The sequence below is a fragment of the Bombina bombina genome, chromosome 5 (assembly GCF_027579735.1).
Source record: "Bombina bombina isolate aBomBom1 chromosome 5, aBomBom1.pri, whole genome shotgun sequence".
Taxonomy (NCBI): domain Eukaryota; kingdom Metazoa; phylum Chordata; class Amphibia; order Anura; family Bombinatoridae; genus Bombina; species Bombina bombina.
The window spans coordinates 545,733,368-545,805,456 of NC_069503.1; positions in this window are offsets into that span (position 1 = coordinate 545,733,368).

Genomic DNA, 72,089 nt, shown 5'->3' on the forward strand with positions numbered 1-72,089 from the left:
AGCTAATAAACCAGGGAGACAACTAGCGAGATTACTCAAGTCTAAGCTAGCAAAATCATATATACATTCTATTAAAACCCAAACAGGAGAGAGAGTAGAAGACACAAAAAGAATAGCTGATACCTTTAAAAATTACTATCATGCTTTATATAACCTTTTCCCCAGGAGAGTTAGTGCAGAACATGAAATTAAATGTCTAGAATACCTAGAGTCAGTGCAAGTTCCAGAGGTTTCCGAAGCTGATAGGACAATGCTACAAGCTCCCATTAGTCACAATGAAATAATAGCAGCCATTAAATCTTTAAAACCTGAAAAAGCACCAGGCCCGGATGGGTTTACTGGGTCATACTACAAAACATTCTCTCATGTCTTGACCCCTCATTTACTAAATACCTTCAACCAAATTGATGAAGGAGGTACACTGCCAGACACCATGCTACAAGCTTATATCACAGTCCTCCCCAAACCGGGTAGGAAACCTGATACCCCTGCAAATTACAGACCTATATCCTTATTGAATATAGATCTGAAAATACTGGCCAAGGTGCTAGCGTTCAGAATTAATAAATTACTCCCAACTTTGATTTCCCCAGATCAAGTAGGCTTTGTACCGCGGAGAGAGGCTAAAGATAATACCGTTAAATTATTAAATATTTTAGAATATATTAATACTAACAAACTTCCATCAATATTCCTTTCCACAGATGCTGAAAAAGCGTTCGATAGATTAGATTGGACCTTTCTTCAGACAACCCTAAACAAATTCAATTTCCCTCTTCCTTTTATAAATAGAATCATGGCCCTATACTCCTTTCCCACCGCCCAAGTTAGAATAAATGGTACGCTTTCAGAACAATTCGAAATACGAAATGGCACACGTCAGGGCTGCCCGTTATCCCCACTTTTATTTATCCTTTCCCTAGAAATTTTTGCAAGTAGAATCAGATTAAACACCAACATAAAGGGCATAATAATCAAAAATAGAGAATACAAATTATCGATGTTCGCAGACGATGTTTTAATGTCTTTGTCATGTCCTATAGGGTCTCTCTCCGCGGTACAATTAGAAATGTTAGAATATGGAGAGGTTTCGAACTTCTTAGTGAACCCTAGTAAATCAGAATTATTACCTTTACACATAACTCCAGTGGATTTGACCAATATAAAAAAAAACAGTCCATTTGCAATCCAACAGAAATACCTTAAATATCTGGGTATATATCTATCATATAGCTTAGACTTAATTCGCACTTTTAATTACTCCAAACTCGTGAATAATATTACTAACCAGGCCTCCTCGTGGCTTTCTAAAAACATTTCGTGGATAGGGAGAGTAAATACAGCAAAAATGACATTATTGCCAAAAATTCTGTATATATTACAGACGCTACCTCTTCCTAATACACAGTGCTACCTCCTAAAATTACAAAGAGCGTTATTTAGCTTTATATGGAAAAAAAAACCTGCACGCGTAAATAAATCCTCCTTGTATGCTAATAAGGACATGGGGGGTCTGGGAGTACCCAACATAGCACTTTACAAACAGGCGATATCATTACAGAGAATAGTGGAATGGTGTAGATATAACCCAGATGAGCCAAAACACTGGATTCAGATAGAATGTGACATTAGTGATGTTTCACAACTAGGGGGGGTATGTTGGATACCCAAATTACTATCTCAGATACAGAGTAACACCACACATACGGTATCAAACTCCTTATCAGATTAAAAATACATACGTGATAACTATAGAGACATCTCCAGCGCATACTCCCCCCTGACTCCAATATTGATGAACCCTGAATTTCAAGAAGGCCAAGTGCATCAGCCATGTGGTAGACATGGATTGAGAGACTATATTCCTGTTACACTTATAGCCACCTCAAGGAAATTGAACCAGAGAAAGGAATTACAAGAGACAGGGGTTAGCTTCTTTGACCAATGGTTTAGATACCATCAGGTAAATCACTACATTATGACTCACAGAGATAGGAATAATTTGTTGAGACAATTAACACCTTTGGAAAAGATGTGTATATCAAATACACCACAAAAAGGGCTAATTTCATCTATATACAACATACTACTCATAGCAACTGCCCCAAAACCTCACAATTTCACAAAAGGGTGGGAAAGGGAACTTCTAGGGGCTCAGAGCCCAAAGGCTTGGGAAAAGATCTATCATAGCTTAGCCCACTCTGCACATACAACATATGCCCTGGAAACAAATTATAAAATACTTTTCCGTTGGTATTTAACACCTAATAGAATGAAATATCTATTTTCATCTGCAAATGAGAAATGCTGGAGATGTAAACAGGAAACAGGTAATATGGGCCACATCTGGTGGTCGTGTGAGAAAATAAAAACTTTCTGGGAAAATATAGTCAAGGAAATAAATATTGCAATGTCATGTAATGTCTCATGTGACCCATTGGAATGCCTTTTTAATGTGTTGGGAAGCGTTCAGTGTGCTATCAGAAGAAATGTCATACATGTTATGTTAAACACAGCAAAACAGCTCATAGCTTCAATGTGGAGATCAGATAAAGTCCCCACAGTGGAGGTGTGGAAAGAAAAGGTTGGGAGAGCCTTGATGCTAGAGAGGTACTTTTACCTCAAAACAAATAGGTTGACAGTGTTCCATGATATGATGTTCTATTGGGATTCATATATAGGTAGATAACAACAAAAACTTAGGAAAGACAGTTACTCACAAATGTCTTTTACGACAAGATAGGAAGCATAAAATGTATCGACCAAATGGGACAACACGATGATATATTCTTGCCTGTTAAACTCAAAAAAAAAAAAAAAAAAAAAAAAAAAGGATTCAAGACTGCAAGTAGTTGATCTATTTAGTGATGTTAATGTTCATTTGTTCATGTTTAGTTAATTGTTATGACTAATGTAATATCATACAACGCAGGAAATACTTTTGTAAGAAGAACAAATACAGAATACCTACCATTGGGACTGTGAATAACTGATCAATATAACTCAGATACAGTTGTGTGTAAACACAGAATAGAATGATAGAATCGACTTTTGTTTATTAGAAATACTGTAACCCACTGGTGTTTGTACATTGTATTTTCTCTTTGAAAAAATCAATAAAGAATAAAATATAAAAAAAAAATAAAAAAAAAAAAAAAAAAAAAAAAAAATTCTGGTGTAGACTGTCCCTTTAAACGGGGAGTTTGGTCTGTCACTGTGAAGCGGGCGTAACCCTTACACTACCTGATCGATACAACATCATACCTGATGTTTTAAAGCACGTTATTCCAAACAATTTAGGAATGTTAGGTGATTTATGTCCTTTATGGCTTAAAAACAGACTCTGCATCAACTATGTAATTTTCCATGGGAGTTTTGCCATGGATCCCCCTCCGGCATGCCACAGTCCAGGTGTTAGTCAGCACTAATTGCCTGAAATGCAAGTCTTTTTAAAAGATCTGAGATAAGGAGGCAGTCTGCAGAAGCTTAGATACAAGGTAATTACAGATGTAAAAAGTATATTTCTATAACAGTGTTGGTTATGCAAAACTGGGGAACGGTAAATAAACGGATTATCTACCTTTTTAAATTATAATATTTTAGGTGTTTACTATCCCTTTAATCAAACCCCAAAAATTTCTAAGAGAACATGCAAGGAATGGATAAATAAAAAGTGATTAATTAGAATTAAAACCAGTGATAATTAGTGATGTCGCGAATAGTTCGCCAGCGAATAGTTCCCGGCGAACATAGCTTGTTCGCGTTTGCCGCAGCGGGCGAACATATGCGATGTTCGATCCGCCCCTATTTGTCATCATTGAGTAATACTTTGACCCTGTACTTCACAATCAGCAGACACATTCCAGCCAATCAGCAGCAGACCCTCCCTCCCAGACCCTCCTACCTCCTGGACAGCATCCATTTTAGATTCATTTGGAAGCTGCATTCTTAGAGAGAGGAGGGACAGTGTAGCTGCTGCTGATTTAATAGGGAAATCGATAGCTAGGCTAGTGTATTCAGTGTCCACTACAGTCCTGAAGGACTCATCTGATCTCTGCTGTAAGGACAGCACCCCAAAAAGCCCTTTTTAGGGCTAGAACATCAGTCTGCTTTTTTTTTTTCTGTGTAATCTAATTGCAGTTGCCTGCCTACCAGCATGTGTGTCAGGCTCACAGCGTATACTGTGCCCACTTGCCCAGTGCCACCACTCATATCTGGTGTAACAGTAGTGTACATTTAAAAAAAACAACACTTTTTTGACTGTGAAAAAATAGCAGTCAGTTTCCTTCACACATGTGCGTTTCAGTGCCTGCCTGCCAAGGCACAGTGTCACCCCAGTGCAACTCATATCTGGTGTAACAGTAGTGTACATTTAAAAAAAACAAAACACTTTTTTGACTGTAAAATAATAGCAGTCAGTTTCCTTCACACGTGTGCGTTTCAGTGCCTGCCTGCCAGGGCACAGTGTCACCCCAGTGCAACTCATATCTGGTGTAACAGTAGTGTACATTTAAAAAAAACAACACTTTTTTGACTGTGAAATAATAGCAGTCAGTTTCCTTCACACGTGTGCGTTTCAGTGCCTGCCTGCTAGGGCACAGTGTCACCCCAGTGCAACTCATATCTGGTGTAACAGTAGTGTACATTTAAAAAAAACAACACTTTTTTGACTGTGAAATAATAGCAGTCAGTTTCCTTCACATGTGTGCGTTTCAGTGCCTGCCTGCCAGGGCACAGTGTCACCCCAGTGCAACTCATATCTGGTGTAACAGTAGTGTACATTTAAAAAAAAAAATTTTTTTTGACTGTAATAGATTGAATAGCAGTTAGTTGTCTGCAAGCGTGTGTGTCAGGCCTACAGCGTCTACTCTGCCAACTTCTGCCAGTGCATAGTGCCACTGATATATGTACCTGATAGGGGACATAACAGGGATTAAACTGATAAGAATAGTACTACTTAACACACCACTCCTATCTGGTTGCACATTAGATTGCATGTACAGTGCCCCAAATTTGAAGTAGGAGGACCGACCAAGCATCTTTTTCCATCTCCCGGTTCCTAAAATCGATGCCATATACACGTCCCCTGATAGGGGACGTAACAGGGATTAAACTGATAAGAATAGTACTACTTAACACACCACTCCTATCTGGTGGTACATTAGATTGCACGCGCAGTGCCCCAAATTTACCGACCAAGCATCTTTTTCCATCTCCCGGTTCCTAAAATCTATGCCATATACACGTCCCCTTATAGGGGACATAACAGGGATTAAACTGATAGGGATAGTACTACTTAACACACCTTATAATAATGTAGAGAGAAGCAACGCAGAGAGAGGAGTCTGAAGAAGAGGAGTCAGAGGAGGAAGGTGGCTTTGAGGAGGTGGAAGACCAAACACAGCAGGCGTCCCAGGGGGCTTGTTGTCACCTTTCGGGGACCCTTGGTGTTGTACATGGCTGGGTGGAGGAAGAGACCTTCAATGACATCAGTGAGGACAAGGAACGGGACATGGCTAGCTTGGTATCCAACCTTGTGCAAATGGACTGTTTGCGGTTGTTTGCGGTGCGTTAAAGGGACAGTCTAGGCCAAAATAAACTTTCATGTTTTTGATAGAGCATGTAATTTTAAACAATTTTCCAATTTACTTTTATCACCGATTTTGATTTGTTCTCTTGGTATTCTTAGTTGAAAGCTTAACCTAGGAGGTTCATATGCTAATTTCTTAGACCTTGAAGCCCACCTCTTTCAGATTGCATGTTAACAGTTTTTCACCACTAGAGGGTGTTAGTTCACGTATTTCATATAGATAACACTGTGCTCGTCCACGAGAAGTTATCTGGGAGCAGGCACTGATTGGCTAGACTGCAAGTCTGTCAAAAGAACTGAAAAAAGGGGCAGTTTGCAGAGGCTTAGATACAAGATAATCACAGAGGTTAAAAGTATATTATTATAAATGTGTTAGTTATGCAAAACTGGGAAATGGGTAATAAAGGGATTATCTTTTAAAACAATAAAAATTCTGGTGTAGACTGTCCCTTTAAACGGGGAGTTTGGTCTGTCACTGTGAAGCGGGCGTAACCCTTACACTACCTGATCGATACAACATCATACCTGATGTTTTAAAGCACGTTATTCCAAACAATTTAGGAATGTTAGGTGATTTATGTCCTTTATGGCTTAAAAACAGACTCTGCATCAACTATGTAATTTTCCATGGGAGTTTTGCCATGGATCCCCCTCCGGCATGCCACAGTCCAGGTGTTAGTCCCCTTGAAACAACTTTTCCATCACTATTGTGGCCAGAAAGAGTCCCTGTGGGTTTTAAAATTCGCCTGCCTATTGAAGTCTATGGCGGTTCGCCCGGTTCGCCCGTTCGCGAACAGTTGTGGAAGTTTGCGTTCGCCGTTCGCGAACCCAAATTTTTATGTTTGCGACATCACTAGTGATAATTAATTAACATCCCTCTTTAAAGTGCCATAAAACAGGTTGAGATCTGTGTATATCCTAAAAGGGCTAATTAAAGGAACACTGAACCTAATTTTTCTTTGTGTGATTTAGATAGAGCATGCAATTTTAAGCAACTTTATAATTTACTCCTATTATCAATTTTTCTGCGTTCTCTTGCTATCTTTATTTGAAAAAGAAGGCACCTAAGCATTTTTTCTTGGTTTAGTACTCTGGACAGCACTTTTTTTATTGGTGGATGAATTTATCCACCAATCAGCAAGGACAACCCAGGTTGTTCACCAAAAATGGGCCGGCATCTAAACTTACATTCTTGCATTTCAAATAAAGATACCAAGAGAACGAAGACAATTTGATAATAGGAGTAAATTAGAATGTTGCTTAAAATGTAATGCTCTATCTGAATCACGAAAGAAAAACATTGGTTCAGTGTCCCTTTAAGTAAAAATAGTTTGCATAGAAACATTGTTTGGGAAGTAATTTTAAAATAATTTTCAAAAATAAGCAAAAATACTTAAAATAGCCATGCTGTCTGAACACTGTGCTCCACCCCTCTTATCAGTGTTTAGACACAGGCATTGTATTTCACCTGAGTTCACAGATTCTAGGCATGCTCCAGCAGATAATCCCGTTTCATTTGTGCATTTTACCAAAACAACAATGGATATAGCTACAACCATAAAAGTAATTGTGTGGGGGGAGTTAGAGCTGTACAATTCAGAAACTAAAAAGAATGGGTTAATGGTGAGGCACTGCAGTATAAATTTGCAGGTAAAGTAATTAATGTACATATTATTATATTTTGTCTCTATATCAACTTGTTTTATGTCCCTTTAAAAAGCAATGAATCCCATTTTTTTCTTTCATGATTCAGGTAGGGCATGACATTTTAAACAACTTTTTAACTGATGTTTATTATCAATTATTTTTCAGTCTCTTGATATCTTTTGTTAAAGGGGCATCAATGCACTACTGGGAACTAGCTGAAGAGATAAGATGAGCCAATGACAAGAGGCAGCAGATAGCTTCCAGCAGTGCATTGCTGCTCCTGAGTCTACCTAGGTATGCTTTTTTTTAAAAAGATACCAATAATTAGATAATAGAAGTAAATTGGAAAGTTATTTAAAATGGTATGCTCTGAATCATCAAATACATTTTTGAGGGTTTATGTCTCTTTAACTCTGGTTACCTAACTAATGGTTCTTTCAAAAAGCCTATCAATTAAAAAGAAGTTACTGATGAGTTTTTCAGAGTAAAAAAAAAACTATAGTGAAAGTTAGAGGGGCTTAAAATGAGGAATTAGGGCAACCATCAAGAATGGATAAGCTTTATGATAACCCTGGAACCAGGATTAGGACAGGAGCCTGCTCTTAGCTGAGGGCCTTGGGAGACTAGTCATGGTGGGGATTCTCTAAGGCAGAGATATCCTTAATACAAGAAAAGAAAATTTTTTTTGGGGGTCCCTATGTGCTCTGGAGTTTAAGGTATACGGTAAACTGCAGGGAAAAGTATAAGTATGATGAGGCTCCCACAGATAATTATAGTTGGAGAGTTGGGAAAATTGCACAATTAGGTGTCCTGGTGGCAATAGTGGTTGGGAATCCATTCTATTACCTGTTTATGTGATTGGAAATATTGTGGCTGGGGTTAATAGTGTATGCACTCAAGGTTAATGAGATAGGGGATTCAATGCAGTAGGTAATAGCAAGGCTCAAAGGACCTGTCAACACAGTAGATTTGCATTATCAACAAATGCAAGATAACAAGACAATGCATTAGCATTTAGGGGCAGAATTATCAAGCTCCGAATAGAGCTTGATGCCTTTGTTTCCACGTGAGCCTTGAGGCTCGCCGGAAACAGCAGTTATGAAGCAGCGGTCTCCATAACTGTCCCGCCTGCTTTAAGGCTGCGGACATCAATCCGCCCTGAGATTGGCTGCGAATTTGCAGGAGGCAGCATTGCACAAGCAATGCACAAGAACTGCTTGTGCAATGATAAATGCTGACATCATATCATGCTGTCAGCATTCATCGATGTCTGAGCGGATCATGTCGGACAGACCCATGATAAATCGGCCCATGGTCTGAACTTCAAATGAATAGTAGATTTTTTTTCTGACAATTTTAAAAATTATGTCTATTTCCACTCCCCCTGTACCTTGTGACAGCCATCAGCCAATCACAAATGCATACATGTACCATGTGACAGCCATCAGCCAATCACAAATGTATACACTTTTATTCTGTGAATTCTTGCACATGCTCAGTAGGAGCTGGTGACTCAAAAAGTTTAAATATAAAATGACTGTGCACATTTTGTTAATTGAAGTAAACTGGAAAGTTGTTTAAAATTGCATGCTCTCTCTGAATAATGAAACTTTAATTTTGACTTGAGCATCCCTTTAATAGTGGAGCTGAAGAACATGGGTGTTGTTCTATAGGGTTGATCAAGGGCTATCAGAGGTACCAGAGTTATCTTAATTAGAAAGATCAATATGCATTCTGTGGTGTCATGACTTTACAACAGGTCAAGACAGAGATTATTGAAGAATTAAAGGTCAGAAGAAACTGCAGCAGAAGTGTTATAAACAAAACAAGATTCCTTTTCCATGCATGGGAAGTACCAGTTCTTTACACTTGCTATGAAGGTTTTGCTTGTTGCTATGAAGGTTTTCTTATTATTTTTCTCTTGCACCATGATACTGTGCCCTAAATACCCCCCCCCCCCCACCATTCTAATCCATTAGAGGAGTTTGCTATAAAAAAAAACAACAAACTACTTTGCATGAAACTGGTTTTGGCTTGTTTTTGGCATTCCAATCAATTTTAATCATCACTCTAAAATAGTTAAAGGGACAGTAAAGTAATAATTACATTTTCTTGATTAAGATAGAACATGACATTTTCAAAAACATTTCCAATTTACTTGTTTTATTAAATTTGCTTTGTTCTTTTTGTGTCAGTTGTTGAAAAGAATTCCAAAGCAGGCTCAGAAACAACACTGCACTGCTGCAAGCTAGTTTCTATTTGGTGGCTCCTGCATTAGCTTACCTAAGGTGACCATCAAGCTTTCAGAAGTGTATTGCCTCTCCTTTAAAATGATAACAAGAGAATGAAGTATAAAGTTGTTTAAAATTGTATTTTCTCTCTGAATCATGTAAGAAATTGTTTGGGTTTTATGTTCCTTTAAGCCTCCTGACTTGCAAATACAACATATAAAGAACATTGTATTTTCTTATACTTGGTTTGGATAAACATGCAAACAACAATAACTAACAGGCTTTTTAAGTTTTTTGTATAGTTACATGGGAGCAAAATGTAAATAGTGAAATTTAATGTAAACAAAGGAGATTAATTGATTTGAAATTCATGATGCGTTCCTTAATATATTTTAATAATGTTTTTTGGGCCAGATTTTAAGTGGGGAGCTATTTAACGCTTTTGCTCGAGCATTAACTGCGCTAGAAGTAAGCTTTTTGTGAACGTCAGGTTGCGCTCGTATTACAAGTTGAAAGTAAAAAGTTATTGCTTGCGTGCTAACCCGACGAGCAGAAAAAGACAAATTTAGAATATTTCCTCTACCAAACCGTAATGTCACCCTCAGTTGCATGCACCAAAATAACTAAACTGAGCACATATTATGGGTTCACGGAAGCGCAAATATGCGCTCAACTCTTACTCTAGCCCTAAATGAAATATCAATGTGTATTAATGTTTGTGCTATTTTGACAAGTAGCATAAATAAGCAAAGCAAGTTTGAAAAAGTACTCACTGTTATTATCATTATTGCATTATTAAGGCTGTGTAGCATATTATCTACAGAAGAGTGAACAACAATACCATCCTTCAGAAGAAAGAAAGTACATTTTGACAAAAAAAAATGTTTTTTGTTCATTTTAATGAACAAGACAATTTACAGTTGATTATGTGTTACATGGATGTTTAAGCATGGAAGAAAATGATTTTCATATTGAGTTCTATTGTCTAATTATTGTAATAAAAATATCTGGACTGTTGAATTATGTTGATAATAATATTGTATGCATTAAAACTATTTTTTCAGTGCAATAAGATTGATGATTAATAACTTTTAGTACTTTTACACTTCCTTGTATACTAGGGGCTCCATGTACTAAGCCGTCAATTAATCCGACATTTTAGATGCGGATAAACTCGCCGTTACTTGCCACGGGCGAAATGTTGTCTGCTGTCACTATGTACTAAAAATCCACCAAGAAAGACACATCTAGCCCACCGCGAACAGTGGCGGATTATTGATAAATTTGACGCCTCGCTCGCCGCAACTAAGCTAATGTACTTAAATGTCAGTTGAATTGTATGGCCAATTATTAACACGTGACATGCAAGGTGTCAAAAACGTCATAGTAGTCGCGGGAAAAGAATTTGGCTACTATAAAAGTGCAACTTTCTAAACAGTGACTACAGTGTGTTATTTTTGTAATATTTATTTACAAATTTGATATGGCTTCATCTGAATCTGATACCACTTCAAAATCCAAGAATCCTCACTTTTCGCATCAGCAAAATGTAGTTTTGATTGATATGATTATTGACTCTTATGATTATTTATTTGGATGTCGGGTCAAACAAACTAATTTTTCAAGAAGGAAGATGATCTGGCAAAGGATAAGCGATACCGTTAGTGCCCAGGGTCCTGGAATAAAGGATGTCGAACAGCTCAAGAAATCTTATAACAACATCAAACGTTTCAAAAAGCAGAATTGGGGGGGCGAAGTTAGCTGCCAAACAGAGAAGACGTACATTGAGAGAGCTCTCTGCCAGTTTACTAAAAATATTAAAGTAATTTTGATTATTTTCAACTCAGACACTGATATACCCAGGCTCTGGTCTTTGGCTACACTTGGATCTATAAAATCCCTGGGTTTGAACAACTTACAGTCCCTGCACGGAGCCGACAAGTATCACAGAACTGTAAGCCTGCGACCGCATTAGATTGGGATCCAAATCCAAACACCAAGTTTGCCTGTCTACTGTGCTCCGGAGGGTCGGGATCCGCTTCGGAGGGCTGAGGTGCAGCTGCCAAGTGACTCCTAACTTACGATCGTACCTCAAACTGGTAAAGTACAGAGTGATGCGTGACAGCCGGAGGCTAAAGATCTAAGGACTAAATTAGCTGGTTGCAGGTAGCCTGATACTCACAGCACACAGGAGACCTCTATACCGAAGCTCCGACAGAGAAGTGATGCCCGAAGAGGAGTGATAGCTGAGCTCACCTTCATCGGCACAGTTCTGGTGCGAAAATCTGCCATTTTGATCATCATATCCCTGGCACTAAATCGGACCGGACTAAAGATAGTGTATGAGGCAGGTGCAGAAGAGCGATCCCGGCATACTCACCCTCTAACTTTTCACCGGTAAGAAGCTACAGTAACACGTGCATCCCTGCTGCCTCTCCTTATATATAATCTGAACACCCGATCACAAACACAGACATTTACACATACCCCACGTGGCATCAAGGGCCTTATAATCTGTCAAACTGCCTTCCGCCCACGATCTCTAGACACTGTAAAGAAACCCACTGCTTTTCTAGGGGAAGAAGGTAAAGAAGTGAAAAGACTCCCCTGTATTTTGCCACAAAGACTCCTGAGAAAGGGACACAGGGGCAAATTACATAACACAGAGTCAGCAACACAATAAGGATCCTAGGAGATCTGGGCAATTGTATTTGGAGGCCTCAGACCTAGTAACAGGAGGGTACTCCAGGTGAAATTTTTGGTGCCCTAGTGAGTGTTCCATACATGGACTGAGAACTTGGGAGAGTGTTGTAGAAGGGCCTAGGGGAGATCAGCCAGAACAGCCGAGCTGGAAGTAGTGGCTCAGGCCTATATTGGCAGTGGGACTGGGAGACCTAGATAAGCGAGATACACCTCCACAAGTACAAAGTATTGCTGTAGGCACCACGCAGAGCCCTGTCATTTGGCCATCAACACATGAGATAGTGGGCTGGGGCGATCGCTGCTTGTCTCCCTAACTGGGACCCGGAGGCCAAGCTTGCTACATCATTAGTCTCCTGACCGTATAGAGAGGAGATAAGATAAGCCTATACTCCACTACTTAAGAACATTGGGGGACTGGTCTCTCTCCTCCCTTTCCCGCCAGCCCCAAATTCAGCACCAATTAAGTCACCCTTTTCTCCCTGGTGATATCAAACTGCCGTAACATGTAACCCACCAAGTGAAGGTCTGCACCCCCGCCAGTCCATGAGACTACAGTAGCATACTAGAAACGAGCAGGTCCCCATTGACATTAAGCAGATCCGTTACAAACAGAAATCACTGATCATACACCGCAATGTCACAAGTCCATAAACGGAAGCAAAAATCTCATACCGCACCAAAAAGGACAGTTGCAGATCACTTCCAGCATTCAGCCAGAATGGCCCGCACGGGATCTGAGGATGAAGGCTCGGATACAGGAAGTATTTCAGATAATCAACCAAGTAAAGTCATGTTGCAACGAATATCTCGCCTACCAACAGCGGAAAGTCTTTCCAACAATTCGATGGACTCTATTAAATCACTATTGACATCCCACCATGACTCTCTATCGAAAAAATTTGATAGATCCCATGCTGACTTGAAGAGAGACATTGGCATAATCGGCGAACGTACGGAAGCGCTAGAGCGCAAACAAGAAGTTCTAACAATAGACCACTCTAACCTTCTCAGCTATTCACAGAACCTGGCTGGCCAGATCTTGGATCTGGAGTTGAAGCTGGCAGATCTGGAAGATCGTTCATGCCGCAACAACATCCGTATTAAAGGGATCCCAGAGACAGTTCTGCAGAAAGACCTAGAGACATACTTACAAGACCTATTCAAGGCAATACTGAGACATACTGTGGGTGATGAAACCCTCATTGATAGAGCACTCAGAGCATTCAAACCAAGGACAGCAGACGAAGGAAAACCATGGGATGTCATAGCCAAGCTTCACTATTATACATTCAGGGAAAAGATCCTCAGAACCTTGGCTAAAGACAAGGCCCTACCAGACAAGTATGCTGAATTGCAGATCTTCCCAGACCTCTCGCCACACACGCTTCAGCTGCGCAGACATTATCAACCGTTTACTAGAATATTGAGAGAAAAGGGCCTTAAATATAGATGGGGATTCCCTGTGAGACTATTCATAACAAAAGACAGCAAACAATTTATAGCTACTACCCCGCAACAAGCACAGGAATTACTCCAGAGGTGGGAACTACTCCCGACGGACCAAGAAGATCGGCCCTCCAATCAAACCAAAGAGAGCAGTCTAAGAGTTTCAGCACCGACATGGAATCCACTCCCACAAAGATCTGCTTCAACACCAAAAAGATCTGCTTCAACACAAAAATGTTCAGTGTGGCTCACAGCCACACTGAACATTTTAACATAAGTCAAGAGACGTTTGTGGGGAAAACCCACACTTAACAACCAGAAGGGACTCGAGATGACAGAGGAAGATGGGTTGTATAGCAAGGCCTGAACACTGACTTTTACATTTATCAGACTGTTATCTTAGCTAAAGTTATTTTACTAGATGTACTCTGTCTTGTTATGCTGTTCATTAATATTGCCAGGTATGTTCATATCTATCTGAATTTACAAATGTTAGAGATTGAGTTAGTTTAGATGTAACCTATGTTGTTATATTGTTCTTTCATTTCACCAGCTATGACCATACCCATTCGAATCTGGAAATGTTTGAGATTGAGTAGGTAAGCAAAGGAACTCAGGGATATCTGAACGAAATTTTTTCTTTTTTCCTTTTTTTTTTTTTGCATAAATTAATGTTATCCCGGTTCACGAATGCTAACAGATTGGTTAGAAAATTTATACAACTCAGGTTACAGTGAATGATTCTAATAACGACATCACTGTTAGCTAACATCTGCTAATTGCGAGTGAGAAAACTACTCACTCCCAGTAAATTCCCTATCTGATGTTACTATAGGAGTACCATATAGCCTATATTCCCTTCCTGTTTAGACTGTAGAGTCTCACTTATGTTTCATAGTATTGTTTATTTTGTTATGTATGCTATGTTTATATTCATAATATTGTTAACAGCAATTAGGACTGGCGGGGAACAAGACTTCTCCCTGCTAACCTCTGCCCCACCAATTTAGTTGTGTCCCCTTGGTTATATACCAATCGGAACACTCATTGTGAAAGTGTTTATTTACCACTTTTAGAAATAGTCTCTAGGGCTCTTGAGACATTATTCATTGTAAACACATTTGGTTTGGTAGATCCCTGCTCCTGGCTACTAGGAAATTTTCACCTGATTGACAACACCCTTTCTCCCCTAATCCTTATCCCTCCCTCTACCCCATACCTACTCATATAATGGCGCCCATTAGTCTAGCCACTTTAAATGCACAGGGTTTAAATTCACCCACGAAAAGAAAGCTCTTACAAAACTATTTCCTGACACATAAGATCCATATCCTATTTCTCCAAGAGACACATTGGACTGGGAGCTCCCAGGCCATTAAGATATCCAAACACTACCCTATATGTGAGACAGCATCCAATGCTGAGGGGAAGTCGAGAGGGGTCGCTATTTTGATCAGCAAAGATCTGACTTTTCAACTAGAATATATTGAAAGAGATGATGAGGGTCGGTTCCTTATCTTAGTCTGCTCGCTAGATGAGACCCTATACACTTTAGTTTCTGTCTATGCACAAATCCCTTTTCTACGCAAGCTCCTATCTCGAGCAGATCAACTCAAAAGGGGACACTTGATAATTGGGGGGGACTTCAACATGGTGTGGGACCCACTGAGAGACAAACAATCCGCCTTGACAACACATGCAGACAGAAATGTTTCCTCAACTTCTAATGCCTTCCGCAAACTCATGTATCAATATGACCTGTATGATGCATGGCGATGTTTGGCACCCACAGACAGAGATTTTACACATTTTTCTAGGGCCCACAACTCCTATTCGAGAATCGATTACATACTATGTGACTCATGGACCCTAGATCAATTCATAAACCCCTACATCAAGCCCTGCACATGGTCAGATCATGATATGGTTTGCCTAGACATTACCAAATTACAGTCACTGACGGGTAGGCCCCCTTGGAGGCTCCCTGAACAGTGGCTATCGGATATAGAGCTCCCTGCACTCACCGCGACAATGACTGAATTCCTGACACACAACGACGTGGGTACCACAGACATAGGCATGGTATGGGCGGCCCTTAAGGCCTATCTCTGTTGATACTTTATTAAAAAATCGGCCCAATACCGCAAGTCAGACCACCACTCACTGGCTAAATTATAAGGAGACCTCTGCAGACTGGAGAACTCCAATATATCACGCCCCGAACCCCAGATGGCCCAACAGATAGGCCTTATCAGAGAGGAAATAACCAGACGAGAAACCCTAAAAGTACAGGATAACCTACATAGACTCAAACAATTGTACTATTATAAAGGAAACAGAGCAGATAGACTGCTAGCTAATAAACTTCGCAAACGTACACAGCAGAGTAGGATAGCTTTAATCAAAACCCACAATGGAACAGTCCACTCAACCAAAGAAATTGGAGTAGCGTTTGCAAACTATTATTCTTTCCTCTACAATATAGGGACTTCAGAGCCACTAGACAGGGCTAGCCCCGATGACATTGGCAAGTTTCTAAAGGGACTGGATCTACCCACCCTGTCGGAGGAAGCTAGAGGAGCACTAGAGACACAATTCACGATAGAGGGAGTTAAGGTGCTGTAGCTAGCCTTGCTCCCCACAAAGCCCCAGGTCCAGACGGGTTTACAGTCACTTTCTTCCAAACCCTCTGCCCCATACTGTCTCCGATTCTACTTTGATTATTTACGAGAGTAGCTGAGAGAGGTAATTTCATCCCAGAATTTCTAGAAACTAATATCATCACAATACACAAAGAGGGCAAATACCCTGTGTTATGCTCCAGCTATAGACCCATTTAGCTCATTAATGTTGACGCCAAAATCTATGCCAAAGTCCTAGCCAACAGGTTGAATAACCATCTCCAAACCATCATACACCTAGACCAGGTAGTATTTGTCCTAAATAGGCAAGGTTCAGATAACACCCGACGCCAATTAAACATATATACTGAGGCAGCTGACTTGGGTCTCCCTGCTCACCCTGTCACTAGATGCCGAAAAAGGCATTTAACAGGGTGAGATGGGAATATCTCTTCCAAACCCTTACAGCATTTGGTATACCAGACAACTACAGTAGAGCGGTTAAGGCACTGTATTCATCCCCTACAGCAGTGGTGAGAGGCCTGGGGTTCTGTTCTCCCAAAGTGAAGATAAACAACGGCACTAGACAGGGGTGCCCCTTATCCCCACTCCTGTTTGTCCTAGCGATAGAACCCATGGGAGCCCCCATCAGGAAATGTTCTACTATACAGCGACTTCAGCTACATGACACTGTCCAGAAGTTGGCTCTATTCGCGGACGACCTCACAGTCTTCCTCACGGAGCCCTTAGATTCCCTCCATCCACTGCTACACCTACTAAAGAGGTTTGGGGAACTCTCTTACTACAAGATTAATGTCAGTAAAACAGAAGCATGCTTCCTCAACATCCCCTTGAATGAAAGAAATAGGATTCAGTTCCTTTACTCTTTCAATTGGTCCACTAAAGGAATACGACATTTGGGAGTATTCCTCTCTCATGCAAAATCCATAACTATTAAAGAAAACTATGAGACCTTACTGAAAAAAATTACCTTAGAACTTAATTCTAAGAGATATAGTGAGATATCGTGGATGGGTAGAGTAACAGCCCTTAAGATGATGATACTTCCCAAACTTACTTATTTATTCCGCTGTTTTCCCATTTCGATCCCCATATCCCTAACCCGGAAATTCCAGACCTTATTCAATTCCTATACCTGGCACAACAAACGACCCCGAGTAGCTGCCCATATCCTCCAAGCTCCCACCGAAAAGGGAGGCTTAGGCCTCCTAAACATAAGGAAATATCATGAGGCTGCAATGATTACCCATGCCTCGGCATGAGGAAGCGACCTCCCCCAACTAGATGGAGAGATTTAGAACAGGCTTCGCTACCAGCATATGCCAACCTTGAAGACCTCCTCTGGCTTCCCCGCATTGGCAGTCAAAAATCCACATCTCCAACAATATAATCAAGGGATGTCAGGAGCATTGGATAAAATTGCGACATAATAAATATATTGCCCCACATCCCTCACCCATACATTCCATACAGGGCCTACTCCTAGGACTACCGGACATTCATCTTAGTACATGGTCTAACACAGGCATAGTCTCCTTAAAAGACTTCTATGACAACAAACTAAAAACACACGCATCCATGTTAACACTGCCCACACTGACCCCTTAAGTTTCAATTTGATCTGCTAATAGTACGGACTCTGATGAGATCCTGGGGCTTCTTAGAAGGTGAATCTCGTGATCTCACCCCTTGGGAGGTGCGATGGGAAACAAATCTCCAACTATATAAACCCTTATCAGTGCACTATACATGTTTACTTGAGGAATCCATTCCACTCAAAACAATACACATGGAGGCTTGGGAAAGAGATCTGCAACTCACATATACATCGGAAGAGTGGGTTAGGGCAATAACCCTCACCAAACAAACTACTCACTGTGTCACCCTCTACGAGCTATACCTTTTAAAATAATCACGAGATGGCACCTAGTGCCTACAAGACTACAAAAACTCTTCCCAGAACACTCCCCTATGTGTTGGAGAGAACGTGGTGAACCTGGTACTCCACTCCACATCTGGTGGACCTGCCCAAAACTAGACAGTCTATGGAGAAAAGTTGAAAAGATTTGTAGGGATCTGGAACTACTGGATGCGCTATCCCCGGCCCTTGCAATATTACACTTAGGATTAGGAAAACTCCCCAAACCCAAGCAAAACTTACTCTTGAGCATCCTCACTTCCACTAAACTACTTGTCGCAGGAAACTGGAAAAAAAGCCAACCTCCTAGATGGCAAGGTGTGATAGATTGTGTAAACTATATCAAAAACATGGAAAACTATGTTTTTAGAGAACGTAGACTGACTGACTGACTACTGCTTAATATGGGAACCGTGGGAATCTTTTTGGGCTCATAAATCTTTACTAGCCAGACCAGTCAATTAAATTGTAGCAGTAACCTTAGAAGCTGATTTCTCTGTTCCTTACCCCCCTCCATTCCCTAGTGCTCAGTACCTCCCCTATGAAATACCCTAAAAAAACCCACATACAAATAAGCCAGGTGCGGAGACTGCTAGATAATTAATGCAGCCTCCTTGAACGATACACCAAATCGAATTAGTTACTTATCTATTACTTGCCCCCACCAGGGCTTACAATGATAGACTAGTTAGATACCCTAGTAGACTACACCACCAACTCAAAGGTCGCCCCATATATGTCTTTTATGGGGAAAATAGAAGGACTAGAGTAAGTCCATATGTAATTAAAAGGTGGCCTCTGTAAAAACGAGGTTTTAGAAAGCTGCTGTACTGTTTGAACCTTTTAAAGAAGAGCCTTTGTTCTGATACTACTATGCCATGTACTCAGTTTTCGATGCATAAACTGTATATTATGTTTATTACCTCAATAAAAATGTTATTATAAAAAAAAAAGCAAAATTGGCCAGAGAAAAACATTCTGCATGTGCTACCGGGGGTCGACCAGAAGCTTGTTCAGCGTCTAGGGCCTGAGATCATTACCGGCATAACGGACGACTGTGACAGTGATTAAAGAGGTAACTGTATTACGTAATAATTGACGCAAAATGCTTGTAAAATAACGATAGTTCTGTGCCTCCAATATTATGGATGAAAAATAACCTTATCGGTCTTCTTACTAAAGAAATTATCTGCTTACGTACGTTAAGTCGCACATAGGCCCCAAATATTTTTGATTCATATAAATTATGGTGCATTAAAAAAAATATATATTTACTATGGATTTTTTTTAATTTATATATATATAATATAAAAAAAAGTATAAATGTGATTGTACAATAATAGGGTTTCTATAATTATCTGATGTATGAAGTTATAATATAACGGGAATATAAGAAAAATGTTGATATATATCTACTGTATTGTTCATGCATACTATAGTGTATTAAAAAGATAAAGACGGGGTGGCGGAGCGTAGCCGTGCAGGAACATGGCTGCACTCTAGAATTGCTCCGTGGCAGATCTCTTACCCTCATCTCCACTACGATGTATATTAAGGGCAAACACACCCTAGACACCTAAGATGACCGGCTGACCACCCGCCACTCACAGAAAAAGCTGACAGCTCACGCCACCAGACCCAGAGACGCCGCGCTCTCGGAGCGGCCCGCCACACTGTGTGAGCGCAGCAGAAAGACCCAGCTGGAACCTGCTGCACGATCGCGGCGCCACCGCTGTACCTTGCAAGACCAGAGAAACCGGAGCGATCGGACCCCAGAGGTGGGACGCAGTGGTGAGTCAGGAGGGGTTCCCGGAAACTACTGGGCTGCTGGATAGAGGCTACTTGTGCCGCCATTGTGGCCTCCCATGTGGCATACGCAGCATTAAATTAAACTGAACAGAGGCGTAGCATCCGTGTTAATGATTGACTGACCTCAGGAGAGAGCCCTGTCATATAAGGGGGGGGGGGAATAAGTCCCACTCAGAATATATAACACGCAACAGAACCTGCAAAGAATTAGTCTGGAAACCTCTAATCAACCCACGCAGGGCCTGATCTGATTACCTTGAGCTGCACATTAGCAGACCTGCTCAAAACTTAACTATATAACACAAAGGGTCATAGTCACTCAGCAAACCACGCACTCATAAACTCTAGTGCCCCTATAATCTTACAAGCTTTTAACCAGACCCACCGCTTTACAATACAAAAAGCATAAAGGCCGCACCCAGGTAACCATAAAGAGACTTTAACCTTCCTGAACGTGCGGGAACCTGCACAGTATATACCCAATGGCAACTAGACAGAAACCCAGACCGGACAAAAAGGCAGCAGTTAGCACAAATGTCACCATGAACTCTTTTTTTCAAAAGCAGGATAGCGAAATAGCTGACGTTGCAAACGAACCATTGCCAGAAGGGCAGCACATGCAGGAACACCCTGATCTCCTATATACACAGCAATTTAAGCAGATCCAGACAACTATGTCCCAATTGCCATCCAAGTCAGACCTAGCGGACTTGAAATCCTTTATCAAGACAGAAATGTCCTCTCTAAAGAAAAATATTAATGAACTGGGATCAAGGATTGAATGCCTAGAGGAAGGACAAGACACTCTGAACACCATGGTATCAGACTCTAACCATCAAATGGTACGACAAGAAACCATAATACAATCGCTCCAACTTAAAATCGAAGACCTGGATAATAGGAGCCGAAGGAGTAACTTAAGAATAAGGGGAGTCCCTGAAGAAGCAACCCAAGACTCATTGATATCTTATCTACTCCAACTATTTGAATATATCATCCCCTCTCTAAAACTCACGGAGGCCTCAATGGAGCGAGCCCATAGAGCACTGAGGCCTATCCCAACACCTCCCAAGCCACCCAGGGACATTATTATTAAATTTACAAACTATCTCGACAAGGAAGCAATATGGAAGCAGGTCAGACTACAACGAGAGATCAGTTTTCAGACCTATAGCATTCAAATCTATCCTGACCTCTCACCCACCACAATTGAAAAACGCAGAGAAATACGTTTTATCACACAGGTCTTACAAGAAAGGAAAGTGAGATACCGCTGGGGCTTCCCCTTCAGCCTCATAGTGCAACATGATGGTAAGACCCATATCTATAAGGAACCAGATGACCTAGAATTGTTCTCAAGAGGACTTAACATTTCTTTTCCACAACCAATGCCAGGACCAAAGGAGAGGAACACCTCTAGAGAAGATAACGCGCCCAAACCCCAAAGATCAGAGTGGACACTTGTCAACAAAAGGAAAAAATTGGATACTCCATTACCCTGAACTGATACTTAAGTACCTAACCACAAGATGAACTAACATAATACAACTATAGGAAGATATGAGAAAAGGGAAAAAGAACCTGTGTCCCTAAAACTTATCCGACACATTGTGCTTGGTTCGTTAGCTCATATGTTGGCGACATACCACCTATGAACAGAACTGGTGACCTGGCACCCTTGCTGACTCACATCTGTGCTGGACATGAAAAGAGAACTCTCACTCTTAGAATCTGATAAGTATAAATAAATGTTTAGATAACTGTTATATGAAACGTTAGTCAAACTATTAGCAAAATACACTAATGCTTGGCTCTTTGGGACATGGACTACCATGATACAGTTATTATTTCATTGTTTAATTTTAACCACTTCATTACTGTGTGACTGCAGCAGAACCAACGACCTGTTTCCGCCCCTCGGCACGCTCGCACATATCATAACATTGTCATATGAAAATTGAGCTACCGTTTAGGATAGCTCGGAGGCGAGCGGTGCCGAGGGGTGGAAGAAAATAGACTTGTTGTGTTGTTGTATGAGTGTTGCTAGGTTACATTTGCCTAGGTTACCTATCGCCCTCCCCCCCCCTCTACTTCTAACAAAACCCCAACCCCACATGACAGGTCATAGAAGTCATATTATCCCAACATTCCCCCCCTCCATACCATGACCTCTCCTTACGCACGATAAGACCGACAGGAGCTAAATAAACCTCTAGAAACCATCTGGCTACCTTATGCCCAGCTAACGGACCCATAATGGACTAGCTTGAAACCAGCAAACAATTAACCCCTGACATTACACTGACGGGTAGGCCCCTATCCTTACAAACCTAAATGGAATAGGTCCAGAACTCAATAACGACTTTTAGGCCCCCACACTACCAATACAGGAGTATGAGTGGTAAAAGAGATATGCTCCCCCCCCCTTGTTGTAAGCAGATATTAAATGTCTGCAACCTTTCATCCTTTGGTTATTGTTATATCTGTTATAATGTTTTATATGTTCAATATTGTTACAAACATACAATGTGATACTAAGATGGTGTTAAGTAAGATTGTTCCTGGTCCAGCCTGCGCCCCGATTCACACTCACAATGACACCCCCATTGGGGAGTCACCACACATGCGATATAGCTCACACATCCAACATAAAGATAATGGTTAATCACAAAATACACTCCCAGACCAGCAACGAAATCAATATCTACTCTGTTAACTCAAAAGGACTGAATATACCTAACAAAAGAACGATGGCCTCAAAAGACTTCCACAGACACAAAGCAGACATGGTGTTTCTACAGGAGACCCTCTTCCGCAAAGGAAGAGAACCTAATACATTCACACGCACATATGGTAGTTGCTATTGGGCCTCACACCACCAACACAAAAAAAACGGAGTGAGGATCCTATTTAGAAAGTCAATTCCCTTCACTGCCCTACAAACTATCAGAGACAGAGAAGGGAGATACCTAATTTTAATAGGACTCCTCTATGGGAAGCCAGTAACCCTGGTGTCGCTATATGCCCCGAACACAGCACAACACTCCTTTGTGAAGAAATTATCTAATTTAATCCTTGAACACCAAAAAGGTGTACTTATTATGTGTGGAGACCTCAACACAGCACTAGAACCAGAACTAGACTGCTCTTCTCAGTACTCCTCCACCCCGGTATCAGGACGTATGGAGAACCCTGCATCCCCAGACGAGAGACTATACTTTTTATTCCTACCCCCACGAGATATACACGCGCATAGATTATGTGTTTGCTGACATTGGAGGCCTTTCTTTGTTTACCTCTGCAAAGATCACCCCTATCACGTGGTCTGATCACGCCTCCATACTTTGTTCACTGACATGGCCCTCGAAACCTATAAAGGATTACATTTGGAGGCTAGACGAACAACTCTTGACAAACCCAGAAACGGCCCCTAGAATTCTGACAGTACTAACAGAATACTTTGAACACAACGTACAACCTGACACTGAAACAAACATACTATGGGAAGCCCATAAAAGCGTTGTGAGAGGAGAACTGATTGCCATTAAAGCACAACAAAACAAAGCTAAAAGAGCACTGACTACCTCACTAATCTCAAACATACAGAGACTAGAAACCCAACATAAAGTTTCACGATCAGATAAAAACTTGCTCAACGAAATTACATTGCTAAAACAAACCTTAGCTTCGCATTTGGACAAAACACATAAAAGACAGGCCTTGCACCTACAACAAAAACATTATGAGGGCAGAAACAAGTCAGGCAGACTTCTAGCTAGATACCTCAAACAGAAAGCACACCAAAAATACATCATGAGTATCAGGAACTGCAGGGGTCAAATTCAGTCCTCCACTAAAGATATAGCACACACCTTCAGATCCTTCTTTCAAAAACTATATAATATCCGTAGTTCAAACATGAATGCCCCACACCAAGCAGCAATCAGAGCACAATTAATAGGGGAATACCTAGAGAAACTTAATTTGCCACGTATATCTGAAGAGCAAAAAGAACAACTAGAAAACCCTATCTCTTTATCTGAACTAAAGCTAGCACTTAAAAATGTACCTACCGGAAAGGCACCGGGACCTGACGGCTATACCCATAAATACTACACCACATTTCAAGACATCTTAAACCCACATATGCTGCGTTATTTCCAATCCATTGATGAAAACGAATGTTTCCCTGCCAGAGCACTGGAAGCCCACATAATACTAATCCCCAAACCCAACAAACCACAAGACATACCAAACAATTATCGCCCCATATCGTTATTAAATACCGACATTAAAATTTACGCAAGAATCTTAGCCCATAGATTAAACAGGATCCTCCCGGACATAATTCATCTCGACCAAGTGGGTTTCGTACCTAGCAGGGAGGCGAAAGACAACACGGTCAGGGCCTTAAACCTAATACACTACGCCAAACTTGAAAACATACCACTAGTCCTCCTGTCCACGGACGCTGAAAAGGCCTTTGACCGTGTTGCCTGGGACTATATGCGAGCCACACTAGTTCACATGGGCCTAGGGACAAAAATCCTTACCAGGATTTTTTCATTATACTCTCAGCCCACAGCGAGAATACTGGTAAATGGCGCTCTCCCCCCCCCTTTTGCTATATCTAATGGAACCCGTCAGGGATGCCCATTGTCCCCACTCCTCTTTGCATGTGTCATCGAAACAATAGCAAGAAAAATTAGGCAGAACCCCCAAATAACCGGCCTCACAATTGGAAATCAGAGATACGTCTTATCACTATTTGCTGATGACATTCTCTTCACATTAACCAAACCTGAGATCTCAATCCCTCACTTACTAGAAGAATTCAATAATTATCAAGCTCTCTCCAATTTTGTCATCAACATGTCCAAATCCAAAATATTAAATATAAATTTGACTGGCCCATCATTACTTGCCACACGTCAGGTAACCCCATTTACTTGGTGCCCCTCTTCACTGAAATACCTAGGAGTGCACCTCACCCCTTCACTCAATGACATATACCGATTAAATTATATACCCATCAAAAACACAATTATACGTGATCTTTCATCATGGGGATCCAAAAAATTGTCATGGCTGGGACGTATAGACACCATTAAAATGAACATCTTTCCACGCATACTATATCTCCTGCAAACCTTACCAATCCCCCTCCCTAAAACATTCATTCCCTCTATGCAAAAGGCATTTAGCGACTTCATCTGGCGCAGGAGACCACCCAGAATAAATAGACACATAATGCAACTATCCAAAGCACAGGGGGGGTTGGGGGTGCTGAATCTCTTAGCCTATCGCCAGGCCATCTTTTTACAGAGGCTAATAGATTGGAACATCCACTACAACCATAAAAGATGGGTTGTATTAGAACACTCTATAATGGGAAAACCACACCTTGGGAGGGTATGCCGGGGCAACCCGTGCTTACTTAAAACCTCCAGGACTGATAACCCTATGATCCAAGAAACTTACCGGAATTGGGAATTTATTATCAATACAACACATAATATCTCCTCAATCCCCTCGCCCCTGACATTCCTAATTGAAAATGGAGACTTCACAGTGAGACCCTTCCACACACATATGACAGTGGACACACCTAATAGGGATTTTACGATAAACATGCTAACTAATGAAGAAACCCTGCTATCTCAAGCAGACCTAATCTCGCAAGGACACGAATGCTTTACTAACTGGTTCACCTATAGACAAACGACCCACTTTATCACCAAACACCCAGGGTATGGCAACATGGTTAGAAAAAACTACACCGCTTATTCCACATGCAAAGTAACAAATGTTGGCGCTGCGGCCACGTAAACAGCGACACAGCACATATGTGGTGGTGGTGCAATAGTGTCCAAAATTTTTGGAGAGAAGTGATATCAGAAGTGGAATCCATCCTGGATTTAACACTTCCACTCGACCCACTGATTTGGCTTTTACACAAACCCCCCCCATCTATAAAATACAAGCCATACCTGCACCTGCTTAACATTTTGACTAACAGTGCAAAAATCTTAATAGCTAAGAACTGGAGGGGTAAAGAAGTACCATCCATAAGTATGTGGAGACAAAAAGTAACAGACACTATCGAACTAGAAGAGTACTACTATCTCAAACAAGATAAAATAGATTACTTTGTAGAATTCTCGCAACTTTGGTCCAACTACACCCAATATAAATAAACAAATAGATTCATTCACAACACAAACATCAACCATGGCTGGTTATGGGAACTGAGCCCCCCCTTTTGTATAAACAAACGGGATGATGACGATCGGGGCGCCGGCGGACTGGGAAGTATAATCTCTTTGTTAACCTCTTAATCATTTACGCCATCTGAAGTTAACTAGTTGAAAGTTTAATGAAAACATAATGCTCGATACACTTACATTGTTATCCATAAACTTAACAGCTGTTGTTGTAATCTATACTGTGGGAGCTGCGTCTCCCAGCTAATGTAATTTATTGATTTATTTACAATAAAGCTGTTTAAAAAAAAAATAAAAAAAAAAAATAAAAAAAAAAATAAAAAGATAAAGACGTACTCGATAGTAAAACAACTTTTTATGACGCCTATAAACTTTTTTTTTTAATGATTTTTTTTTATAAATATAGGGGAGAACTATTAATGTGATCCATAAAGATAACATTGTGCTCATGCCGTGCCTTGGTAACCAAAATATTTGTATTAAATTTAGGCCCAATTTAATTGTAATATTTATGTAATTAAATGCCATGTGAACAGGTTTGCTTTATAATATGGTTCGATACAAGTAAATGATATGATATTAAAGGGACATGAAACAAAAAAAAATTCTTCCCTGATTTAGAAAGAGCATGCAATTGTAAACAACTTTCCAATTTACTTTGATTATTTGCTTTCTTCTCTTATCCTTTGCTGAAGTGTTTATCTAGGTAAGCTCAGGAGCAGAAAAGAACCTAGGTTCCAGCTGCTGATTGTTAAATACATATATCTACCGATTGTCATTGGCTCACCCATGTGTTTATTTAGAAACCAGTAGTGCATTGACACTCCTTCAAGAGATAATGACAAGAGAAATAAGCAAATTTGACACTATAAATAAATTATTCATGTTGTGTAACATGGTATGTTCGACATTAAATCATGAAAGAAAAATTTTGAGTTTCATGTCACTTTAACTTTTATCTCAGCATATTCTGACTGCCCCCTGATCACATGACTTTGTAAATTTATTATCTAATGACTTTCATGTTGCAGGATTCGAGTATAAAAAACAATTTTTAATAGAATTCCAAATTAGTTCTAATATCTAATTTTCTGCATTCTATAGATATCCTTTGTTTGAGACATAGCGATGCACATGGGTAACGCAATCACACGAGCCATCTATGTGCATCAACCAATCATCATTTACTGAGCCTATGTAGATATGCTTTTCATCAAAGTATATTAATGTAATGAAGCAAAAAAGATAATAGAATTAAATAAAAAAAATATATTTTTAAATTGCATGTTCTTTCAAAATCATGAAAGAAAAATGTTTGTTTTCATGTCCCTTTAATGATTGTGCCAGCAGCCACTGTCATGATCATAGTATTATTACCAGTATTAGCTTTAAGATTAAACTACAATTAAAAAAAAAAAAAAAAATCATTACTAAAAATATATATATTTTTTTTAAAGCTACACTGACACTACAAGCACAGCCTTGGAGCAGTAACAATGAAGCGGCCACTTCTTCAAGTTCTTCTGCAGCTGTTTCAAGACCATCTACCAGTGCAGCTCATGGTCCATTTATACGGTCCACATCTACTGTCACACACAGTTCTTCATCTGCGGATACACTCCTTGATGTAAGGACCAGCACTCCAGATACAGGTGTTGGAAGAGGAACTGGTAAGTAAATAATTTTTTCTAACAATATCACAAATTAGCACTATCATTTAATTTTTTTTTTATAATAAAAATCAAGTTTGCACAAATTTTTTTTAATGGCATGTGTTATGTCTTTCATCTATCAAATCCAAAAATGTTGATTTCAAATTTTTTTTTTTTAATAAACAATAACAAATGTATAATGTTAGTATTGACAGAATCTAGTTCAATATAGTTTAGAGATGGAATGGCAGTTGAATGACATATAACAATGATCTTAACTAGTGATGTCGCGAACCTAAAATTTTGCGTTCGTGAACGGCAGACGTGAACTTCCGCAACTGTTCGCAAACGGGCGAACCAGGCGAACCTCCATAGACTTCAATAGGCAGGCGAATTTTAAAACCCACAGGGACTCTTTCTGGCCACAATAGTGATGGAAAAGTTGTTTCAAGGGTACTAACACCTGGAATGTGGCATGCCGGAGGGGGATCCATGGCAAAACGCCCATGGAAAATTACATAGTTGATGCAGAGTCTGGTTTTAATCCATAAAGGGCATAAATCACCTAACATTCCTAAATTGTTTGGAATAACGTGCTTTAAAACATCAGGTATGTACACTACTGTTACACCAGATATGAGTTGCACTGGGTTGACACTGTGCCCTGGCAGGCAGGCAGGCACTGAAACGCACACGTGTGAAGGAAACTGACTGCTATTATTTAACACAGTCAAAAAAGTGTTGTTTTTTTAAAATCTACACTACTGTTACACCAGATATGAGTTGCATTGGGGTGACACTGTGCCCTGGCAGGCAGGCACTGAAACGCACACGTGTGAAGGAAATTGACTGCTATTATTTAACACAGTCAAAAAAGTGTTTTTTTTAAATCTACACTACTGTTACACCAGATATGAGTGGTGGCACTGGGCAAGTGGGCACAGTATACGCTGTGAGCCTGACACACATGCTGGCAGGCAGGCAACTGCAATTAGATTACACAGGAAAAAAAAAAAGCAGACTGATGTTCTAGCCCTAAAAAGGGCTTTTTGGGGTGCTGTCCTTACAGCAGAGATCAGATGAGTCCTTCAGGACTGTAGTGGACACTGAATACACTAGCCTAGCTATCGATTTCCCTATTAAATCAGCAGCAGCTACACTGTCACTCCTCTCACTAAGAATGCAGCTTCCAAATGAATCTAAAATGGATGCTGTACAGGAGGTAGGAGGGTCTGGGAGGGAGGGTCTGCTGCTGATTGGCTGGAATGTGTCTGCTGACTGTGAGGTACAGGGTCAAAGTATTACTCAATGATGGCGAATATGGGGCGGATCGAACATCGCATATGTTCGCCCGCCGCGGCGAACATGAACAAGCTATGTTCGCCGGGAACTATTCGCCGGCGAACTATTCGTGACATCACTAATCTTAATTTATCATTATTCTCAAACTTAATTTATATTAAATGTATTTTTAAAATTACATTTAAAGTGAATGTAATCGCATTCTAATATATGTCAATAATTCCAATTTACTTAAATCTTATTTTCCTTTTTTTGTGTTTATAGTTGATTTGGGACTTCTGTTCTATAGATTGACTGGACATTCATCACCATTATTTGATGGTATGTATCAATAATATATATAATATAATTAACATTTTTGGGTATGACTGTTTTATCATCTCTCTCCTTCTATTCCATCTATGAAACTGTCTGTAAAAAAATTTTTTTTGTCATTTTATAACATTTTATTTTGTTTGATCTAGAAGAAGAAAACTTGTCAAGGGAGATCACCATAAATCTCATACCAATAAGAGAGGAAAATCCAAATTCTGAAGAAAATAAAGGACATCAGGATGGAAGTGAGACTCCAGATTTTCTCAATAGAATTTGGAGATGCCCAACAATTGGAAATACATACCCCTGAAAATCAGGAGGAGCAAGTGGAAACACAGGCACCACCACCACCACAAGGAACAGGGGATGTAAGTATTGAAAATCTACCAGCTGATGGACTATTGTCAGATGTTGACTTAATGGAAATGTTGTCACTTGCTAGGCAATATAGAGAGGACCACAGGGACATGCAGAATGTTATTAACAATAATGTTGAACGTTGGGCAGCCATTTCCGAAAAAATTATTGAAATTGAAAAAGAAAAAAGAAAAATTGAAAGACAAAAATTAAATCTCCATAGAGAAATGTTTCAGTGACAGAGGCAGATGGATGATGAAAAAAACAGCAAATAAATAGAGCCATAAGCCTCACTGAAAGGACACTCCAATCACTATTATCTATTATAAGTGAAAGGGAGGGTACAAGAGACCCCAAAAGACCAAGGCTACAATGAACAATTTATTTCTGTCAGGGGGCCAGGAATCAGACTGAGATGAGAAGTGCAAAAATAATCACACCTTTATTAATAGCAAAAAAATAATAAAAGTCCACAAGTCAAATAAGCCAGGAGTCAAAACCAGAGCTGGTAGTCAGATGAGCCGAGTCAGGAGCCAAAGCGAATAGTCAGACGAGCCAGAATCAGGAATAAGGAAAACAGCCAGAGTCAGGAACAAGCCAGAGATCAGGAACCAGGAAGGATGTCAGGCAGCCAGGTAATACACAGGAACTCTCACAAACAGGTCTGAGATAACACAAAGGCAAAGCATACTGAACAGAGGCCCTTTAAATAATAAGTGATGACATCACAATTCTGAGACTGCATCCTGTCTCACATGGATGATGCACACCAGTCTGGCCATAAAAGGAAGTGTAGGAAATGAGCAGCATCCCCCACAATGCACCATAGTCAGGAAGAGAGGTGAGTAAAATGGCTGCCAGCAGCACATGGCAAACAACAGGGAAAAAAACCCTGACAATTTCTTATTTATACCCCCAAAATCAAAAAGGTTATATTTTCTGTTTATTGTTTTCCGAAATATATATATGTTCTATAATTGTTATTTTTTTTTTTTTTTAAATATTTTTGTTCCAATAAATACAAAATTCTTTAAAAAAATTTTTTTCCTTTATTCACAAAAACTCTACTTTTACTATTGATTGTTCACAAACATAAAAAGGATTTGGCTTTTTTTTGCCTTTCTTATGAAAATTTTATTCCAAATTTTTTTATAAAACAAATAACAGATTAAAATCAAATAACATATTTTCGGTACAGATAATCTACTTGCTCCAATAACATTCCCAAAGTTGCCCTAATTTTAGCGATTTTGAGTTTAACATTATCTTCAAGACAACTCTGAGTACTTTTGTCTTCAGTTTCAGTAGTTGATGTTGAAGATACATCTTTAGAATAACAAAAAAAAACAATTAGTATTTAAATTTACATATCCATATTCAATTTATCATATGGTTATCTGTTTGCAATTATTACCTCCTGCTGGTGTATTATATATTTCACTGACTATATTGGCTTCTACACTTTTGTCCACTCCTTTAAAGCTTTCATCACACCCTACCCCTAAAAATATGCAATATTTAATATTTAAAACATTTTTTTGTTTGTTGTAAGAGTAATGAGTATGAAACATACCGTATGAAGCCAAAAACTATTTTAAAAATATAAATTATATGCTAACTAATCATTACCTGTCTGTGTGCTTTTATGAAAACCTTGATATGGATTGGGAGATAATTCAATATGCAATAGTGTTAGTGGCATAGGTGGAGAAAAAGCTTCACTCCTGGGTGTTTCCACCAACATTGAAAAAAGGTAGTGTGATGGCTGTTTACCCTTTATTTTCTTACTTCGCATATCTATAAACATATAAATATAAAAAACAAACAAAATTCAAATACAAAATTAACATAGAAAAATCTTTAACAAATTTGTTAAAAATTGGAAGTTATGCATGCTACTCAAATTTTATTAATAGTATTTTTTTTTTTTAATCAAGAATTTATATTTCATTCTACTAACACAGTTCTGCATGCTTATTTTTCTTACAATTAAATTTATAATCTACTAACATTGTTCATGAAATTCATTTTTACCGACTAATTACTATTACATTTTACTCTACTAACACAGTTCTGCATGCTTACTTTTCTAACTTTGTAAAGTTTAATATACTAACTTTTTTAAAGTGCCACTCACCAAATTGTTTTCTTTCCTGATTCGGATGGAGCATATCGTTGTAATAAATTTTCTAATTTACTACAATTATCAATATTTTCTCTAGTTTAACTTGATATATTCTTTTTAAGAGCAGGAATGTAAATCTTAGCAGCCAGACCATGTTTTGCTCAGCCTCATGGATAGTGCTTGCTTATCGGAGGCTTCCATTTACCAACTAATAAGCAAGAAAGGTTCACAAACAAAAAATAGCCTGTTCCTATGCATCACATTCATTTATTTTAAATAAAGATAGCTATAGAACTAATAAAAAATGTTAGAAATAGTAAATTAAGAAGTGTCTTAAAGAACACTTAAGAAGCAAGCAAACTAAGATATAGATGGGTTGGACTTCCTGCTGGAGGCGGAGCACATAGGTAGCACAGGTGTTAGCTCCCGCTCCAAGCCGTCTCGCTTGGAGAGAATCATCTACCAGCGGTTTGCATATTTTCCTTGGCCGTGGAAAGCATACACCCGGCCCGGATTCTGGATCTTGTGATCCCGCAACGGAAGTCCCTTAAAGCAGCCTGAGGGGGTGCTTGTTGGCTGAAGCACACTGTTAAAGAGATCAGATACCGGAACAGATAACACTTGGCTACTATATACAGTTTGATAAACAACTATGGCGGTCTGTGTCACCTACAAGTTGAATCAGGTATATTGGATGTAATCCGTACAGACAAGATTGCCTTTACCACTATCTGAAAGGAGCGGAGGTCAGATATACAGGGCCTGGTCCCTGGTGAACTCTAGAAATAGACTCAGTCTGGCATTACTTACCCTTGGTGGGGGGCTCGTTTGTCCACTCTTGGTGCCTGCTTGCTGTTCCCAGTGCTTCCGGTCGATTCCAGGTGGAGGAGTACAGAGGGGTGTGCAGCGCCTCTCGACGTCGGATCCGCCTGTCAGTTACAGGGGAGAACCTGGAAGGGCAAAACATGCCAGCTCACCTACTCACACATATCGCGGCCTCTTGTGCAGTAACGCTGGAGCGTGAAGTCCGGTAGAGGCCGCGCGGACTGATATATCAACAGTGAGGTCTGAGGTTTGTTCTTTGGGGGCTGATTTGCAACACATTTCTGGAGCATAGTGAACACCGGTCCCAGAGTACCCCACACTGCTCCCTGGTGTAGCGGTGTGTCCCCCAGTGGTGGGATTGGAGTCCATCGATTGAGGGTCCGGTTGAGCACTATCTCCCCACCTCTAACACAGCCAGGTATGTGAAAATCGCTGGTGTTTGGCCTTGTACACACGCCGGCAAACATATTGGGAGACAGTCGATACAAGTGTAAAGCTGTGTTAGGAAGAGTCCATATAAAAGTGGAGTGGATAGACTTTAACATGCACTAACCTGGTGAGCTGTATAAGCATGATTATATCACCCAGAAGTATATCAGAAAAATGCACTGGGTCATAGGTCAGACTACATGTTAAGACTTTGACGGTATTCAGAACTTCTGTCATTTATCTTGCCAGGGTTACATTGTGTCTGGACTGGGTCACTGGACAATATAATATCTCTGACCTTACATAAATGTAATTGTGCTGAGAAAATACGAGATACACAATGGAGCAGTGGAAATCCACATGGACTTTTATGTTATATTAGAACAAAAGGTGCCTTAAAAGGAAACATTTATCTTTGTTAAAATTGTGACTAGTGTATTACTTGTTTTAGTAGGTTATACGCTAGCTTAGACACATTACAGAATATCCTTCTAGTTTATTCAATTAGGATATTAGTTCCACTATTTAGCTACATAATAGTATCGATAGCAAAGATAATATAAGGTAACATATTGTTAGCTGTTGCTTGTTGCTTTCTTCCCTTTTACATTAGACAGTATTGCTGTGGTCAGAAGGAGGGCTTTTGAAGGCAGATAACACTGTCTCTATACAAGATAAAACTTTCTTTATTTACATCTGGGGCTTAGACAGCAGGCTTCAGCTTTACTGAAATGTGAAAAATTGATAATAATATCTTTGCAGGTCGCCTTTAAGTTTTATACGATTCAATTTTGAACTGTGTCATATTCCAGAATACCCTATCTGTTTAGTTAAATCCCATACATCAAAATACTTGAATTATAATATAGTTACTGTTCCAAAGACTATATAAGGTAATTTAATTATAAATTATTTGTTTTTTATTAATTGAAAATAGTGCTGGTTTCAAATTGAGGCCCCTGAAAATAGATAGCACAATATCACTATAGAGAGGATCTGCATTCTCATTATTATAGACAAATTCACAACTTCCATAAATCACGATTGGATATGCGCTTTAGGATATTTGGGTTAATTGTAAAGATATATATATATTAAACACTTGCACAGAATTTAGAGGTTCCCGCTAAGACAGGGATATATACTATCACGGAGTAATAAGGTAGTATACGTGGAGTTCTAGAAACACACCTATTATTTATTCAGTTTTGGTTATAGGTTAGTGGGTATATAGATATAAGGGTTTGTTAAAGTATATAAGATAAATTCATCCTACACAGGGTGGGCAAGTAGCTGATTACTGATAGGGGGACGAGTGTCCTAAAAATTTTTTTTTTCCACGTATCATATTAATTGAAAAACTATATAAGGTCATTGGTTAAGGGCACAAATAGTCACAGGTTAGGTATAGCCTTTGGTCAGAACCTCTTTTTTTTTTTTCTTTCTCTTGATTCTTTTTCTACATTTATTTAGCAATTCCAGTTAGTAGTATATGGATAGATTTATGCACCAAAAGGGATCCCCCTCTACTATAACGCCCAAATCTAAGGACAAGAGAGGGGGCGGCAGGACACTGGACTCCTGCATTGATTCCCCCGCAGACAAAACCTCGCCATCCATAATGGGTGATAATATGGCAGAGTTTGCAATTGAGGTGGCAAAAATTTTAACTCCCCAATTTGAGTCCGTTAAATCAGAAATTAGAACCGAAATTTCAAATCTTACTGCAGAAGTCAGACAATTTTCTACAAGACTCGAAGAAGCCGAAAATAGGATTTCGGATTTAGAAGATAGATTTAACATACAGGAGCCCATTACAGATTCCCATAGAAAAATTATTGCATCTTTGCAAGCTAAGATTGAAGATCTTGAGGACCGCTCAAGACGAAATAATTTGAAAGTGATAGGCCTCCCAGAAACATCAGAGTTTCAAGACCTGATGGCCTTTGTCTCTATAACGCTACCCCAGGCTTTGCAGATTCCAGCTCCTGCCGTCCCCTTTCAGATAGAGAGGGATCACAGGATAGGGCCGCGTAGAGAATCTAAGGATGGTAATAGACCCAGACCTGTGATATTTAAATTCCTCAATTTTCAGGATAAGATGCTATACTTAAAATACTATCGAAAATGTAATCCTTTGGTATTCAGCTCTCATAGACTGCTAGTCTTTCAGGATTTCTCAGCAGAAACCCTGGCTAAGAGAAGAGACATGTCTTTTTTTTTCGGCAGACTACAAAAGGGGAATTATGATATTAAACTGATTTATCCTGCGAGGCTGGTATATTTGAGAGACGGTAAATACCTTACATTAAATAATGTTGAGGAAGCTGCGACTTTCTGCAGAGAGGAGGGGGTCCCATAAAATATTAAGTAAGAAATATTGCATTATTTTTATTGTTTTTTTTGGGATTGCTATGCAGATGAACTATTATAAGATATTTTTTTTTTCCTTTTCCTCTCTTCTTCTTCTTTCTCTCTTCTTCCTCTCTCTCCTCCGCCTCTGCCCTGTCGTTCAAGCACGCACGTCATCCATCTTTACACTTAAAATTTGATGGGAAGTAAATTAAATTTATTATCTTGGAATGTGGGAGGCATAACCTCCCCAATCAAACGTAAATCCATAATTAAACACTTGGGAAGATTTAAGCCCGATATTGTCTTGCTCCAAGAACTACATCTTAAACCTCAAGAGTTCCCTAAACTTAAATCTAAATGGGTAGGGGAGGTCATTGCAGCTCTATCCCCCTCTAGAAAAAGGGGGGTGGCCATATTATTGAACAAAAATTTAGAGTATCATTTGGACAATGTGGAAATGGATCCTGATGGGAGATTCTTAATATTGGAAATTGAGGTTAATAAGATACACTATGTAATATGTAATATCTATGGTCCGAATCAAATAGATCATAATTTTTGGTCTGGATTAACACTTAAACTACATAAATTTATAGGACGTAATCTAATTATTGCTGGGGACCTCAATTTATTCGCGGATACCACGTTAGATAATCTGAAAAAAAGGTCACTGAAGGCGAGAGGTAGGAAGGTTCGTATCTTCCATAAGTTGTGTGCACAATTAGGATTAGTCGATATTTGGCGTTCACAGAACCCAGATAGTCGCACATTTACATGTATGTCACATGCCCAGCAGATGCTATCTAGGATTGACTACTTTCTTGTTTCGGACTCTCTCCTTAGTTGGAACTGGACTTCGCGAATTGAAGATATCGCAATCTCGGACCACGCTGTCATTTCATTGTCATGCAATATGGTAGTAAGAAATATAGGCGGTAATCGTTTTCTTTTTCCCAAATTTTTAATTAATAATACGAGTTTTCAAAATTGGCTACGTTTGAGGTGGGCAGATTATTCTAGAAATAACAGAAACTACTTAGATAAGATCGAGGTATTCTGGGAAGCATCCAAGGCGGTCTTGCGTGGGGAGATAAAATCTTACATTTTCTCCCTGAAAAAGAAGTATACTCAGGTTAGTATGCAATTGACCAATCAAGTCAAGAACGCATACAGAGCATATATTAATAACCCCACCAAACACTGTTGGGAGATTTATGTAAACTCTAAAATAGTGCGTGATATTCATATAAAACAAAATAGTGTTCAGGAAGACATTAGATCGAAAGCCATATACGGAGGTCATAAAGGTAGATCGGCAAAGTTTTTAGCCAGGCTGGTTAAAGCCTCCCCAAGGCAAGCTATCCCTGCTATTAAACAGGGTCCTTCTCGCTACTCAAAACACCCCGACATTGAAAGGGGATTCGTTGAATATTTCCAAGATGTATATAAATCAGAGCCCCCTAATTTAATAAAAAAAAGAGAATTTTGGCAGAGGATAAAAGTCCCAAAATTATCGGAGGAAATGAGGAATTCCTTAAATGAGCCTATCTCGGAAGGAGAGATAACTGCAATTAAACACGCTAAACCAAATAAGGCAGCAGGGCCAGACTCGTTTCCCATTGAATTTTATAGGATATTAGAACCTCAGGTGGTACCGGTATTGGAAAAGCTATTCAATTATTATTTCTCTGAGAACTCTAGATGTTCTCAGTATTTTGCCGCCGCGAACATCTCATTAATCTTGAAAAAGGGCAAGGACCCCGAGTTACCTAATTCGTATAGACCTATATCAGTCCTCTACACGGACTATAAGATTTTGGCCGCCATTCTTGCTAACCGTTTAAAACCATGTATTGGTAGCATAATACATGGGGACCAATCTGGTTTTATGCCAGGACGGAATCCGGTGAGAAATATGCGGAAACTGTTAATACTAATTGAGTCTTATTGGAATAGGTCGGCGCTCCCCAATCATTATAAGAGCACAGATAAAACGATTTTAACAGTAGATGCAGAGAAGGCATTCGACCGGGTTAGCTGGGACCACTTGTTCTTTTCTCTTGACCAATTTGGTTTGTCAGGTCAGTTTAATGATTATATCAGGCTAATTTATAGTGCCCCGACTTCCGCATTCATTATTAACAATGTTGCATCTCAACGATTGACCATGCACAGAGGTACTAGGCAGGGATGTCCACTTTCCCCTGTTTTGTTCAATATTAGTTTAGAACCTTTGGCTATATTATTGCGTCAGGAGTTAGATGGTATTTCATTCGCAGGGGAGAAACATGTTTTGCTTCTGTATGCAGATGATTTACTTTTATTTATATCCAATCTCAAGACAGCACTACCAATCTTGCAAGGTATTATCCTTGATTTCGGGGAGATATCAGGATACAAGATAAACACTACAAAATCAGAACTCATGTGGTTGCAAAAAGAATCCATACTTACCATAGAGCATCCGTTTATGGAAGTCTCACAAATTTCATACTTAGGTTTGAGACTGTCATGTAATCCGGCGGAGTGGTATAATGCAAATTATGTGGATTGCCTGGAACAATGTTGTAAAAAGCTTGGGGAGTTGTCTGGGCTGCCTATATCTCTTTCGGCAAGAGTAATGCTGATTAAATCAATTGTTTTTCCTAAATTTCTATATATTTTACAGAATATCCCGTTATTTCTTCATAAAAAAGATATTGTCAAGTACAACAAAGCATGTGCGCGATTTCTTTGGAAAGACTCCAAACCAAGAATTGCATGCCATCGACTTATGAATAATAAGCTGGCAGCGGGTATCGCCCTCCCCAACAACCAGGCCTATAATTTAGCTTGTATTTCTAGATTTGCGATAGATTGGTTACCCGAAAAAGAGCAAGTTTCCTCTTTTACTTGGGAATCAGAGATGGTTGCTCCCTTCTATTTGAAGGCGCTACTCCATTGCCCATTGACTATGCTACCCTCTAACATCTTCTACTCATTTATGTTTAAGAATATCATAGTGGCATGGCAGAAATTGTGTAATATTCTAGAGTGTCCCGCACATGTTTCAAAATATCTATCTATCTGTGGTAATCCTAATTTTATACCTGGTTTGTCCAACCGGATCTTTAAGGAATGGGAGAGAAAGGGTCTGAAATTTTTGAGACAGATCTTAGGTAATGCAGGTCTACCAGTAACATTTGCAGAATTAGTGCAGAATTTTGATTTGGGGGCTCATGAGTTCTATGCTTACTTGCAAGTAAGGCATTATCTGCAAGAACTACTTAGTAATTTTGGAAGTATTTGGTCTTTAGGAGACATTCAAGCGAGGTTAATCTTATATGCATCTGGGGTATATCCAATTTCTCCAATATATTTACTGATAATGCAAAAGTCTTCCAATATTCAAGTCAGTGACATGACAGTAAAATGGTCCCACTATTTTTCAGATATAGACGAGCATATTATTACTAACAGTTTCAAGATAGCACAACAAAGTTGGGTCCCAACTATATGGAGAGAGTCGCAAATGAAAGTGGGTCTACAGAGGTATCTTACACCGGACCTACTATCTAAATGGTATAAGACAAGTATTCTCTGCTCTAGATGTTCTGCAATAAGGGCAGATATATTTCATTGTTTGTGGGCATGTCCCAAAATTATCCAATATTGGAAAAAGATAACATACTGGATGAACACAATCTTACAGCTGGATCATCAACTAAAACCTATAGAGATCTTTTTTTGGTAAACTATCAAGGTATAACCAAAAACTACAATCTTATCAATACAATTATACTAACAGGACGTATTCTTATCCTTAAATTATGGAAGGCACAAGATGCACCTCAGATATCAAAAAAGCTTTATTGAATCAGTTTACTACTGAACAATTTAATATTCCTTACCTGCAGGAAGATCATTTACCCATCTTTTTTAAGAAGTGGGAAATATTTGTTAAATCCCTACCTATGGCTTGCCAGAGAAAGGTGATAAAACCATTTTGGGAATCTGAATTTATGGTGACAAATATTTATGCTGGCCACTTCCCCAGAAGTTGGATAGACGACTAAGAGTGAGTGTTGGTGAGCTGGCGTGGGTTTGGGTGGCCGGGTGGTGGAGGAGGGTCGGGGTTTTTTTTTTTTTTTCTCTCTTCTTTCTTTCTTCATTCTTTTCTTTTTTCTCTTTCTTTTCTTTTCTCTATGTATATCAGGTATTGTTCGGAATGTTGAAATTTTGACCCTTTACAGAGTCAGGGTATAAATTACCCTTTATATGCTAGTATAATGTTATTACTTAAGGCATAGATATGGTTTGGTTCAGTATCTATATAAGATGTATAATATGTCATGCCTTGTAAGATTGTACACGTTCAATTTGAACGTCTTTGTTATTGAATTTTTACTGCAATAAACGAAAAATTTGTTATAAAAAAAAAAAAAAAGGAAGTGTCTTAAAATTGAATGGTGTTTCTGAATCAGGGAATAAAAAAAATGTTTGGTGTCCCTTTAAGCATGTTCCATTTTTCATAATAACTAAAATTGAAATCATCTACTAACAATGTTTAGCATGCTTACATTAGTTAATGCTTATAATCTATACATTTCGGTTTAGTGTTCTCTGACAGTCAATTTTTTTTTATTCTGTTGATTATAAACATAGATTAAAGTGACACTAAACACAATTTTATTATGTAAGGATTACGATAGAGCATCCAGCTTTAACCATCTATACAATTTGATACTATAATGATTTTAATAATCACATTCTTCAAAATTAAAAGTAAAAATAAGATTGTAGATTAATTGTCAATGATGATGCAGTTCAAATTACATTATCTGTTTCTATTACAAGAAAAAAATTTAATATACAAAATATAAATATATATATATATATATACACATATATATACATATAGATTAAACTTACATGTCCTTATCAATCTTCTAATAGATTTATAGTACTTAGGTTCCCTTCTCTTCAAGTCACTATATTTTCGAAGACATTGTCGTCTTGTTCTTTTAATTTTTTAAATACGATGCATTCTTCTCAGCATCTCGTATATAATTTTGTCACAGCATTCCTGTTTCACTGCCCTTACACCCCCAATACATTTTGGAAAATATTTATCCATCGCATAAACTAATATTACTAATTCACCGGCACCAAAAGATTTAGGACGCGACGTGCTTGATGATGACGGCATTAATCGTTAAGTCAATCATTAGCGCAATGATCGCGATATGTAGCAACAAAAAAATTAAAATGTTTAATATATAATATATATTTTGATTTCTGTAAATTTTTATTGTTTGTAAACAAAGAATATTAATAGAATCTTCAATAATAAAAAATTCTTACGTTTATGTTGAAAGGTTTAATAAAGTCCATTTTTTAAATAAACCATTCGTGAAAACATCATGACATTTTTGAAAAATGTATAATTTACTCCTATTAACAAATACTAATTATTATATTTCTAACTTCATAAAAAAAAAACAGGAATGAGAAATTAACAATAGAACTAAGAATTATTGTTAATTGGAGTAAATTATCAATTTTATATAAATTGCTTCTATGTTTATAGTTACTTGAAAATAAAATGTTGTTTCATAACTAATTCAGTTACATATGTGTATATATATTATAATTTATTTTTGTTTACAGAATTTTTAAAAAAAATTAAAAATATATATTTTTTAGTATTCTTTGTAAGTTTGTAATAAACAATTTTTATTGCATTATTTTTTGACAAATGTTTTGGCTTTCTTTATTTTCAATTTGTAGCACAACTATTGTCAATAATTGATTCCTACGAAAAGCTAATTCGATTAATGTTACATAAATATATATGTACAATGACAATGTTTAATCTATATGAGCCAACAGAACTTCAAAAACTATTGAAGGGAATGCTAAGTTAATAAAAATAATAATTAATAAGAGTAAGCCCTCAAGGATTTTTTAATTTGAATATGGCCCAAACTAGGAGCTGTTAAAACTTTAGATTACAATAAAACAAAGAAAATTAGCTTGTTAAAATCTTTAGAAAAGTTGTTTTAAATTACAAGTCCTATCTGAAAACAGAAACTTTAACTTTTGAATAGACTATCGATTTGTAAGTCTACAATTCAATGAGACAGTACAATGGATTAACACCAGCTATTGAGGGATTAAATTAAACAAATCACATTATGTAAAAGATTTATAGAAGCTATAGACAGTAGTGTGATGTCACAAAGACAACATATTGTCCACCTTTTTTTTTAATTACTTTTATCATAAACATGATTTATAATTACTATTTAAAACCATTGATATTTTAATAGCAACAAGTTGATGTAATTATATGTTTATCCACAGTGATTTTTATTACCCTTAAGTATAGATTGAAATTATATTTTTTTGTTTTTTAGTTGTAAAACCAATATTTGTTACCTTTTATTGTCTGTTAATGAGAAACATGATCATTTTTTGTCTTTAAGATGTTTTCTTACATCATATTATATTTTAAATAAAAAAAAATAGTTGATGAAACGTTAATAAATTAAATGATTTTTTTATTAATCAACTTAAGACATAACATTTATTCATCAAAATATTGTTCAGAAACCATGTCCCTTGTTGCCATACCACACCTTTTATGTTGTTCTATATATATTTCTTTGGCACAATCATCAGCATGTATGGTATTTTCTTCCTCTAATGGGCAGCCTCTTTTAATTGCTATATTGTGCAATATGCAGCAAACCAATATAATTCTTGCGACTTTCTCAGGTGCATACTGCATAGCGCCACCAGAACGATCAAAACATCCAAACCGCATTTTCAAAAGACCAAAAGTCCTCTCAATTATCCCCATGGCGTATCGATGTGCATGAAATTTACATGACATATTGGTAGAATATGATCCGGTGAAGTGCTTCCAGAAAACAACCTGACTCAAAACTGGAAAGAAAGGATGTTTCCAATGTGGCGATTGTGCAACATTCAACAGCATGCTCAAAGGAGCTTCATTTCAGCACCCTCATTCTAACAAAACGTTCAAAATCAATCATTGTTTATCATGCATGAGTGAGTATGTGATTTACATTCTCATATGTCTGTGCTCCCTATTTTATGTAGGTAAGACGATAACCTCGTTCAGAGATCGAATGGCCAATCATAGATTGGCGATAAGGAAAGCTATTGAGAAAGGCGACTCTGAACAACCGGTGGCACGCAACTTCTGTCAAAAGAAACATGTAGTATCAAGTATCAGAACCATGCTTATCGACTATATCCCACCTATGACTCAAGGTAGAGACAGAGCTAAAGCTCTACTAAGGAGAGAAACTAAGTGGATCTATAAACTTGATACAATGACCCTGAAGGGTCTGAACACACCGCTGGATTTCAGTCCTTTCTACGGCTAATCATAAATGATGTGTGATAGTGGAAGATCAATACCGCTCACTAAGAGGTGAAGATTGCATATTTCACAATTAAGGATTATCTGGAAGTTGCTGATGGTGTAAAAAAATATTTCTCCGAAAATACTTTACCTATCTCCTGTTGGGATACACAACTACATAATAAACTAGTATGTTAAAGGAATTTGCCCCATTACTGATGTATTAGTCGATCTGAAGTCTGTACATATAAATAATACACTAACGCCTAGATTTAGAGTTCTGCGTTAGCCGTCCAAACCAGCGTTAGGGGGTCCTAATGCTGGTTTTTACCGCCCGCTGGTATTTAGAGTCAGTCAGGAAAGGGTCTAACGCTCACTTTCCAGCCGTGACTTTTCCATACCGCAGATCTCCTTACGTCAATTGCGTATCCTATCTTTTCAATGGGATCTTTCTAACGCTGGTATTTAGAGTCTTGGCTGAAGTGAGCGTTAGAACTCTAACGACAAAACTCCAGCCGCAGAAAAAAGTCAGGAGTTAAGAGCTTTCTGGGCTAACGCCGGTTCATAAAGCTCTTAACTACTGTGCTCTAAAGTACACTAACACCCATAAACTACCTATGTACACCTAAACCGAGGTCCCCCCACATCGCCGCCACTATAATTAATTTTTTTAACCGCTAATCTGCCGACCGCACACTGCCGCAACCTACATTATCCCTATGTACCCCTACATTGATAGTGTAGTAGCTATTAAATAGTTATTAACTATTTAATAGCTATTTAATAGCTATTGTACCTGGTTAAAATAAATACAAAGTTGCCTGTAAAATAAATATAAATCCTAAAATAGCTACAATGTAATTATTATTTATATTGTAGCTATATTAGGGTTTATTTTACAGGTAAGTATTTAGCTTTAAATAGGAATAATTTATTTAATAAGATTTATTTTATTTCATTAGATTTAAATTATATTTAACTTATGGGGGTGTTAGGGTTAGACTTAGCTTTAGGGGTTAATACATTTATTATAGTAGCGGTGAGGTCCGGTTGGCAGATTAGGGGTTAATACTTGAAGTTAGGTGTCAGCGATGTTAGAGAGGGCAGATTAGGGGTTAATACTATTTATTATAGGGTTTTTGAGGTGGGAGTGAGGCGGTTTAGGGGTTAATACATTTATTATAGTGGCGGCGAGGTCCGGTCGGCAGATTAGGGGTTAATAAGTGTAGGTAGGTAGCGGCGACGTTGGGGGGGCAGATTAGGGGTTAATAAATATAATATAGGTGTCGGCGATGTTAGGGGCAGCAGATTAGGGGTACATAGGGATAATGTAGGTTGCGGCGGTGTCCGGAGTGGCAGATTAGGGGTTAAAAGTGTAATGCAGGGGTCAGCGATAGCGGGGGCGGTAGATTAGGGGTTAATGAGTGTAAGGTTAGGGGTGTTTAGACTCGGGGTTCATGTTAGGTTGTTAGGTGCAGACTTAGGAAGTGTTTCCCCATAGGAAACAATGGGGCTGCGTTAGGAGCTGAACGCTGCTTTTTTGTAGGTGTTAGGTTTTTTTTCAGCTCAAACTGCCCCATTGTTTCCTATGGGGATATCGTGCATGAGCACTATTTTGAAGCTGGCCGCGTCCGTAAGCAACGCTGGTATTGACAGTTGAAGTGGCGGTAAATTATGCTCTACGCTCCCTTTTTGGAGCCTAACACAGCCCTTCAGAGAACTCTCAATACCAGCGTTATTTAAAAGGTGCGGGGGAAAAATACCACGCGTAGCTAACGCACCCCTTCTAATGCAAAACTCTAAATCTAGGTGTATGTTTTCTGTCATCAGTAGTCTCTGAAGATATTGGACTGTGTATCGATTGAAAATATCATCCCCCATCGACCTCATACACCTTTTGGAAATGGTCTTGTGTATGCTTAACAAGCCAAGATAATAAATTCGGCTTAACCTATAAACCTTGAGAATATTTGAAGAGATTGATTTATTCCTCTCTCATTCCGATCCTTTATAAATGTCTCTACCATATTACATTTGGCTCCAAAGGATAAACTGTACATTATGAGAAAGTAATACTGCAAAAGATGCAGTGTGTAAATTTTATTATACAGTATTAGCATTGGTTTTAATCATGGTGCTACAATGTTTTCCCCTAGCCTTTAGATCCTACATTATGTAACCATGTAGATATTACCTGTATCTGTCAATATGACTAAATATGCACTTTTGTATAAGTTTCGTATGATATATACTAGCGATCTCTGAATCTGATACATTGTGATGACAGTCGTCATGTTTTTGTTTTGATAATCAGCTGTTGCGGCTAACTCCTCCCACATCAGTGCGGTCAGGCGATTGGGAATGTGGCGCATCCCAATGATGTCATTATGGCGCAACGGCCGCGTGGACGCGAGTGGCAACAGCTGATTCACCTAAGTATTGTGCTTGGGGTATATTTGGGACTAGTTGATGGTGTTGGGTTATACTGAGTGTTCTTTGAGTGCCATTTGACAAAGGGACTGGACCGGTACCCGAAACGTTATGGATTTTATGGGTTGAAATAAAAGCTACGTTTTATGGAATGAAGTCCAGTGAGTGCTTTCTTTTCTCTGAATATCTACAACCCCTGATAGCACCTTGGCATGCTTAGAGAAACAAGTGCAAATCCTATCACACAATTGAGATATATATATATATATATATATATATATATATATATATATATATAAACATATGTGTATATGTATGTAAATACATATAAACACATATAAATACATATGTACAGACACATATACAAACCATATACATATATTTAGACATGTATGTATCTCTTTGTTAAAGCCGGTTGCCTGCCTTTTTTTTCATTTGTATTAGATAGTGCTATTATAAGTGTAATTGTACTTTGTAATGCATTTTTGATGTGTTTTGTGACACTTTGTTTTGCAAAACAGTTAACCAGAACTCTGAGGTTGCGGTAATCATTCTAGCGTAAATTGCATCTGTGCTTGCGCATTTGCATTTACTTTCAACTTGTTATACGAGTGTTTCATCAGATGCGCAAACAGCCACGATAAACCCGATAGTGCACCACTCTTAATCTGGCCCTATGTGCAGAATTGTTATATAATTATTTAAAATACAATTAGGTGGATTTGAAAAAGACTTGTTAGTCAGACATTCCAGCTTAATTTTACACTGCTGCAACCACTGATGTCAGAGGTAGTAACACATACGTATATATATATATATATATATATATATATATATATATATATATATATATATATATATATTTAAAAGAAAAAATGCTGTGAATGGAAAATTTGCTATGTATGATGTTGTTGATAGTGCACCTAATTACGGGGCTCTAAAAGTTTCCAACTCTAATGTAATAATATGAGAAGGATAAAAGCGTATGGTGCAGACCCATATAATTATATATATTTAACGAAAGAAGAAAGACAAGAGATTTATAATAAAATCTCATGAAAGACTGGGAATTCAGCACTCTTTTATAATAAATCCGAACAACACAAGTTTGCAATTTAAAGAGGTAGTGCTTTATTCACGCATCTCGCCGGGTGCAGGTTCAGCAAGATTAACAGCTAAATAGCAACAATATAGAATATGAATAGTTACATAAAAGCAGTGCCTATATACACTGTACTAATAATGGACTGGTCCATGTGACCTAATACAGCCTCATTGTGGAGGAACCAATAAGTATATACATGCAGTAACCACCTTAAGAGACAAAGTAATGCTTGTTCATAAAAATATATCACATATATGGAAAAAAACTCGACATATCAATTTTGTACTGCACAGACCATTGGTTTTAGTAAACTGTGTTAGCCGAGTGTTCCCATGTATGCATATAGTTCATATGAGCTGTAAATATTAGAAGCACTGTAACGGTTAGCATTTGTCCCAATAATAAACTGTCATAGCTTGACCAAGTGGTATGCATATTCTTTCCAGTGTTGGATATATTCACATAGTATGTGAGGAGCTTTGATGGTAGGCAATAAAGTGTTAATGGAAGATAACATATGAGCCAGTAGATAGATAAACAAACATAGTCATACGGCACATAGAGCAAAAGATGTTATAAAGCAGCGAGGAAAAGTTAAAAAGCAAGCAAGGTGCAGGAGGATATCATATTAGTAACTGAATCCCTCTGTCGACTGCATCCAAAACTTGAACAAATAGCTGCATTCATCAATCACAAACATACGCTGTAAGAAAGGCACAATCAAAGATGCAGGAGGACGCCGGGTATGTGCATCCGGATCCCTCTGTCAACTACACCTGATACCACCCTCTTGTTCTCTATTAGTTGCGTTGTCACTTCAGCTCTCCATATCGATGCGGACCACCCCGCAGATGGACTCCAGATGACTTATGCCATTTTTAATAGAGACTCCGGTCTCCTATAATCTCCCGGCTCCAAAGTTAGTTGCTCACACAAACATTGCCGCACCGGAACGGTGGTTACTGCATGTATATACTTATTGGTTCCTCCACAATGAGGCTGTATTAGGTCACATGGACCGGTCCATTATTAGTACAGTGTATATAGGCACTGGTTTTATGTAACTATTCATATTATTCTATACTGTTGCAATTTAGCTGTTAATCTTGCTGAACCTGCACCCGGTGTTCGGATTTATTATAAAAGAGTGCTGAATTCCCAGTCTTTCATGAGATTTTATTATAAATCTCTTGTCTTTCTTCTTTCGTTGAATATATATATATACATACATACTAAAGATGACTTACAAATATATATAGCTTTGGAAGGCTATAAATCTTTCTGTGTTTTTTAAAAAAATTTTTTAATGTGTTTGTAAGCATGTAATTAATTTGTAGTTAAATGACGATGACCATGCTGTCATAATCATATTTGGGAAAACACTTTTTAGCAGAGGTTGTCAATCATCCAGATCGTATCGGGATGATTTCAGTCTGCCACCTAAAAGGTGGCGAAGAAGTTAAGGAGCAGCGGTCTTTTGACTGCTGCGTCTTACTTCCATTTCAGGCATTGATGCAGCATCCGCTGCTTAATAAATCAACAGCATCACCTTTACATATCTCATACTTATAATAGTACTGTATGCCCAAAATAGGTAATACTACATGCTTTGTGCCTAAAAAAATATTGATTGGTGCACGCAGTATGCTAGTGATCACTTTTGTAGCCCTAGTATTAAGGTATTAATTCTACCAGTCCCCAGGACACCATGCCTAGGTCTGCAGATAAAAAAAGGAGATATAATTTGTGTGAGTTGACATTTATGTGTAAATGTAATAAGGGCCAAACAATATATTGATATTTAACAAAACAAAAGGAAGCGATCCCAGATTTACTGGAAAAGGCAAAAATGCTATTGTCTCCCAGCTGACCTTGTTGTCTATATTATAGAAGGAGGTAACTGGCTGGGAGTGTGCTTAGAGCATATTACAACATTTAAATCAAAGAAAAAAACCCTATTAAGAGAATAGGGAAAAGTATGCTCTTTCTACACATAGGGCGCCATGTACTAAGCTTTGAAGTGACCGTCCATCTGTATTTCCGCGTCAAAATTCGCTCACGATCTGCTTCTCGTATGTACCAATCTGCGATCTGGTTGAAAAACCACTATTTTCATCAGCGATCGTAATTTTACACAACTGATCGTTCCGAAGCCTTTTTCCACTTACTACATGTTCGATCGCACGTAAATTCGCTGTAATCGGAAATTATGAATGTTACAACTAATCCGTCCGCTCCAACTTTCACTGTAACTTCGCGTGATTTGCTTCGCGACCATTTAGGTAGCGAATACAATAGAAAACTATACGGCGTATCAACCTGACGCCAGGTAGAAGTACTTAAGTGAAAGGACTAGACTACTATTGTAGCATTATTGGTTTTTGGATCACTGAATGAAGATGGAGACACTTTTACACATGTTTCTTTTCCGATTAATTCAATTACGAGGAAGAAGGGCTATACAGGCACCGGTTGACAACTTGCAAAGAAGGAGAGGTAGAAGAATCAGAGTCCCTAGAGTTTTCCTTCCACGTATGGGTTTGGAAAGCATTTCTGATCGAGAGATTATCCAGAGATTCCGTTTGGACAGAGAAGCTATTATGGAACTTTACTATGAAATACCTGGAACCTATGACAGCGCGTTCACAAGCCATACCCGGACTATTAAAACTGTTGGCAGCCTTACCCTTTTTTGCCACCGGTTCATTCCAAGCTGTGTCTAGCGTTATAATTGGCATTAGCCAGTCTGCTTTTTCGAGGTAAAGAACTAAACCAATCAGGTCGCACACTGCTTCTTAACTTTGCTCTTTCGCTCCGAACGAAGCTTCAAAGTTATCAATAATCCGATTGTCTTCAACACACAATAGACGCAAAATTTTACGGCTTGGTTTTTAGTACATTCATGTAACGAAGTGCCATCCGCATGGTGCGAATGCCGGCGGGTTATTTCGATACGGTCTGTGCGAAAAAATTGACGCCTTAGTACATGGCGCCCATAAAGTATATATTTTTCCACTTAAAGTTGAACTTTTACTAGTTGTATTTAAAAAAGGCAGCAGAAATAGAAGTTATATCTATCGTGCCCGAAAAAATAGTTAAAAAAACACAACTCTGTAACTGTGACTTGTATAAAGTACTTAAATGTTGATGATTTTATGTAGTTTATCACATATGAGGAGGAGGGGAAAAATCAATGATATTAGGTAAATATAAGAGCCTCTATTTAGGAACTGTGTCCTGTATTGCCCTATATTAGGGTAGATAAGCCACTTTTTTTACACTAAATATGCTATATATCCCTTCCCCATCCTTCCCACCATAAGTCCCAAATGTAACAACAAATGTTACAACAACATATAAAAATATCAATTAGTAGATAGTCTGAAATTAACAGAGTGCAGTTAAAATAAACATGAAACCCCTTAGGTATAATTTGCGTGGGTTGACATTTATGTGTAAATGTAATAAGGGCCAAACAATATATTGATATTTAACTCTGTGTGTTGTATCACCCAATGCAATATTAGTGAATTGAGAAGAAAACACATAATACATTAATAAAAATGACATATGTACCACCATTCACCCTTGAGGGAATTAAATCTCCTCAGTTCTGCAATAAAACTCATTGGAGCCGATTTATCAAATGGGGCAGACATGATTCGCTGTAGCAAATCATGTCTGCCCAACATCGCTAAATGCCGACAGCATACACTGTCCACACTTAAAGGGCCATGATACCCACATTTTTTCTTTCATGATTTAGAAAGAGAATGCAATTCTAAACATCTTTCTAATTTACTTCTATTATCTAATTTGTTTTATTCTCTTGATATTCTTTGCTGAAAAGCATATCTGGATATGCTCAGTAGCTGCTGATTGGTTGCTGCACATAGAAGTCTCATGTGATTGGCTCACCCATGTGCATTGCCTTTTCTTCAAATAAGGATATCTCAAAAATGAAGCAAAATAAATAATAGAAGTAAATTGTAATGTTGTTTAAATTTGTATGTTCTATCTGAATCATGAAAGAAAGATTTTGGGTTTAGTGGCCCTTTAACATTGCACAAGCATTTCTTGTGAAATGCTTGTGCAATTATGCCCCCCCACACATTCACGACCAATAGTCCTCTAGCAGGGGGTGTCAATCATTCCAATGGTATATGATCTGGATGATTGCAGTCTACCACCTAAAAGGTATGACCACTGCTTTATAACTTATGTTTCCGGCGAGTCGGAAACATTGTGGGTAGAAAACGGCATCTACTTCTTAATAAATTTACCCTATTATGTGCATGTAGTGAATGTAAATAATTTGCATATGGTTTGATACTTGCGCTGGGGTGCCCTTAGTGCTAAATGGGTATAGTCTATGGCTTCTGGGACCCTGGGTATAATACACCATGCAAAAAAGTATTCTCATTGAAGATTGGTTTAAATATATGTGTAAATGTAGTAAGGGCCAAACAATATATCAGGAGGTGTCAATAATACCGATCATATATGATCTGGATGATTGCAGTCCACCACCTAAAAGGTGGCGCATGAGTTAAGAAGCAGCGGTCTTATGATCTCTGCTTCTTAACTTATGTTTCTGGGGAGCCAGAAATAATGCGGGTAGAAAGCAGCACCCACTGCTTAATAAATCTACCCCATTATGTGCATGTAGTGAATGTAAATAATTTGCATATGATTTGGTGCTTGTCTTCTCATTTATCAGGAAATATGGAAATGAAATAAAGCTTTAGCATTGGGCCCTTAATATTGGCAAGAGGCAATTCAGTCATTTTAAAGGTGAATCACTTAATTAACAAGCCCCTCAGATAGCTAAAAAACTAAAAAATGCAAACACGGCAGAACTGGATACTGGCCAACAACGTTTTTGACCCATAGAGTGGCCTGATAGCCAGAGATATTGGTTCAAATTTGTTTCTGAACTGGTCATATACAGCAAAGAGACTTGGATGTGTCAACCTATATCTTTCAAGTTTCCACTATTAGACCCAGAAACAGAACACTTAGATACAATATTTGAGGTTTATAGGAACTTATGGCTGCCTATTTGAAGCAATTCTTCTAATTTTTCCAACAGCACTAACCTGATCAGCCAATCTCATAAGTTTTTCCCCCTCAGCATGTAATCTGAGACATTATGTGAGGCTCCACCACTCTTACAGCTCAATTGTTACCAAACTAATCCACTGACAAAGGATATGCCCCTCTTCATCTCTTGAAAATTATCACACTATTACTGGCATGATACCTCTCACTACTACATTCAACCTGGACTTGCCTCTCTTACAAGCTGTGGCTTTCTCATTCACCAGAATTAAACCAAATGATCCAGAATACCTTGATCTGTCTTGAAACAAACTTAGAGTTATCCCTGTATTTGGTGTTTAATGAAAACATATGTTTCTAATACTCTTACTATACCAAATGTGTTCTAATTTAAAAACACATCTGGTATAGTGTGACTGTAACAGACATGTATCTTTGTTTACACAGTACAGAACGTGTTTACTTCTAATATTGTGATCACACAGTAATAAATGTATTTATTTTGTACGTTTGTTACAGCGTGGTCCCTATATTGGAACTAAAAAACGTACAGTACAGTGTAAACGTATAGTGGCAATACAAATACAATGTTAAAAAGCCACTGATTCCAAAAAACACATTTTAGAAAAAATGGTAAAAAAAGAACTAGAATAAGCTAGTTTTCTACGTAATATTAATATCCTGCACATTAAATCAAGCTGTAATTTAAAAACACATTTAGTTAAATAATAAAATTACTTTAAATACATAATATAATATTTTACAGTACAATACGTACATTTAACAAACTATTTACACATGTACAATGTACCCACAATCCTCCTGCTCCTTCTAATTGAGTTTATTAAGATATTTTTTATTTTTTTATTAACAATGGTGATTGAATACTTAGGGAATATATAGGCATTTCACTGATGTTCCATGGGAGTAACCTATATTTCAATGGGGAAACATCACTGGGAGTGTACAGTTAAAGGGGCATTAAACCCAAATTTTTTCTTTCATAATTCAGACAGATAATACGATTTTAAACAACATTCCAATTTACTTCTATTATCTAATTTGCTTCATTCTTTAGATATCCTTTTTTAAAGAAATAGTAATGCACACGGGCGAGCCAATCACAGGAGGCATCTATGTGCAGCCACCAATCAGAAGCTACTGAGCCTATCTAGATATGCTTTTCAGGAAAGAATATCAAGAGAATGAAGCAAATTATATAATAGAAGTAAATTAGAAAGTTGTTTAAAATGGTATTCTCTATCTGAATCATGAAAGAAAAAAAATTGGGTTTAATGTCCCTTTAAACTTAGTTTACATATGTATTATTTGAACTTATGCTAAAAATAAACCATTGTTACTTTTAGTAAATGCACACTCTATGTTGTGCAAACATTCTTTGAATTCATGGCCCCTCCACACTGCCAATATCCGAGTTCACTGGCGATGTGCGTGGATTGCTGAAGAAGCCGCAATCCCTATTGTTTCCTATCACCGCTATTGTTTCCTAACACATCACCACTCATCTGGAGAGAGTAAGCCCACTTTTTTTTTATATAAAATATCGTCAGGCACATTGATTGTAAGATTGGTGAGACAAAAATGGACATTTAGATTATTTTATTTTTGGGTCTATATCTAAATATAATGTAATGCCAAATCTTTAACAATAAAGCAAATTATGAGAAACTATTTCTCAGAAAAAGCATAAGAAAGAATAATATTTTACTAAACACTAAATAAACATTTTTGTTATTTTGTGTTTTAAGGATCATTTAATATCTTGAGGTTTATTTCTATTGGGAAAGTGTTTAGGTTTTAGGGATGAAATCATTAAGTGAGTGTTTTGGATAAGGAAATCATATAGGATGTTTCCTTGAGTGCTAGGCCTGTTGTGATTGGTAACATATAAGTTATTGTGTCAATAGATACTGTCTGAACACATGATAATCTCACTGTTTAATTTTATTATATTGAACTTTCACCAGAGATGACAGATCTAATGTTTACATCTGAACACTTTGTGATAGGGGAGTGTGTACCAAGATTTACCATGATGGTGAACTAAATGTCTAGTAATATTTGGTGATAAATAACATTGGAGATCAGCTAAAGCCTGGTGCATGTATTGAGAAACTTACTTGGATATCTATATGTCATAGGAAATGTTAGCAAAAGGCTATTGTTTATTACTGTGTACATGCGCTGTACTGTATATGTATGATACGAATGCAAGAAAGTTTCCTTTGAAGAATAAGTAAACCAAATTGGTTGAAAAGTATGTCAATCAAATACGCTTTAAACCTAGTGGTAATTATAGTAAAGAAGGGCGTCTATGTAATTGCTTAAAAGGCGAGTAGATGTCACTTGAACGTTCTCACCTGATGAAGTGGTGTGTCCCTGAAACGCATTGTGGATTTAGCGAATAAACAGTCAGAACAGGCAAGTGCTGCTACTTGATCCTTTTAAGCATTTTACGATTAGTTATTTTTTACCAATATCGATCTTTTATGCTATTTGATTTTATACAAATTCATTTTAATTTATTTGACTCATGTCAGTATTTAGTGTGTTTGCTTACATGCAAATAGTGTTTTTGTTTTTTTTGAGATTCCTCACTGACATTTTGTCTTTTTATTTTGAAAATAAAATATTTTAATGTATTTGTATTATTTTTCTGATTTTCTTTGAACAAAAGCACTGTTTTCAGTTTTTTTCAGTTTCCTGTCAATTTGGTTTTTCTAACAGATGCTGTTTTCTTCACTTTTTTATTTTTCACTGATTTATTTACTATTTTTTAAGCTGTGTATTTTTTCACATTGTATTATATATTGACATGCTCTCTACTCATTACCATCACATATAAGGTATTGTGTCTGATCCTAATTAGGATTAATACATCAGTGAGGCGTTTTGTCATGGTTATCATTTGTTAAAGTTATGGGGCCAGGTCAGAGGTAGTTTTTTTTGCATTGAAGCTAGATAGTCAATTGTATTTATAGTAGTAGGGGATTATAAATTCAGAGTATCATTTATTTTTGATTAGTCACATTAAAGTTTTATGTTGTTTTGTGACAGATGCAATTGGCTTAGCAACAAGCCACATGAAACACTGACAAGTATTGGACACTGTTGCTCTTATGCCACTGCATTGTCTATTTTGATCACAGTTAATCTGCTAATTGTTGCAAAATTAAGGTTGATTCAATCATAATCAAACAAAAGTATTAAACATAAAATTGCCTACATCACTAATAATATTATGAAAGAAATTTTCATATATATATATACACCCTGTTCCAAATTATTATGCCAATGATATCTTTCTCATTTACCTAAATGATTAATGTAAACAACAGTCAGCATAATTCTCATGTTATCAACTATTAAGAGTACAATTCAAATTTTATTGAACAAACCTCCTAATGAAAACTGTATTTTTTTTTTCAAAATAAAAAACTTACAATGCACTGTTCCTTATTATTACGTACAGTAAGTTTCAAAACACTTTATAGGTTGTAAAGAACTGAAATTGTCATTTGTTGTGTTTGCAGCATATTTACTGAAATCAAAAGCTATTTCAATCAAACTTTGAACAACATTTTAACTTTTTAAACATTTTAACAGGTCATGTTACATTTTAACATAGGACCCCTTATTTGATAGCAGCTTCACAAGTCTTGCATCCATTGAATTTGTGAGTTTTTGGACAGTTTCTGCTTGAATTTGTTTGCAAGATGTCAGAATAGCCTCCAAGACCTGCTGTTTGGATGTAAACTGCCTCCCACCCTCATAGATCTTTTGCTTGAGGATGCTCCAAAGGTTCTCAATAGGATTGAGGTCAGGGGAGGATGGAGGCCACACCATGACTTTCTCTCCTTTTATCCCCATATCAGCCATTGATGCAGAGGTATTCTTTGCAGCATGAGATGGTGCATTGTCATGCATGAATATGATTTTATTACGGAAAGCATAGTTCTTCCTTCTGTATCAGGGAAGGAAGTGGTCAGTCAGAAACTCCACATACTTTGTAGAGGTCATCTTTACACTTTTGAGGACCCTAAAGGGGCCGATCAGCTCTCTTCCCATGATTCTGGCCCAAAACATGACTCCCCTACCGCCTTGCTGACATCGCAGCCTTGTTGGAACAGAGTGGCCGTCCAACCATCCACTACTCCATCCATCTGGACCATCCAGGGTTGCATGGCACTCATCAGTGAACAGGACTGTTTGAAAATTAGTCTTCATATATTTTTCTGCCCAATGCAGCCATTTCTGCTTGTGAGCATTGGTTAGTGGTGGCCGAATGGAAGATTTATGCACAGTTGCAAGACTCTGGAGGACTCTACACCTTGATGTCCGTGGGACTCCAGAGGCACCAGCAGCTTCAAATATCTGTTTGCTGCTATGTAATGTTTTTTTTTTTTTTATATTTATTGAAGAAAGATTACATACAATAAATGTTAAACAAACACCAAAAGTTATCTAGTTTCATCTTGTACAAAGGGTAATTGGTGTCCTAATACACAGGTTAAAGTTTCTTTCTAGTCTTTTGTGTGTATTTCTTTTCAACACAAACTTATACAAACAATTAACCTTATAAAAAAAAAACATAAACAACTTTGTTCACTTTACAAAGTACTTATTGAAGCTACGACCCAGCTGAAAGAAGTCCATTTCTCTTCATGGGGTACAAAGTTCTATATCTCATTTCCCATACCTAAACCGGATCTCCTCTGCGGAGTAGATTATTATATGTGTAGCACCACTATAGGGTGGGGAGACATAAGCAGATTCCATACAGGACATTTCTCAGGCAATTAGAATTCATGATGCAATACGAGAAGGGGGGAAAGTCGAGAAGAAGAGAGAAATGAAAAGAAGAGTGAAGAACGGAGAAGAGAAGTAAAAAGAATAGTAAAAGTAAGGAAAAGAGCAGGAGCTAAGGAGGGGGGAGAGGGTGCCCCCGGAGGGGGGGGGGAGACCGGTCCAAGCTGGTTCCCATAGGGTCAAATATAAGTGGTATGTTATGAACTATATGTGTATTCATCCCATAAAAATTTGATCTCCGGAAATGCTATGCGGGAATTATTTTTAAGATGGCCGTATTCCTCTAGGTCTAGGAGTTCATCAACTCTGTCAATCCACATATCTTTTGAGGGGGTTAGGGGGCTCTTCCAGTGTCTGGCTATTAATGATTTCACGGCATTAAGGCAGATCTGTATAAGGAGGGATCTCAATCTACATTTAACTTTGGGGAGGTCATTTAATAATGCTATTCTTGGGGTTAGTGAAAAGTTCTGTGTGAGGATTTTCTTAAGGAAAGATTCTATTGATTGCCATAAAGGTGTTATCTTAGGGCATTGCCACCATATGTGAATTAAAGATCCGTGTCCTCCACAGCCTCTCCAACACATCCTAGATGCCTCAGGGTATATTGAATGTAGGCGAGTGGGAGTCAAATACCATCTTGTAAGGACTTTAAAATTTAGTTCTAAGATTTGTGGCGAGGTAGAGGATTTACGTGTTTTATGAAAAATATTTCTCCACTCTGTTTTGTCCAAGTCTAGGTGTAAGTCTTGTTGCCATTTGATTGTGTAAGTAGGGAGTGATGCATTGTCATGGGTTTGTAGTTGCTTATGGGACAACGACAAAGGGTGGCAGATTGTTTTATTCTGTAAGCATAGCGATTCAAATGGTGTGGGTGATCTCAGGAGGTCTGATTTATGTGGGGAAGATGCTATATAGTGTGAAAGTTGTGCATGTTTTAGCCAGTTCCCAGGGCGTCCCCCACACAATTCAATAAATTTTTCTGTGCTTATTAATTTCCCATTTTCTACAAACTTGGCCAGAGGCCATGTATAATCCCATTCCTGAGTTCTGCGAAATTTGTTGTCTAGTCCCCCCACCAATTCTGCATTCTGAGGAATTGGAAAGAGAGGTGAACGAAGATGAGTAATGTAGTTTTTAGTAGATCTGATCAAGTCCCAAGTATGAAAAAGATGTCTATGTATAGCTAGTGTCTTGCATTGCATTGGTCTGAGTTCTCCAGGTACCCAGCAAACCGCCCCCACTTTTGGGATCTGTAGTAAATGTGAGTCTATGGACACCCAAGCCTTATTGTCCGTAGAGCCATGCCAGTCCAGAACTCTCTGTAAAGTGACTGCCATGTAATACTCCCGAAATATTTGGCAGGCCTAGCCCTCCCATGTCAGTGGTCCTATATAATGTAGTTCTATTTATCCGAGGTTTCAGTGTGCCCCACACAAAGGCATTGATTATAGATTGTAGTTGAGATATGTAACTGTTGGGAAGAGAAATGGGAATAGTTTGTAAGATATAAAGAATCCTGGGCAAAGTGGTCATTTTTATGGATTGAATCCTCCCCCACCAAGATAAAGGTCTGTCCGACCAAGTTGAGAGGTCTTTTTGTATATTTTGTAGTAAGGGTCTATAGTTTTTCTCAAATAATGTGGTATAATTGGGGGAAAGGACAATACCTAAGTATTTAACTGATACAGGTTGTAATTTGAGGGAGCAAGTTTGTGCTAGTTGTTGAAAGTCAATGGGATCCATAGAGATGTTCAGAATTTCCGATTTTTGAAGATTTATAGAAAAATTAGAGAAATTACCAAATTTTTGGAGGGTTTCTAGAAGGGCAGGTATTGTAGTACTCGGTGAGGTCAATGAAAACAGCAAGTCATCTGCATATAGGGCAATTTTAAAATCATGAGGGCCAATTGGGATTCCTAAGATACTTTGGTTCATTCTGACATAGGATGCTAGGACCTCCATAGACAGTATAAAAAGTAATGGGGACAATGGGCAACCCTGTCGGGTACCATTGGTAATTTGAAAGGGATCAGAGAGGGCACCATTGACTCTCACTCTAGCTGACGGGGAGGAGTATAAACTAAAAATTCTATTTATCATTTTCTCTCCAAAACCGAAAGATTTTAATGTGACCCTGAGAAAGCTCCAGTTTATACGGTCGAAAGCCTTCTCAGCGTCGACTGTGATAAAGACTGATTTAATTTTATTATGTTGGGCATGAGAGGCCAGAAGAATCGCTCTTATGGTGTTGTCCCGTGCCTCACGTGACGGGACAAAACCAACCTGGGCCGTATGCATCAGATCTTGAATTATAGAATTTATTCTTTTAGATAGAATTTTGCCCAGGATCTTCAGATCAGAATTTAATAATGAGATTGGTCTGTAATTACTGGTGTCTTCAGGATTTCTGTCTGGTTTTGAGATAACTGCTATGTGGGCCTCCTGCATCGTGTGTGAGAGCAATCTATTATCGTCTATTGAGTTAAACAATTTTAATAGATGTGGGGCTAGTATATTTTTAAATTGTTTATAGTAGGCATTTGTAAGGCCATCAGGGCCAGGGCTTTTTCTCATGGGAAGGTCTTTGATGGTGTTGAGGATTTCCAACAGTGTAATTGGTTCCTCCATTTTCTCTGTTTGGGCTGTCGTAAGTGTGTTTAATTGTGCTCCTTCAATGTATTCGCTCATTTGTGTAGTGTGGGATGAGGAGGAGTCTTCTCCAAGGTTATACAGTTGATGATAGTATTTACTAAATTGGTCTGCTATCTGCTTGCTGTCGTGTGTTACAGTCCCATCAGCCTTTTTTATACTATATATGTGTGATTTAGTGGTTTTTGCTCTCAGGGCTCTTGCTAGGAACGCGCCAGCTCGGTTGCCCTCATGGAAATATACCTTTCTCAGGTAGAGAGCTCGTCTCTGAGCTTCTCTAGTCAATAAGTGATTTAGTTCTTTCCTAACCTTAGTCAGTTCTATTTGGATCTTAGAGTCCTTAGGGGTCTGTTTGTGTTGTAATTCTAGGGAGTTCAACTTGTCCGTGTTATGAGTTATAGCTTGATTAAATTGTTTTCGCAGCCTAGACTTCTGTTTAATGTATTCTCCCCTGACTATGGCTTTATGTGCGTCCCATAAGGTACGTGATGAGATTTCAGGCAGTGAGTTATGTTGAAAATATTCTTGTATGGTCTGGAACATTTTAATATTAGTGGGTGTGTGATGTAGTAGGGACTCGTCTAATCTCCATATAAAAGGGCATGGCGGGCCTTCCGACCATTCCATAGAGAGCACTATAAGAGAGTGGTCCGACCAAGCCATCGGGCTTATGTCAGAGTCCCTAACTTGTCCTAGACTAAGTTGGTCAACTAATAGATAGTCAATGCGGGTGTACTGAGACCATGGGTTAGAGAAGAATGAATAGTTACGCTGAAGAGGGTGTTGTATCCTCCAAATGTCAACTACGCCTGATTTTTTGAGAAAGTCAAAAACTATATTTGGGGGCCTTGATGTGGGGTTAGGTTTAGTGGAGGTAGAGTCTAATTTGGGGTCGAGGATAACGATAAAATCACACCCTATGATTAGAGATCCCTTCCTATGTTCTGCAATTAGGGCTGTGAGTTTCTTAAAGAAGGGTACTCTCTTAGAGTTAGGAGCATAAACGTTCACCAACGTGATTGGGCGCTGGAACAGGAGTCCTACTAGGATTAGGATTCTGCCCTCTTTATCTGAGACTTTATGTAATAATTGAAATTCTATGTTCTTATGAAATAATGTCCCAACCCCATTCTTTTTCTTATGTGTTGATCCAAAAAACCCAGTGGGATAAAACTTAGAGAGGAATTTGTGTTCAGCAGTATTTAAAAAGTGTGTCTCCTGGATAAATATAATGGAATTGTTATATTTTTCAAACTCTCTCAGAGCAATTGATCACTTTATAGGGGAATTGAGCCCATTCGCATTTTGCGAAAGGAAGTTCACTGTTCTATGTGTCATTCTTAAAATGTGTGTGTTGTCGTCTAATATCTATGGGTTTCTTACCTGAATCTTCCAAAAGGGTGGATTCTGTCGGTCTCCCCCCCCAGAGGGAATGAGAAGTGATATACAGAGGAAAAAGAAAAGCTGGGATGAAGCATCATATTGCCTGTGTGAACAAATAAACATTAGAACAATAAAACTGACAAACCAAACAAGTGCATAAAATGTGTGCAGTAAAACATTAACTAAACAAAAAGTAAGGCTATATCTTCCAATATAGCAAATAGATTTGGGATTAGGATTGAAAGTAAGGTTATAGGGGGTGAACATCAAGAGATGTTACTACTCCCAGGGTAAAGGAAGCAATATGAAGAGGAGACAAGGGACAAGAGGTGTACATTCAAAAGACAAAAAAAACAAAAACACTATTTGAAGCGGTAACTGGGACAGCACATAGTTCCTAATGTCTAGGAGGAGACAAGAAAACACTGTCTATGTTTATTTCATGGAGGTCTTTCTTTGGTTCCTGAGGGGGTTCCGTCTGAGGGTGGGAAGCCTTTTCTTTTCCTGGAAACAGTGGTCCACTCAGGTCTTTGAGGCTTAGGTTTGTGGGCATCTTTTGGGTTCTTGTTTTCAGATATGGATGGTAAAGAGGGCGTTGGGATGCCCAAGTCAGAGCAAAAAGTCTCAATATCTTCTGGGTCTCGATAGGTGTAGATCTTATTTTCTTTAATCACTTTTAAGGAGAAGGGAAAGCCCCAACGGTAGGGTATACCCAGATCTTTGAGGTGTAGTGTTAAGTATCTGGCTTCTTTTCTTTTGAAAAGAGTTGTAGGACTAAGGTCCGCGTATATTTGAATGTCTTTTCCTTGAAAACTTATTGGAGACTGCTTCCTGGATGCTGTTAGAATATCTTCTTTGTCAGAGTATTTATGAAACTTTATTATGATGTCTCGTGGAGGTTCTTTCACTGATGGTTGTGGTCTGAGTGCTCTGTGAGCTCTATCTAGAACCAGAGGGGAAGCAGCGTTGTTTATAAGTAAATGTTCAAAAAGTTGCTGAAGATATGAATTTATTTGTGGAGGTGTAATATCTTCGGGTACCCCTCTTATTCTTAGATTCTGTCTTCTGTTACGATTATCTAAATCTTCTATTTGAGATTGTAATAAAAGAATGGTGGCGTTTTGTTGCTCCACTTCGCACGCCATATTGTTAGTGTCCGAGGTTAATTCCTCAGTTTGTTCTTCAATTTGCAATATTCTCTGACCCAGATCTGTTATCTCTCTTTTCACTTCTGTGAGGCTGTCTTTAATCATCTGGCTCACTTGAACCATGAAAACTTTAAAGTCTTCTTTGGAGGGTAACAGCAACAGATCAGCTTTTGTGAGAGGGTGATCTGTGTCTTGACGTGGCAATGCTGAACCGCTGTCTTTTGAGTCGTTAGATGCTGGGGATTGGGGTGACGGGATGACCGTCTCTGTTGTTTTAAAGTAAGCATCCATCTTTGCCCCAATAGGAATAGATGTTTTCCCAGTCTTGTCTATCCTAGACGTTCTTTTGGTGTTCATGTTGAGTGAAATAGTAAGCCCCTTTTTTCTTTTCTCTGTTTTTATTTTTCCCTTAACTTTTATTTTATGAGACTTTGAGGGTTTATTAATCCGGTCAGTAAGTCCCCCTGACACGAGTAGATTGTTATGTTAAATAGTGTCAGAACTCACTCATGTGGTAGTAAGGCATGTAAACTGCATATGCTGAAAATGTTGGAACGTTGTCTGATATGTAGCAGTAACCGTTATTAGTTATGGCAAGTATATTAAATGCGACATGCAGCCAGATATAAATAGATATCCTGTGAGTAGCGATCTATGAAAAAAGTCAACAGTCTATATGTTTCTCAGAAAGATCCATTCTGTGTAAAAATGACCCACTTGTGCAGAAGGTTTAACCTTATTGTCCTTTGTATGTCACACCGTGTAACCTGGAGTATTAAGCTTGAGGGAATACTGCGCCTCGCCTCCCACGTGGAGTTATGGTAGGTGTAATGGAGATTGTGACATAAGAAAAGGCTCAGCGCAGCATCGCCCTATGAATTTAAGGTCTCCTCATTAGGCGTGTAATTACGGTGTTAGCGGTCAGCTTAGTGGGTGTAAGCACTACTCACTGCAAGTAAAAAGGATCCTTATGTCTTCGCCCCGATCAGCTTCTAAGCGAGGTGTGCGCATTTTCTTTGTAGGCCGCAATGTCGTCTGTAGCTTGCAACAGCACCGTGCTTAAATGTGAGCCAAGGTTGGTCGGGCGGTTTCAGATTGTGTCTGCGTCTCAGCGGAGCATGTCCTATAAAAATTAAAAGACTCTTGTCCCTTAAACAGAGCTGTACCCTAAGGCTAGTATCAGAGCACTATGTAGTTGCGGCCATTCTCACTCCCGGCCGGCTCCGCCCCCCCTATGTAATGGTTTTTTAGCAGCTGCTCCCTTGATCCGATGAAAACAGTATTTTTTTTTTCAAAATAAAAAACTTACAATGCACTGTTCCAAATTATTACATACAGTAAGTTTCAAAACACTTTATAGGTTGTAAAGAACTGAAAATTGTCATTTTTTAGCAGCTGCACCTCTCTGCCACTCCCTTCACTGGCTTCCTCTTGCCTCTAGGATTAAACATAAAATCCTCACCCTGACATATAAAGCTCTCAACTGCACTGCTCCCCCCTACATCTCAGAACTTGTCTCTAGATACTCTCCCTCCCATCCCCTTCGATCAGCTCAGGATCTCCTCCTCTCTTGTTACTTCCTCACATTCACATTTACAGGACTTCTCCAGACTGGCCCCCATCTTGTGGAATTCCCTGCCTCGCTCCATAAGACTCACCCCTAGTTTTAACAGCTTCAAGCACTCCCTAAAAACTTTACTATTCAGGGATGCATACAACCAACACTAACCTTTCCTAACGCCATTGCGTTCCTCTTGAACCCCTTAGATTGTAAGCCTATGGGCCCAGCTGTTTACAGATCGCTTCATAAGAGCCGACCACAACAGTAAAACTCTCGGCAGGGCCCTCTACCCACTTGACCCCTACAAAAGCTATCCTGTACACCGACAATGTTTACAGCGCTGCGGAATCTGTTGGCGCTCTACAAATACCTGATAATAATAATAATAAATGGATCTGGCAGAAATCTTCCTCTATGTGCCTTTATCTGCACAAACCCGTCTGTGCAAATCTCTTAATAGTGCGGTGATCACGCTTAAGTTTTCGTGAAATATCTAATGTTTTCATACCTTGTCCAAGGCATTGAACTATTTCACTCTTTTCGGCAGCAGAGAGATCCTTTTTCTTCCCCATATTGCTTGAAAATGGTGCTCTGCTTAATAATGTGGAACACCCTCCTTTAGTAGTTTTTCCTTTAACTGGGCTCACCTGGCAATCTAATTATTACAGGTGTCTGGGATTGTTTTCAGTGATCAAAAGAGCTCTGAGACACAATGCCATCCATGAGTTCAATTGAAATTTTTTTTTTTTAATCTTTGTGACACTGAAATAGAATTTGCATAATAATTTGGAACAGGGTGTATGGTGTGTGTGCACATATATATATATATATATATATATATATATATATATATATATAATGTTTAATAGCGAAGAAATGCCTAACTTGCACTACCCTCACTCCCCTTGGGAGCTTTGCGTGGCCTCATCATCAATGACAGAACTGATGACAACATACATGACATCATCACTGTCCTCAACGGTGACATCACCTATGATACATACAGTAAATAGCATAATCTGCACCATCTAAGATCACTCTCCCTTACATAAGCCCCTGGTCACCTTCTCATTCCACTTCCCTTACACACAACAGGTTTCTTTTTTCTCTCAATCCTTCTAACTCATCTTCCAAGTAACTTTTGCCTCTCATCCTGCTCACCCTCTCAGTACAACTAACCCTCACACACAAGCTTCTGTTCATCCCTTTAGCCTCCTTAAACATAGCCTCCTCCACAATAGGGATGGGCGAATGTGTAAATTTCCGAATTCGAATGTTAGAACGAATGTTATTACCGAAATTCAAATTATAAATCCGAATGTTGATAAGAACGAATATTCTTAAAAATTCTATAATCGAATGCTATTTACAGTTTTCGAATGTCACTTTCGAATTTGAATGTTTATAATTATATTGAATGTCCACCTTCGAAATTAACATTCTATTTAACAAATACTATTCAGAATTTCAATAGTTCATGTGGTAGGGAGGGAATCTAGTAAATTGATACATAATAGATACAAATATATCATTTTGAATGTTTCTATATATAATATTGCATAATTCAAATATTACATTTAAAGAAAGCATTAGAAATACTATTACAAACATATAAATTCAAATTTTTCAAATTCGAATATTGCATAATTTGAATATTACATTTAAAGAAAGCATTAGAAATACTATTACAAATATAAATTCAAATTTTTCTAAACAAATTTTTTTGAATGTAATTGTAAAATTTGAAACCGGACATTCAAAAATCAAATGTTAGAATGTTATGTAAACATTCGAAATTCGATTCGAACAAACGAATGTGTTAAAATTCGTTTCATTTTTTGAATGTTGTGAAACATTCGCCCATCCCTACTCCACAACCTCTCTTCCCTCCTCCCTGATATACGCTATCTTCCTCAACCTCTCACACAGCTTCCTCTTCACCCCTTCTCTTGGTAGCTGATAATTTTTATATTTCAATACAGAAACAAATAGACAAATTTAATGTTCAATTATTGCCAATTTGCAATTGTGAAAAAAACATTAATCAGAAGGCTATAGTGAATATTCAAACCAGATAATTTGGTCTACTATACCTAGAAGACCAAATATTTCCATGTGGCATACAAATTTTGCAGCATTCCCTCCCACTTGTTAAAGCAATACACATTTCACCTTTGATTTGTACCTTAACATGATTTTACTTAGCAGGGTGTATTCACTCTGGGGCCACATTTTGGGCTAGATTACAAATGGTATGCTATTTTTTTTTGCTCTGAAGTTAACTGTGGTCAAGTTAAAATTTGACCACGGCCAGATATTACAGGTTGGCAGTAAAAAGTTAGCATGCGAGCAAAAGGCTCAAGCGTGCTAACTTCAGGACTTTGGATATTGCAACTGCGCTAACTTCCTCTCCTCAAAGACTTCTATGGGGCATGCTACAAAAAGCTATTAATTTTTACTTGCGCGCTAACCTGACACTGCCCTAGATTAACCGTGCTAAAGCTAAAGGTGTGTTAGGAATACTTAACATTCCTATTTTTTTCTTCTTTACATAGAAGAACATTTTCTTTTTAAATATATATTTCTATAATTATCTACACCAATATATCTATATGAATATATACAGATACAGATATATATCGAGGTATACATTTATATATACAGATGTATATAGAAATATTTAATTTTTTCCTATTTAAAGAACTTAAGAATTTCAAGTATTTCTATTAAAAACACATAAAATCATATAAAAATTGAATTAAAATGGTATTCCAGGTTTCAAGATATTTGACTGGAAAGGGCCCAAAAGTGATATATATATATATATATATATATATATATATATATATATATATATAAATATATACAGTATATATATATATATATATATATATATATATATATATATATATATATATATATATATATATATATATATATGTGTGTGTGTGTGTGTGTGTTTAAATGTGTTTATATGTATATATGTATGTGTGCACATACATGTTTACACATATAAACACATAAAAAATATGCATATATAGACATATACAGTATAGACATTGGAGCCCTTCCCAGTCAACACCTGGCAATATACCATATCCCTTATTACTATTTAAATTATATATTTTTTTTAATTAAAAATTGTAAATATGAGTGTAGTAGTTAATTTAATATGTTTTGTTGTATTTTGTGATTATTTTTTTAACCTTACAGTTTACTTCAGGTCTCAAGTCGTGCTAAATATTTGAGCGCAATTTCATCTTATACTCGAGTGCAACCTATAACTTTCAACTTGAAATACCAGTGTAAATTTAGCATGCTTTGAAAGTATAGTTTGTGCTAGAGTGATGTCGGCCACTCTAACCCTTCTCTGGTAAACATGATTTACCATGGACTTGTAATATCAAGTTGCACGCTAATGTTTGCTCAGTCCAGCAATATTTGCTGTATTGTCTCATCCTTACTTGTCATGAATATTGTGTGCTAGAGAGAAATAACCTATACTTTTTTTTTCTTCCCCCCCAGAAATTTTACACTAAATTACAAAAATCCCCCAAACAAAATTTTTAAAAAAAGGAACTAAATTAAAATAATAAGAGAGTCCGTAATAAAAAGAAAGTTGTTTGAAATATGCAGTGCTGATATTGTTAAATGTAAAGTTGTTACATGTTTTGGTGTATTTTATATGTATATGTGTTTGTTTGTGTGTATGTGTGTGTTTGTGTGTGTGTGTTTGTGTTTATGTGTGTGTTTGTGTATAAGTGTTTGTTTGTGTGTATGTGTGTTTTCACGAGAGAATATTCCAGAATTTCTATTCTGAGTAGTTTGAATCCCTACACAAAACCTTATAACTGTAAACCCACAGACAGAAATATAGAGCTAAGGTGCTAATATAGAACAAAATCCCCTCAATCTGTATTAGATAAGTGGTGTGTCTGATTTTCAAAAGAATCCCCATCTCGGTGAAACGGAATTCTTAGGAGAAAGGTAAATGGGGTTAATTTATTAATGTGCGAGCGGACATTATACAATGTAGCGTATCATGTCCACGCTGTCGGCATTTATCATTGCACCAGCAGTTCTGGAACTGCTGGTGCAATGCTGCCCCCTGCAGATCTGCGGCCAATCGGCCACTAGCAGGGGGTGTCAATCAACCAGATTGTATTCGATTGGGTTGATTTCTGTCCACCGCTTCTGTTTCCGGCAAGCCTGAAGGCTCGCCAGAAACACGGGACATCAAGTGTACGGAGCTTGATAAATTGATCCCAAAATCTTCAATCCCTCTGAGGAGTTTTTCCTTGTGACAGACATAATAAACACGAAGAGAAAGAAAACAGCTGATTGTGTAATACTGTTTTAATCAGAAAGTGAATGAAGCACAAGTTAAAATACCAGAGATATTAACAGTTTTATTAGTTTGTGTGTCATACAAGTCAGCAGGTACAAATCCCAAAATTCAAACTTATACTGAAATCCAAACTTTTAAAATAATATTTAAAAAAAATAATAATAATAAAGAATTAATATTTTTCCTGCTTGTAAGTCACAATCTTCTCTTCCTGTATCTTTGGTTTGGTTTTTGTGTCTAAAATGAAAATAATAGTCTATATTTATTAAAAACAACAGCTATTACCTTTCTGATTACAGTACTGTACTATATTTCTGAGGGTACTATATATACAAAAGTATTTAAAATGATATAAAACTACCTTTAGGTTACAAGTATAAGCTGTTTAATGACACCTAAATATTGCCTAAACGACATGATATTATTGTTTACACTTCGTTCCACCCCCTCGCCAAAGTGTCCCATTTTATAGATTCAAATATTCAAAAGTCCAAACTATTCCAAAATCCAAATCCTTTCCATCCGAAGCAGTTTGGATCAAGGGTTTTGTACCTGTATTTTTAGAACATGTTTAAAGGGACAGGAAACCCCAAAATGTTATTTCATGAAGTGGATAGAACATACAATTTTAAACAACTTTCTAATTTACTTCCATTATCAAATTTGCTTCATTCTCTTGTTATCCTTTGCTGTAGGAACAACATTGCACTACTGGCAGCAAGATAAACACATCTAGTCAGCCAATCACAAGAGACAAATGTGTGCAGGCACCAATTAGCAACAGCTCCCATTAGTGTAGGATATATGTGTAATATTTTCAACAAGGGATACCAAGAGAACAAAACACATTTGAAAATAAAAGTAAATTTAAAAGTGTCTTAAAGGGACAGTCTACACCAGAATTTTTATTGTTTTAAAAGATAGATAATCCCTTTATTACCCATTCCCCAGTTTTGCATAACCAACACAGATATGTACTTTTAACCTCTTTGATTATCTTGTATTTAAGCCTCTGCAAACTGCCCCTTTATTTCAGTTCTTTTGACAGATTTGCAGTTTAGCCATTCAGTGCCTGCTCCCAGATAACACTGTGCTCGTGCATGTGAAGTTATCTATATGAAACACATGAACTAACACCCTCTAGTGGTGAAAACTGTTAAAATGCATTCTGAAAAGAGGTGGCCTTCAAGGAAAATTGTTTAAAATGACACGTCCTATCTGAATCATGAAAGTTTATTTTGGCCTAGACTGTCCCTTTAAAATTACATGCTCTATCTGAATCATGCAAGTTCAATTCGCTTTAAATAAATTTATTTGAGTTTGCCTGTCTCCAATTTCAGTAACACAAGCTACAATTCAAGCCTTGTAAATGTTAAAACAAGTATACATTTTTGATGTTGATTTTTTTTTTCACAATGGTTACTTATTTTTCCTTCCATGAAGATCTGCAAAAAGCTCTATAACATTGCATTAATGTGTTGGTATTCATGAGTTTAAATCAATCCAAGTGTAAGAAATCCAGATGTTCTAGAAATATAAAGGCTATAGCTCAGGCTTCTTAACGAATTGAAACAGACACACTTCTGTTGGATTTTATCGCTGTCGATAAGAAAGTTAAAAATAGCCAAACTGAGAGAAATGTTTTTGCATGACAAAGTGTAAAAGATTGAAATCTAGGACATATATTTTTTTTTCTAGCAGTTTCCTGTATTGTTCTGTATTTTCCAATCAAGATATTTAATACATATCACAAACCATTTTTCTTTTAGAATGACTATTTTTTAGAACTTTTTTTTTTAAATGTTGTTTGAAACAATTCGAAATTATTAAGCCTTTTGTATGATTCCATTAGTGACAGATGAATGGCTTATTAGTTTGCTGATTACTGTATATCTGATTATTAGCACCAATGATTTCTGAGAAATGCTGGAAATATAATTTGAGCATTATTCCAGATAAAACTATTACCAAGCGCATTAACAATGTAAAATGGAGAAAAGGTATATGAGAAGATAACAAGAGTAAAATTTAAAAAAAAATAAATTTTGAAATAACTAAAACATTTATGTTATGATTAACCCTTTGTTTACGTATGATATTGCTTTTTATGTTTTAGGGATATTCCTTTATACATTTCTAATAAAAAAATGTAAACAATATTCCAATATTTTCAATAATTATAACATAATAAGGAAACTCATAACTCCAACACAATTGATCTCAACAAAGAAAAAGTTGAAGGCTATTTTCCTTGTATATCCTGTAAATCCTGCAAACATAGATCAAAACCTTAAAATCAACTAATAACAATCAATATATCAACATCAAAGAAATCATACGATGTTCAGATAAGAATGTCATTTATTGCATACAATGTTTATGTGGTTATCAATACTTTGGCCAAACTAGCCGTATGCTCAGAGACCGCATAAGAGAGCACCTTCATCATATCGAACATAAATCAACTAACACCAATCTATATAAACATTTTACTGAATATCATAATGGCAATATCCACCACATGAAATATTGGGGAGTCAAAAAAGTTTTCCTTAATCCTAGAGGGGGCAATCTAGAAAACCTCCTACTTAGAAAAGAAGCGGAGTATATCTACTCCTTTAAAACTTTATATCCACATGGATTAAATATGGAGTTTGATTTAAACTTTCTGATTTAAACTTTCAGATTTAAACATCCTGTGTCCTAAACTTACAAACAAATTGCGATAAATTTAAAATTTTCATAAATAGATTTCAAGTGAGATATACTATATAATATCAGCATTTATAAATATCTAAAAATGCCATATATAGAGTAGACAACCCTAAACAGTATTTTGCTACAAAATTACAAAATAATTACAAATAAAAGAATCATAGTGCTCATCCTTAAATCCAAGTTATCACATATTTCTTATCCCCTTTTTTCCTATTAACCACTATTAAATTTTGGAGGGTGCACACACAAACAAACACATCATCAGATCAATTATCAGATTTTATTAGTAGTTATATCTGACAAAATGTTTAAACCAAATTATCGTTCAAGTTGAACATACTGCTCAAAAATCTGTGCAGGGATTGGTTAACAAAGAACCTCTCACCAATCAGGACTTACTTACCCCTTTTTAAATATGACCGCGAACACTCTCAGAGGCATCTTGATAAAGGCATCCGCCGAAACGCGTAGATCTGCCCACCTGAGTGTGCACCCTCTTTGACATTGTATGCCCACACTGTGGGATTTGAACTTTCTTTCTTTCAACTGAATCAACTAAATTCAGCGCTTGGAATTTTAAGCGCACAAGAAGCAATACACTACAGGAGACCTCAACGGACAGATAATATGTTCCGGTCTTCAGAATCTATTTGAACTCCAGATTTGTGTATCGGACTACAGACAGAACTACCTACAAACGCTCTAAGCCTCTTAGAGACTCCTGCAAACCCTGAACACCAAACCAGCAAAACAAATAGGGTAAACAGTCTCAGAGACTGTATATTGTTTTAAATGTTTTAAAGTATTAGAGCTCTATACTTATATTCAACATGTTTTAAAGTGTTTTAAAATAAATACATTTATTTTTATAAACATTTTTTATAAGCATAATTATTTTATTTGTGTTACACTGTGACAAACAACACTACGAACTACACCTTTAGCTCCCCTCACCTTGGTTATTTCACAATAATTATAACATTAACAAATTAATCCGATAATGAATTGTGGCCTTAGATTACAAGTAGAGCACTATTGATAGTGGAGGGTGAGCCATCAATTTTGCGGGACCCCGCTAGAATTAGCATGCAATTTGGTATTACAAGTCCATGTGAAAACAGAATTAATATTTAAACTAGAAATACTTGCAATAGCATTGTTATCAATCAGAAGAAAATCTTACTTTTATTGGAAAAGTAAATTTATATACATATACACAGAGAGAGAGAAACAGAAAGAGAGATATGTTTAAAGGGACAGTATGCACTCATTTTTATATAACTGCATGTAATAGACACTACTATAAAGAATAAGATGCACAGATACTGATATAAAAATCCAGTATAAAACTGTTTAAAAACTTACTTAGAAGCTCTCAGTTTAGCTCTGTTGAAAAGGCAGCTGGAAAGCGCACTGCAAGTGGGAAATAAGACCCCCCCCCCTTCTTTTGCATATGAAAAGACCCTTTACACAAACAGGAGCAAGCTGGAGTAGGTAGCTGACGGTATTTTCATAAAACTTTGGGGCTTGGTTAGGAGTCTGAAAATCAGAGCAATGTTATTTAAAAATAAGCAATACTATACATTTAAAAAAAAAAAAACTTTATGGGCTATATAAATAGATCTACAAAACATTTATGCAAAGAAAAAATGAGTGTATAATGTCCCTTTAAATATATATTTCTTTCATGTAAGTGGCAAGAGTCCATGAGCTAGTGACGTATGGGATATAAATTCCTACCAGGAGGGGGCAAAGTTTCCCAAACCTCAAAATGCCTATAAATACACCTCCCACCACACTCATTCCTCAGTTTTTACAAACTTTGCCTCCTGTGGAGGTGGTGAAGTATGATTGTGCTTGATTTCTTCGATGATAGGCTCTTCTAAGCATTTTGAAGCTTAATTCCTC